A 60,948-nucleotide genomic window follows, 5' to 3' on the forward strand; every position below is an offset into this window, starting at 1 on the left:
GCGTGGAAACTTCAAAAAGTCGTCTCATGATAAAGCCCTGATAGAAACTCGAACCAAGGTGCAGGACATTAAATCCAGAGAAGGCTCAAACTCCTTGAAGACAGAAGACTTAACATCCTTAAGCCAACAGAAAACGGCACTTGGTGTCTGTGGATCGGAAGGGAGTATCCATGGTGGACAAAAGCATAGGATGGACCCACCTGCCTGGGTCTGATAAGAGACCCAAGACTGTCCCGGTTTATCACTAATGATGCTTCCAAGTATCACGTAAAGTGTATTAAAGTTTCTTTATTTTTAGGTTGAGAATCCAATAAATCATTGGGTCGTGAACTTTGAGTAAAGACCAGTTTATTCAACCTAGTTCAGTTTGCGTCCATTTTTTATATCCTACGTTTACCATCAAGCCACTTTCACGAGATGTTGTCTGTGCAGGTAGATGTTCACCTACCTTACTGGGATCACCTCCAAACACAGCAATGTTGCGTTGAACCCACAGCAGCGCCGCCTGCTGGTCCAGAATCCCGTAGTTTCCCGTCGCCGAGGCGCCGACATCTTTACCCGACACCAGGAACCCAAAAGCACCTAAAAACCATTTGACATGAACTTGTGCCACTGACACACACACAGAGACACACATCTGTTACTAGTTAGACTAGTCTGGTCTCACCAAGTCGGTACTCTATGCTCACGACGATGGTGTTGGTGAAGTTGCCGATGAAGCGACCGTCGTACAGAGGTTTGGAGGCGGAGCCGGCGATGAAGTCGCCGCCGTGAATCCACACCATGACCGGTAACGGAGCTTGAAGTGGAGAACTGAGGTTCACTTCCAGAGGCACGAAGATGTTCAGGTACAGACAGTCTTCACTCACCTGTGAGTCAACAAGATACTGAATTACAAAGATTATATTGAGCTGATTCAACTTCCAACATGACAACTGGTGTAGTCTTAGGAAAATGTTCATTTATAAGATGCAGAATATAATAACAAATAACATAATAAAGAACTAAAATGATACTTTACGGATTATCTAAATACTGATTAATAATTAATCACATTTGATTTTGGACTAAATATAATCTGTAAAATCTATAACACATTTAAGCTACATATTAATTGTAAAAAATTAGTTTCTGGGAAAATTGCATTTGATCTTGAACAAAAAGAAACAGTTACAGTTAGTGCTCTGAAGAATAACAAGCTTAATAAAGAAAGAAAAACGAATATCACGTTAAATTAAATTAAAAAAATTATATCAGGACTTATCAAAAACAAATATATATACTGTATATTTATTTTAAATACAGGTAAATATAAAATGGAAGCAGTAACCTTTTTGTAATAGTTTCTAAGTACCCATATATCACAATACTTTATGATAAGTTCACAATATCACTGTTTAAAGTTGATATAATAAGAACAATTTCATTTGTTTTACTTTGAAAACACATGACATTTGAGATACATGTTAATTGTGTGTTTAATCATGCATAAAAAACACCAAAAGTTACGGTATTCTCTAGAGAATGACCTGATTAGTAAATGGAGAACCAACTTTAACTAAAAAGGATCTGAAACCAAAACAAAATAATTTAAATAATTGTTAAAAACAGACGGTAACAGGTGGTATCTTATGAAATGTTTTTTTTTCAAGAAGTTAAACAGTTCTACACTACTAACAAATTAATTAAATGAATAAAGTAGATATCTGGATTAAAAAGAAAAAAACAACATTTTTAGAACCAAATTCTATTTCAAATTTTGCAAAATACATTTGTTTACGCAGAAACATGATTTGTATACAATTTACCAGTTGATGCCATAAAGAATGACCTGATCGATGAAATAAATGAAAAAATAAATAAAAGACTGTCTGTAATAATATGTAAAAAACAGCTGTAATGGTTTCTTAAACACACAATATTTCTCCAGTGCACACACTGTAACTTGTTAAACACTTAAATTGATCAGACCAATACAATCAAGCACAATTGAAACTAAAGCTGGTTAAAGTGATGAACTCATGGTTAACTAAGTTGTCTTACGTTCGTAGGACAGTCTGCAGCGATGGGTCCCCTGCAGGCCTGCATACATGCTGCTCTGGGGTATGTAGCGTCACGAACCCCGGACCACGGACTGGCAGGTCTGGGGGGCTTCCATCGGTATGCCCCGACCGGAGGGTCCGCAAACGGAATCCCATAAAACACGTGCGCCTTCTCCAGAGTGAGCCCCTGTATCTTCCCATCTTTGGTCTGCACCACAGGTCCTCCAGGCTCACGCCGCCTGTCCCCTCTGACCTCTACGAGACCCTGTGCCGGGTTCTTGTCTGGAACACTTTCCAGCACAGAGAAGATTCTTCTCAGAAAGCTGACAGCCTTGATGTCATCAGGGTTCTCCGGCCATGACGCCGAGCTCAGGGTTAAAGCGCACAGAAGTATGAAACAGCAGAAGTTCCTCATAGCGACACGGACTCGGATCAGCTCCAGCGCCGCCGTCTTCAGGTCTGCCCGACCATGTGATTCTCATGCAGCTATTTACAAGTTGAAACAAAAGTGTTTCTGTTTGGCTAATGAAGGACAAACTGTCTCTACTTGACATTTCCTCATGGCGGGGTTTCCTCACTGAACTACTTCCTCAATGTCTCGCTGGTGACTCACAGTGTTGAAGTGAGAGTGACACACAAACCGGATTTTATTGTTGAACAATAACTACCTGACTATAAAAAAAACAAGTACAGTAAACTAAAAAAAGGGATTATTTCCTGTTCACTGCGTTCATTTTATTACAACTCCTCTTTTAAATGTTATATATTGTAATCATCTGAGTGAATGCAGAATAGACCAGAACTTATTTTCAATCTTTAATGTATTTTATTGCTCCGGTAATTCATATATTAGGTCTATTAGGGTTCTCCATCTGTAAATACCTGAGGTCCATGGGCTGAATCTAGCCCACCAGATTTATTGTAGTGGCCTGTGAGAGGGTTAATGTGTAGCCAATGATTACCTTAGTGTATAGTATAGTGTAATATAAAATACATGACCAAAGAAATGATTGTTGTTGAGGGAATTTGAAGGTAGGTGTGTTTGATGAAGAATTAAAGTCACATTACTTTCAAATGTGTCCGACATTGACCATCAAATGGACAGACCTGGACTTCAACAGAGGAGGGTTTGACTGAGTTAAAGCATTTAAAAAATCCAGATTCTACATTCGGTACTAAGGGCTTATCTGTTAACACTGTCGCCCCTCAACCCAGCCCTGGATTATCAGTAGATTAAGATATGCTATAAAACTGCTGACACGTGTGAAGAAGTCTTATGTATTCAAAACATTATTGTCAGCCATCTTTTATCACAGAGGGAGACCAAGAAAAACAGCGTTACATTCAGGAATTAACGTTATAGAATAAAGCTAGTATTCAGGTTTTTTTTAAACCCCAAGAGAGTGACTCGAAACTCTCAAGTGCTACGATGTTCTTATGAAATGTGTTTCCCACGAGTCGCTCTTAGCTCAAGGTCAAGAAAAATGTATATCCTCCACCTTTCCAGATAATAAAACAATGAAGAACAATTTTTTTTTCATGTTTAGGTTTTCCACACACACCTGTATATATAAGTTTATAGTACTATGACTAAACCGATAAACATTAAATAAAATTTGTGAGTCTATTTCATCCATAAAACAAGTTTTTACTCAAAAAGATGCATTCAAGGCTGTAGGATGTTTTAAGAAAATGCGAAAACACAATAACTTAACAGTATTAACCCCAATAAACCAAGTGAAACATATAAAACGTATGTATATATATATATATGTATATATGTATATAATATATTTCGATCAACTACACATTAAACAACACTTAACAGATGTAGTGTTCATTGATAACGGTCATAATGATGTTTATTTACACTGTCCTTCACCCAGACTGACCCGCTCGTTTGGCTGAGGCCAGGCCGGAAAGGTTGGCACCAGAGTTCACCAAACATGCCAAGAGTGAATCTGCTGCCACTTTGAGCTGCGGTTCTCTGCTGGCAAAAGTCTGGCTCTTGTTCTGGTATTTAGAAAATGACTTTGTGTTCATGGTGCTAATGATGGGACTAAGATGTTGTTTTCCAGTATCTTTGCATGTGAAAACCATCCACTTGAAATTGTTTTTCAAAAGTAAACGTGGTAGATCAACTTCTAGGCGGTACAGAACGCAACTGATAACATATTTGTGACTTTATATCCACAGAGACCTGAGAACTAATGCAATCTTTAAAGTTCAAAAGTGCAAAACTGGTCTAACAGCTTCGCCAACATACCTGTTGATCTTTATCGAGCTTATGGTTACGTGTTCATTCCAACTATAAACTGGGTCATCGAGGCGGCCATAAATTCACTTAATTTCTATAGACCGAACGCATTTAATTTTCGAACAACAGAATATGTGGGTGAATACCTCGTAAGGGATGATGCAAAACTTAGAAATATATATATATATATATATATGGCAATTACCCGAAGGCGATCTCCAGAGCGATTAATAAAGTTTATCTATCTACAAATATAAATTACTTACTTACTTACTTACTATCTATAACAAACTACCTGATTCTATTTATTATTTTAATATACTTTATTAAATATCTTCACTGAAAAAGTAAGGTAATATTATTAGTAGTTATTTTTATTAAAATCTATTAAAAAAACAAAAAAAACTTAAATTAAAAAGTAAGAGTTAAGTTTTGAAACAAACTTTAACAAATTTCATTATTTACGAATGACTTGAAAAGTACATAAGTAAGTAAGTAATTAATATTTATTTATATAGCGCTTTTCGAGACCAGGGTCACAAAGCGCTTAAACAATCAAAACAATACTCAAAAAAGTACATACTTTAAAGATCAAGATAATACTGAGAACAACACAGGAGTTCGAGAAATTCAAGGAAAAGCCTGAACAAATAGAAACGTCTTAAGATGTTTCTTAAAGGAGTCAGTAGATCATCAAACACAGAGGGAGAGGAAGATCGTTCCAAAGCTTAGGAGCAACAGCCTGAAAAGATTTATCTCCTCTGGTCCTGAGCCGTGTGCGTGGAACCATAAGTAGATTCTGATCCACAGACCTCAGAGCCCGAGCTGGGGTGTAAGGCTGGATCAGATCAGTGATGTAAGGAGGAGCCTGACAATGAATAGATCTGAAAGTAAGAACCAGAATTTTAAAGTTGATCCTGAAAGAAACTGGAAGCCAGTGAAGGGTTTTAAGGATCGGAGAAATGTGAGTTCTTCTACTAGAGTGGGTCAGAATTCTCGCTGCAGAGTTCTGAATCAACTGCAGACGAGACAGATCCTTCTTGTTAAGACATGAAAACAGACTGTTACAATAGTCCAGACGAGAAGACACAAACGCATGGATTACAAGCTCCAGATCATGTTGTGACAACATTTTCCTAAGTTTAGAGATTTTTCTCAGTTGAAGGAAACAGTTTCTGGTCAGTTTTCTACAGTGTCGAACAAGAGACATGTCTTTATCAAATACAACACCCAGGTTTCTCAGGCTCAGTTTGACAGACTGACCTAAGTCACCCAAATACTGACTCAACCCTGGAATCTTATCATCAGGAGCAATCACCAGTGTTTCAGTTTTGTCCACATTTAGCTGTAAAGTGTTTTCACTCAGCCATTGTTTGATTTCTAGCAAAAAATTGACTAAGCTGTTCAGCCTCTGGGGCTCAGTTGGATCAAAAGAGCAGTAGAGCTGGATGTCATCAGCAAAAATGTGATAAGAAACATCTGGAAATCTCTGAATGATTTTACCGAGGGGAATCAAGTACAGCAAAAACAATAAAGGACCCAGAACAGAACAGTTTTATAGTTTTAACAAGTGTCTTGTCACTGCTGTCAAGTCAAGTGTCTTGATTAAGTTGAATCATTTTCACAATAAAGAACTCATCTATGTCCATACATGCACATGATAACAGACTATTAGCATCACCTTTAATTCAGTGTGCCGGCCGACTTATCCCGGTCACTAGTGCTGAGTCAGCGCGTGGTTAATTCGGCTGCACACACACACACACACACACACACACACACACACACACACACACACACACACACACACACACAGTGAAAAAGCTGCTGGGACGGAGGCGGACGCTCAGAGGCTGGAGTTGTGAAAATGGAGCGATGAGAGTGTTGGACGACGGTCAGAGGAGCCTCAGGAGGGCCGTGAGTGGATTCTTTTGATTTGCTTTTGTCAGTTTCATGTGGTGAGTGTTTCCACTGAAGGAAGAGGACTTTGATGGATAGAAAGAGAGGAAAACAGAAACTGTCAGTTCCTGTTTAACCATCAATCATTTGTCTCAGAAGAGTTTTCACCTCATTTAAGTAAAGAGCGACATCAGGTGGGGATGACATCAACGTGACCTTTCACCCTAATGCTGCGGAGGATTAATTATGGATGTGTTGCTGGTTTCTTCCTCATGTTTACAATCTTTGGTTTCTCTGTGTTTTCCAACAAACATGTGTAATTAAGTGTGTGATCGTCGCATTCCAGCATCACGACTCATTAGCCGTCGCCATGACAGCCATGTGACAACAGTGTCTCTGATGGTGAGGATGTATAGACGGGAGAGAATCATCACGAGAATCACTCAATCAGATTTACAGCTGCGACGTGTGGATCAACATCCTTTAATCTCATGTAGCTATAACAATATTCTTGTATTTACAGCTCAATAGAAGTACTTATACAATCTTAATTACAGTCCTGCATTAGCTGCGATTTTAATATTGCTGTAAATCATAATACCTATAATTATCGTTTCTATTTACCTACAGCAGGGATTACAATTTTTTCTACGTCCCCATGAGCAAAATCAATTGGATTCAACTATTCTATTTCATATACGATGCTTATTTGGGCGTAGAATGGCCGCAAAGTGGCATCAAAGGTTCCGAATGGCGAATTTTGGGGCCAAGTTCCGACCTTGTAGCCTTGGACAACCAAATAACTTGTAACTTTGCACCGGCAAAGTTAAGATGACGATCTGTGACCTCGCGATGTTTGCAGCCTCAGTCTCCCGTTCAGCGACAGAAACGTTCCGAAAATCACAACTGCTTTGCTTCAATAGCCACCTAGGAGGTCACTATTTGAAAACTTTACTTATTATTTTTTTACTATCCGACTTAAATTGTTGTGTACTCCGCCTCACTCTCTCTCCGAGGCATTTTTCTGCACGGCGGACATTGTTTTTATTATAGTAAATATTACGCTCAGGTTAAAAATCTAAACCTTGGCGACAAAATTTAGCGTGTAGATCGTAATTATCAAATATAACATTGCAAAGGAAAATGAATTAAGAAGAAGAAAACTCACTGAGCTGATAGCTTCTGTGAAGGATCTGATGGAACCAACACATCTTTTTTAGCTTTTCTTTCATAATGCCATCACTGTGAGCCGCCATTTTGAATTACGAGATCTGACAGATTTCATACTTCTTTTTATTACTGTGTCCCACACTGTATAAAATACCTTTTTGGCTTGTGCGTTTTTTACCCAGATTAATTGTCCTCTGTTTCACTAGTGGAGTATGAAGCTCTGCAGGTGGCTCCTCCTGCAGGTGTTGCTCAAGTGGTCGTATAATGCTGTCAAAGGTAATGTGATGATAATTGTTGAAACAACTATTAGCATTCTCGTTATTAGCTCTAATTGTTAAATCTTACATGACTTGTTCAAGGTTAATAAAATCTTAGCATTCTCAGTATTAGCTCTTAATGTGAGTTAGTTTTACTTGTTTGGGATTGATACAGATCTTAGCATGACTTGTATAATCAAAACTAAAGCAACATTTTTAATCTCTGAGAGAATATATTTTTGTTTTCTTTTGTAACTCACCGGCTCGTCTTCTTCTCAGCCAGTCTCTGTCTCGGAGGTTCAGACATCTTTGCGACGGTCGCCGAGAACAGTCCGATGGGTCTCGTCGTCGCCAACATCAGCATCGCCGGCGATCCCGCGGCGGCGTCCGTCCGCCTGTGTCTCAACGGGAAAAACGCCGACTGGTTTTTCCTGGAGGACCGAACGGTCCGTCTGAACTCTTCGGACGCGAGAGTCCTTGACAGAGAGGTGAGATGCAACCGTGGTCCTCTTTTTATCCAGACTGAACCAGTGATCCATTGCCAGGTTGTTGGTTCTGTACTGATCGCCGAGCTCACCTGTTACGAGAGCGACATCAGGCAGGTAAGTGTTGATTGAAAGGAAAGACAAGAAGCAGTTGTTGAACTTGTGTCGTGATCAGTGTCAGTATCGGATCCTGGTGGAGATTCTGAACGAAAACGACAACAGGCCGTACTTTCTGATGGAGACAATTCAGCCGTTCACCGTCAGTGAGGTGCGTCTCGGGTTCTTTCATCGCTCAAATGTTCTGGACGTCGATGCTTATGAACTCTGCTGCAGCTGACAGCCGTGGACTCCGTCATCATCAACGTGAAGGCCGTGGACGAGGACGGAGACGTGATCTCCTACGTCATCGATCAATCTTCGGTCAGATGTAGGACGAGACATAATAAGTCGTGATGAGCTTCAGAAGCTTGCAGCCTCTGCTCAATATAATACTGTAGTTTGTTGTGTGTCTAGTCGTCACCAGCGCTCTCCTTCTCCTGCAAATACAACCCTCTAATCCTCCTGTAGAGATGAAAGAACTCAAATAGCTCCAGAAAATTAAAAGGTTCCGACAGTGCAACGGCGGATAGTTTCCAGTGTCCTGACGTCGTCTCTGACCTGCAGCCGGACGCCTCGTTCTTCAGGATCGACATGCCAAACAGTGGTAACGTGGTTCTCGACAAACCTCTGGACTATGAGACCAGAACGACGCTCGAGCTGAACATCTGGGCAGTGGTGGGTGACTCCCAGAAAGGATGCCGGAGAGAGAGAGGCCACATCGCTCACGGGATCGTGTTCCTTCACGCAGGAATCTAACTCCGTGGAGAGGTTCAACAAAACTGCGACGCTGACCATAAACGTCGCCGACGGGGACGATCAGTACCCTCGATTTCTGCCCTGCGAGCCCCTCGCCCCGGGCCTCCCTGTCTGTACAAGCCCCGCTTACTCTGCCAACATTACAGAGTCACAAGAGGTGACATATTGCAAGTGACTGGACGTATTCCAAATCACTCTTGATGAGACCGAAATGTTTTTGTGTTCAGAATACAGTTCTGGAATTCACCCCGGGACCCATCCGAGCTGAGGACGGAGACAGAGGACTGAATACTACCTTGATCTACACTATCCTGTCAGGTGCCTTAACCCTTTACTACCTGTGTTTGTTTAGGTTTTACAACTTGATTAATATTTGGTGTTTTAGACAAATGTGATCAGATTTGTAGTGTCTAACAATATGTCATAAGAAAATACATGTTATCATCTGTGAGCACACAGATAGGGCTGGGTATCAATCAAAAATGTAGGTTCCTGAACGGTACTTTTAATTTTAAAAAATGAATTCCAATTAAAATATAGTTACTTTGCACATTGTTTGCACACTGTTTTTACAGAAAAAATTATTCAAATAAGTCCACACAATAACAAGTTTTGATCATGATTGGATAAATCGTTGAGGAGTTACTGTAAATTTTATTGCTTTGATCTACTGGATGGTTTAAGTATGTAAGTAAGTAAGTAATTTAATAAAATATTTACTTTAAAGGTCAAGATAATACTGAGAACAACACAGGAGTTCCAGAAAATCAAGGAAAAGCCTGAACAAATAAAAACGTCTTAAGATGTTTCTTGAAAGAGTCAGTAGATCATCAAACACAGAGGGTCTGGAAGCGTGTTCAGGAACCATCAGTAGATTCTGATCCACAGACCTCAGAGCCCGAGCTGGGGTGTAAGGCTGGATCAGATCCCTGATGTAAGGAGGAGCCTGACCAGAAAGTAAGAACCAGAATTTTAGAATGGATCCTGAAAGAAACTGGCAGCCAGTGAAGAGTCTTAAAGATCAGAGAAATGTGAGTTCTTCTACTAGAGCGAGTCAGAATTCTCTGCTGCAGAGTTTTTTATCAACTGCAGGAGAGACAGCTCCTGCTTGTTTATACACGAAAATAAACTGTTACAATAGTCCAGACGAGAAGATACAAACGCATGGATTATAAGCTCCAGATCATGTTGTGACATCATTTTCCTAAATTTAGAGATTTTTCTCAGTTAAAGGAAACAGTTTACTTCTCTCTCTTGTGCTCTAGGGTTAGTTGTGTTCATCAGGTCTGTTCTTAGAGTGTGTACCGTCACATTTTAAGGTGTCTAAACATCGTGGTGTGTTGTGGTCGGGCAGGCGATGACAGCGGCAGATTTGTCCTTGATAACCAGAGCGGCGACCTCAGGTTGACTCGAGCCGTCAACGACCAAGGACGGACTTCCAGCTTCCAGCTGACTGTCATGGTACGATCGTTCTCACCACCGGCGTCACTTTCGTCTCACTCCTCTGCTCTCTGTGTCGCAGGCGTCTCAGTTGGACGACTCCCTGAAGTACTGCCTGGCCTCGGTGTCGGTCCGAGTTCTACGAAACAACCGGATCCGACCTTCGTTCAATACCGCGACCTACAAGGGTTTCGTGATCCAGAGCTCTAGTCCGGCCTCCATCGTGTCCACCTTTGGAAACCAGGTTCTTCAGCTGCACGTGACCGACCAGGACTTCTCTGACGTGTGGACATACTTTCTTTCCTGTCATGTGCACACAAGAGTGACCCTCTTGTCTCGTCTCAGGGCGTCAATCCCAACATTCGCTACAGCATTCGTCCGCCGTCCGCTGACGCACTGTTCCACATCACGGAGAGTGGGGTCCTCATCGCGCGAGCTGAGAAGCTCCGAACCTCGAGCAGAAACATCCTACAGGTGAGTTGAGACTGTGCTTCTGCTGATTGTTTGTTATTTAGTTCCAGAACGATAGAATAAGTTGTTAGTTATGACACCAATCATCTCAGTTCCTCTTGAAACTAAGAGTGTTCCTTGTGTTGATAGAAACTTCACAAATAGTAGACGTTTCTAATTGTAGCAAATCCCTTAATGGCAGTAGGTTGGAGACGGCGGTTTCATTTGGTTGCATTCATTTCTGTCAACGATGAAGTACTGAGAGTACATTCTACAAGAGAGAACAGAAAATAGCCTTTTATTTTGTTTTGCAAACACTTTTTTCACAACAATTTACACAGTTGCTTGTATACTGTTTTAACAGTAGGGGGAGCCAGAAACAAACATGTTCAATTATTTTGAGGGGGGCACAGACGAATACAGACAGTTTGAACACAACATAGACAGAAAGAGTGGCAAAGAGAGATACACAAAAACAACCAATGAACAAAATCAATTATATACAGTATAACTATAGGTTGACCTTATTTTGCTAGCAGAGTCAATCTCTAGGTATCTCAAAAAGGTGTAAGCCTTTTAAAAGGATTTAGCCAATACACTTTTATTCTGAAAAAACATGACTTGCCTAAGAGACAGGAAGTTATACTTGTAGCTTTTTTATGGAGGCGATTACTAAACATAGCTAATTAATCTCATTTGTAAGTGTGTTGCGTAGTTTATGTAAAGTGGTACTTTTAATTACTGTCGTCTGTACCGTCATTAAATAATCAGGGCTTTTGGAAGTCACGGCCAGATGGGATCCGTGTGAAGAACGATGATCCGTCATCGTCGTGGAAGCTTCTGTCATCATCATCCGCGGATGGCGAACCTAATTGCATCATAAATCTGCAGGTCGTAGCCAGAGACCAGGAATCCGGAGAAGAGGTTTCCGCATCGGTGGATGTCGAAGTCCTTCAGCAAGGACAAGCAGGTGATGATGTTCGCTCGTCTTCTATGAAGCTGCCGGGATCCCCGACGGACCTCGTCACGGGCCGGACAGAGCGGGTGACGTCAGTGGTCCTGGGCTTTCAGCCAGATGATCACGTGATACAAGCTGGGTTTACGTCACAGTTTAATACACTTTATAAGTGAGAGTCCTGTTAGATTAAAATGATTATATACGTATACGCCATACATTCTAAAAGATAATCAAAATATAAAGTATAAATAACTTGCTTGATCTAAGAGTTTGACACATTCACAATCAACATTCCACTCCAGACTGATTGACACTGGTTCGAGGCAAGCTTGGATCGGAATTAGAGATACGACACCGGTAATTTCAAACATCTGTTTATCCGCAAATCACACCTTAGATCGTAGATCAAAGAACGAAGCAAGACACACCCGGGAAAGGGGGGATAAAAGACGGAAGAGAAGATAACCCCCGCCCGAGAACTGTTGAATGATTAGATTACAAGAAAACAAATTAGGATGTCTCTCTGCGTGTGATCGGGACACAGGGAACTTGAAAGAACTATTTGGCCGGAAAGAGACGACCTCCCGGACGGGAAATTTGCCTTAAATATGGCGATGTTTCTACAGATCGGGACCTTTTCTGCCCGAGGCTATTGATCTGTACAGTTGCCGGGAGAAAGTGCGTCAGATCGACCGTAAATTGAAAGCTTGTATTTTGTTTGATTTGAAGCGCATATAAACGACCCGTTACACACTCAGGATTGTTCATCTTTCTCCACGAAGCGAAGTATAAGACCCGGGACGGAAGTGACGTCATGTTTTAATCGTTTTAGTCATAAAATGATTGGAGTACAATTGAATACGAAAGCCACCAAGTTCATTTTAGGTAGCACATAGCAGCTTGAAATAATAATCAAAATCACGCCGAGAAACCGTAGTAGTGGCACTACAAAATGGTACTGGGGGATGCAACACGTTTCTGATGCCAGGGACTCAACCTCAATGGGTTTCTAGCTAAACTAGCATTCATGTTTCTAGCCTTGATTCTGGACTGGACAGTGATGGCCAATTTTGACTTTCCACTTATTGCCCTACTTCTGAAATGGCAGAAATTCAGCTAAAACTAATGAAGACTTCACAATTAAAACCTTAAAGATAGTACCTCTAATGGACCTTTTAAAAATATATATCCATTTTGTTTGTCTTTTTTGAACCCTTGTGCCAAGACTCAAGGTGACCTAGTGGCCAAAACAAATGTGTTTGAGGTATCCCTTGGTCAACATGGATATCTGTTAAAAAAAAGGTCCAATTAGTGAGACTCGTCATATCCCTTATGTTATCTCAGGGTCAAGATGAGCCCGAGGCCTGAAAACAAATGTATTTGTGGTATCCCTTCTGATGTCTCTGGGTCAAGGTGAACTGAACGACCTCCACAGCTGCATATGTGTTGTTCTAGTCTCATAGTCCAGAGGTTTGTCGAGAAGTCTCAGCTGTCCTTCATCTTGACCCTGAGATAACACAAGGGTTAAGGTTTAATTTGTCAACACTTGCTTTGCTACATGAACCCAAGTCTTGCACAAGGGTTTAGGATTTTAACTACTGACTGTAACACTCTGATGTAGGCTGTCTGGATTTAAAAGATTTGAATCAGGTAGATAGAGTTACAGTGGCCTTCCACGATGACAAAAAAGTACTAAAAATCATTCCGAAAATTGTCAAAACTTAAAGGATCCCAATTCTGCTGTACAATTATTAGATTATAATCTAGATAGTATTATGTTTTAAGTATTTGAGATATGGTTGATCTTAATACACCTATAGGTTGTGTATATGTATATAGGTATATGTTTGGCAGTAGAAGTCCAGATCGATACACTGCCCATGTGAGCAAGATCAGCTTGATTTGTGGATCCAGATGGACGTCTTTTGAGAGTGGGTTCTTCACTGTCTTTTGTGTGTTTGTCGCAGTCCCCGGTGGTGCCTTCATGATGGATTCGTTATTCGTGGATGTCGATGTCAGGCTGGCCGGAAGCATCGCCATCATTATCCTGCTGTTGTGTTTATCTGCGGTTGTGCTGCTGCTCCTGCGAACCACCAGGAGGCGAGAACAGCCCGAAGAACCAGAACCAGAAGAGCCAGAAGGCAGAGGTGTCGTCGCGGTACGACGGAGGAGTTACGGTGGGTCGGAGGTGAACGTGGACCGCTGACTCATGGTTCTCATGTGCAGGTCACAGCCGGTGCCCTCCAGAGAACCTCCTTCAGTGAGATGTCCACACACGAGTACCAGTCCTCGGCCAGTTTTCACGGCCGTCACGGAGTCTACACGAGGAGACAGTCCTACCTCCCAGCTACGTCCACCTCGTTCGTCCTCATGGACTGTGAGGACAACGGCGACTCCACCAGCCTCCCTGGAGACGCTGAGGGAGCAGAGCTTGAAACACAAGGTCGGCAGTTTGACCAACACCGTGGATCCAACGAGGAGGACGACTCGAAACGATGTTGAGGAGAAGGAAAGCGATTGAAAAGGAGTCAAGACTAGGGATTGGATAATTGGGCTCCTGGGCGACATGCGGCCCTTTGACTGTATTAATGTGGCCCCTCATGAGGTCAGAGTGAAGCTCTAGATCAACCAAGGGAACCAAGGTGTCCTCGGGGACCATGAGAGTAGCCTGAGAGCCTTTTTTAATGCATTGTTTTTAACTGAAGCCTCTTATAACGTATGACTTACTATGTAATGAAATTATCGGTAATTATTTCCAGAACAAATAACAAGTCCTTGATGTATTTTATTTAACGTTAATAATGTATTAGAAAGCAACGTTTTCTCCCTTTCAAACAAACTTGTAGTAGACGTTTGGATCACATAGTGCCCTTTGTTATTTGGAATTATCAATATCTTGTTTAAGTGCTTAATTTTAGCTATTCGTTTTTAAACTTGTCCGTCAGATTTAAATGTAAGTGGAAAAATATGTTTTTGAAATAAAGAGTATTTATTTCATACTTAGATGTTCTGTGTATTTTACGATTTATATATTAATTAAACGCAAATCTTATTTAGTAATAGTATTTCTAATCACAGCATTTAATCTTTAATTTAATTTTTTTCCTGAATTTTTAAGAGGTTTACTGTAATATATTTCCATAAGTTTTTTCTTTCAGCCCCTCACTAAAGCGTCACGACATATTGTGAAGACATGTGACTGTTGGTGTCACAATTTATGGAGTATATCTAACAAACACAAAAACAAAAAAACTGATAAATCCGAGATCAACCACAAGAACTTGCCATGTAGCCTCGAGCTAGCTGAGCTGACCTCTAGAAGGTGCATTCAGGGACCATATAATAGTGCGAAATTACAAGGGTCATAAAAAATAACATGAATAAGCAACACATTTATTATTATTATTATTATTAATACTAAACCAACTTCCAATGACTGAAGAAGTTTGTCATCATATAAAAGTTGATTCATTTAAATGATTTGATTTTATTCTGTTTTTATAAAGTCAAGTATTTCTGTTCTAAGCTTGTTCTGAACCGAATATTTACTGTTAAGTTACAAAAACATCCTCCTCTCATCCTTTCTCCCAGGAGTACCATCACAAGTATTTATCAGTGTCATACTTGTGTTACTGCTGCCTTTTGACAATACATTTTGTATTATAAGACTAACAACAAAAGTATTTTCTAGTACACAAAACCCCCTAATTGTGTATCTGTATTTTTTTGTATATTATAATTATGCTTTACGCTGAAAATGTTCCATAATGTTGGTTAATAAATGAGCGTCAAGCAACATTAGTTTATTAGAATAGAAAATAGAAAAGCTTTATTCATCCCCAGAGGGGAAACACACTTATTAAGATTAAGTTCCTCAAATGTAGTCATTTCACTTCCCGTTTGTGTAGATGAGAAACTAGCTCAACACACTTCCTCGCTCACTGACAACAAGTTGTGTGTGTGTGTTTCAAAAGGTTGTGTGTCTGTGGTGACGTGTAGTCTGACACCTTTGGTTCAATTAAAGTTAAATGTTTGTTTACACAAGCGTGTGTTACTCCGGTGATACAGTGTAGCTGCACCGCCCTCTGCTGGTCGCTCTGGAGAATTACCTACAGGTAGCTGTGGCCGCCCCCAAAAGGTGAGACGCATGTTGCCATGGTGACGAGTGGGGAAAAGCGCCGGAAGGTCATTGTGTGTCGTTCAAACTTTTAACGATAAACGTAGAAAAAAAACCCATTTGTTTCATACAAATTTTTTTATTTGACTGTATTTAGTTTAATTATGTCTAGATTTAGTTAGTAACCCGTTAAAACGAAACCTCAAAGTTACCGGAAGAACAGATGAGGAACAAGTTAAGGGTTTGCACTCGTGCGGTGATGTTGCTCTGCCCTAGAAAATAAAAGTGTTAAATAAAATTACGTTTTTAATTTTTTATTTTATTTCAATAGATCTATTTGAAACTGTAAATATATTTTAAAAGCAGTGGAGTATTTAATGAATAACAGCATTGTGATTTATTAGCTGCAATAATAATAATAATAATAATAAACAAAAATAATAATATTAATTTTAACAATAAAGTGTTCCAAAAGCAGCTATAATATCCTCCCTGGGCCTTCACACCCGAGTAGGACATGACTGGGAACCCCTCCTTAAGTGGGCGTGCAGGAGACACCCCAAAAAGATGCCTCAACTGGCTTCACTCTCTGTGCAAAAGCAGTGTTTATCATTCGAGTGTCTCCTGAATAGCTGAGCTCTTCTCCTCTAAGGCGAAGACCAGGCAGGAAAAAAATTAAAGTATGGCTTTTTGACAAAAAAAATTGTAACCACAGGTGAGAATAGAAACATGGATTTACCTGAAAGTCAAGATCTTCCTTCACCACGACACACTCATGACTGAGGTCGCTGCACAGATACACATGTTGAGCTCAAGCTTCACCTTTTTTCCCCTCACTCGTGAGCAAGATTCTCTCCTACAACCTGGAAATAATATTACACCCTTGTACGACGACTAAAGGAGCATGGTCTCAGATTTAGATATGTTGTGTACACAATATATACATCTTTATTGTTTGAGCGGGTTTAAAATCACAAACCCACACCATGTTAGTTAGAAATTAAATTATATGGATCTGTTGTTAAACTTCACTAAACAGTGAGTTCTAAAATCAAGTTAAGAGAAATATATATTTTTAAAATAATATGTTGTGAAGCTAGGAAGATGTGACTCAGAGGTAGAGAATAAATAATGTACAATAAACAATAAACAATAAAGATGGAGTTATCTGTGATGACTGAAATTGTCTAGAATATTTAAAATAATAAAAACAACTAAAACAAACTTCAGAATCTTGTTATCATACAAATACAGTTGCAACAAATTAAATTATTTTGCAACTTTTTCGTGTGAGTAATTTTGTGGACAAACTACTTGATGATTCATAAATTCATTCGAAGGCTCTTATGTTGACATGCGACATCTCTGACAGGAAGTAGCGTCGACGCCAGCTTACCTGGACCGTCCCGATCAACACAGCGAAGTGGATCAACGGGTGGACCCGAACTCAATCTGGACCGGTACCAGGTGAGTTCTCCTTCTCAGTCGTTGACACCGCCTAAGGGTTCTGTCCTCGGTTGGACAACCATGAACGGTGATCGGGTTTGAAAACGAGTGACAGCGTTTATAGACAAACTTCACTCACGGGTTCCCTTTTTGCAGATTTGATATTGACACGAGCGTCTGTCTCTTCATAGTCGTGTGTGGATCGAAAGCTACGTTTCTAACAAACGTGTGTCAAACTTCCTGAAAAAAGTGTTTCAGATTATTTCGAATAATCGAAGTGTGATAGAGAAATAGTTACAAAACTCGCCACATCAACGTAAACACTCGCGTAATGTTGGTCAAAATGGAAAAGTTTTGTAGGTAATATTTAGTAAATAAACAAGTAGGAATTTACTGATAAAAGTTGATTAAAAAGTTGTATTTAATATTAAATAATTAATCTTTTTATTAATTTTTCTTTCCTTGCTTTTTTTGTTTTCTTACAAAGTGAAATTTGTATTTCCTACTTAATTTTATAGTTATATAATAATAATAATAATAACTGCTTTTTAATGGTAAAAATTAGAATCTTCAAGTTCGATTATAATTCAAGAAACATCTTAAGACGTTTTTATTTGTTCAGGCTTTTCCTTGATTTTCTAGAACTCCTGTTGTGTTATCAGTTTTATCTTGATCTTTAAAGTATATACTTTATTGAATATTGTTTTGGTTGTTTAAGTGCTTTGTGACCCTGGTCTGGAAAAGCGCTATACAAATAAAAATCTTACTTACTTACTTCAATGTGGGACTTTCCTCCATGGAGTAATTGTCCATGTTCTTGTTAAAAATGAGTTGTATTTACAATGACATTGAAATATATATATTATGAAATTCTCATTCTTTTAAGAATCCCACACAAGCGTGATCTTATCTTGATTAAAAACCTCAATTATTTTCCCACTTATTCACCTTCTTTCTTGTCTCCGCCCCCTACAGTCTACTCCAGGTCTACTCCAGGTCTCCTCCAGGTCTACTCCAGGTCTCCTCCAGGTCTCCTCCAGGTTTCCTCCAGGTCTACTCCAGGTCTACTCCAGGTCTACTCCAGGTCTACTCCAGTCTCCTCCAGGTCTACTCCGTGTCATGCCCAATGAGTGCGCAGCCGCGGCGCATCCGTCTCAAGCCCTGGCTGCTGGCCCAGGTGAACAGCGGCAGGTACCCCGGCCTGCAATGGCTGTCGCCGGACCACCGTCTCTTTCAGATCCCCTGGAAACATGCCACCCGCCACACGCCCACCTCCGAGGAAGAGAACACCATATTCAAGGTTGGGAAATTTGGCCATTTAAAAAAAATATATATATACCTCTCTCTCGACCCAATTTAATTTCACCGGCGACGTAAAGGAAATGACATCACAGGAAGTTGAAGCTAGCTTTAGCGGGGTTGCTAACGAGTGCAGAGCTTAACTTTAAGAAACATCTTAAGACGTTTTTATTTGTTCAGGCTTTTCCTTTGATTTTCTGGAACTCCTGTTGTGTTATCAGTTTTATCTTGATCTTTAAAGTATATATTTTATTGAGTATTGTTTTGATTGTTTAAGCGCTTTGTGACCCTGGTCTGGAAAAGCGCTATACAAATAAAAATTACTTACTTACTTACTTAAATTGTCTTAAACGGCAAATCATTTGAGTTTATTCTGCAACAAAAACAACAATAATGACAGATAAAGATGATGTCATTCAAACTTCCTAATGGTGTGACAAGGATGTTCAAATACTTTTGTGAAAAACATTTTGTTTAAGAAGTGATTAAAAAAACAACCTAGATTATATTTTAATACATTTTCAGTTGTCGCCTGGAAAAATTAAAAGGATTTGAAAGTGAAAACTTTCTCAACCAGTTTTCACTTTGAGCTTCTTCTTCATTTGGAGGGAAAAGCAGAAAAGAGTCGTATTGTTGATCAAATGAAATGTTTCACTACCGCAGAACTTCCTGTTGGGCTATTCACCCATGATTATGTCACATCCTGTCCGTCCTCCCCGCTTCTGCTTTTACTCGGTTCTAATAAACGTGTTGTCTGGGGGGCCGGGGGGTGATGGTGGGGGGCCGGGGGTTTTGGTGGGTAAGTCTGGGAATGATGTGACGATACCATGTGTCGCTCAGGCCTGGGCCCTGGAGACCGGTAAGTACCAGGAGGGCGTGGACGAGCCCGACCCGGCCAAGTGGAAGGCCAACCTGCGCTGCGCCCTCAACAAGAGCCGGGAGTTCCAGCTCAAGTACGACGGCACCAAGGAGACGCCGCTGCAGCCGTACAAGATCTACGAGGTGTCGGAGCAGCACGCCAGCGCCGGTGAGGGAGACGCCACTTTCTTTTATTTCTTTTTTTTTTTAAACAAACCTGCTGAGGTCGGCGTTTTTTATTTGTGTGTTTTTTGGTTTTCAGATGCGATCGAAGAGGACGAAGACGAGGTGAGACACACACACAGGTGGACCGCAGGGGGGTCGTCACTAACGGGTCGTGATCGGTCCCGTCTCTTAGATGCCGAACCTCATGGACCTGAACATCAGCGATTATGAACGCCGGCGTTACCACGGCAACGGCGGGGACGTCATCAATGGTCTGTTTTTAGTTTTGGTTTGGAGCAAATGTCGTTTATCCGTCACTTATCTTATGTTGAACGCTGACATATTTATGGGTCATCATATCAACACGACCATTAATCCATATTCAACCAACCATCTGATGGGTCGGGTCAGAACCTGGACCTCCTCGGATCATCTGAACCCTTCGTCTCTCCTCAGATCTCAGGATCAACGAGGCCTCCAACTTCGCCTCCTATCCGGTCCACGCGGCAGAAAACCCCTCAAGTTTATCCACCAACGTGACTTTCGGAACCCCCCAAGTCCTCTCGCTTCCCCTCCAGCCCATGACCTCTGACCTCTCCGACACAGATTTCCAGGCTCAGGGGCAGCAAATTCTGGACCAGGAGCGTTTCCTTAATCCAGGTCCACTCCGGGATTTGGACGCTTTGGCCCCTACAGAGGGTCTGATGGAGACCAGTAACATGAGTGGAGTCCAGGACCAGGATGATGGTCAGAACCAGACCTGCAAGTTCGACCTGCTCAGCAGCATTCCACGTGAGTGACCTTAAGCTCCACGGTCCAGAGACACGTCTGGGCTGAATAATGAGGTGGAAACATGTTTTTAACTCCATTAAAAATGATGACAAAACAACAAGTAACTGCCGCGGTGACAGTATTAGTTAAACTAACAATAGCAAGTGTTTTTGTTGTTTATGGAAGTAGATCAGTGTCATCACAATATTCTAGGGTTAAATTTAACATTTCAAATGTTGAAACTCTATTGTTTTTATTTAAATGTTTTTTTTAAAGCATTGATTTCAATTATGTCTTTATTGAAATGTTCAAACATTTTTAATCTATTTAAAAAAAAATGCATGTTCAAAATGAATGAATTTACTGTCTTGAAATGTGTGCTGGTGATAGTGATGTGGAGTCTGAAGGTGAGAAGGCTCGAGGTGGAGGAACATGGAGGCAGATTTTTTATTACACATTTTTATAATTCCAATGATTCAAAATGAAAATTCTTCAAAATTCTTTGCATTTTAAATGTATGGCCTTTTTGAATAATTTAATTGAATACATTATTTATTAATATTAAACAAATTATATATTATTTTTCATATTAAAAGTATTTTTTAAATTGAATAATAAAATAAATAAAAAATGTTTTTTCTTTCTTTTCGAAATGAATTATTATTGTTTACACATTTCTAAATTCGAATTTAGTTATTAAAAAAACAATTTACCTGCAATTCAATATGTCTTAATTCATAATTTCTTTAATAATGTAATAAAATAATTTCTAAGTTGAAATATTTTTTATTGAAAGTGAATTTAAAATCTAATATTTAAAAATTACATTTTAAAATAATTATTATATATATTTTTTAATTTTCATATTCTCAGTTCAATAATTAGAAATACATTTTTCACAATTATTCTTTTTTTTAAATTGAATTAATTAGATATTTTATAAATTTAAAGTTTCAGTTTTCTTTCTTTTTTTTTTTTTAATTCAAATTATTTTTAAAACATGCATGCATACAGTTTGATGTTCTACTTCCAATAATTAAAAAATAATATTTCTTAATTATATATATATATATATATATATATATATATATATATATATATATATATATATATTTTAAACTCTGTAGATTTTAAATCCAATATAAAAATGTTGTTATAAAATTTCCAGTGAACAACACTTGAAATAAACAGCCCAACATTTAAATAAAAAAACAATTCAATATTCTGTTGGTACTGATCTACTGAACTACTTGAACATTAACCATGATGGACATAGAGATTCATAATATGTTCATAATAGCACTTGAACGCACCATTGAGGTGTTCAGAGGGCTTCAAATAAAGAGATTGAAGGATGCCTGTCAAATTTAAGTTCCTCTTGACCAGAGCAAGGCTTGTGCTCAACACCAGACGTGTCTCCTCAGTGACGGACCTGGACCTGAAGATCTTGTACCGCGGCCGCTCCATGGGCTCGCTGACCGTCAGCAACCCTCACGGCTGCCGGCTGTACTACGGTCACCTGGAGCCCACGCCACACCAGGTGGAGCTGTTCGGACCGGTCACCCTCCAGCAGGTCTGCTTCCCCGGCTCGTCCGAGATCCAGAACCAGAAGCAGAGGAACTACACGGAGGCCCTGCTGGACGTGATGGACAGGGGCCTGATCCTGGAGTTCTGGCAGCAGGACATCTACGCCGTCCGCCTGTGTCAGTGCAAGGTGTTCTGGTCGGGGATGGGGATGCCGGAGCAGGGGCCGCCGAACCCGATGGAGCGAGAGAAGAAGATCAAGGTCTTCAGCCTCACCGACTTCCTGCAAGGTGAACGTCGGGAGCTGCTTCAGGACCTTCTGTGAAGCTAACTTCCGGATCCTCTACAGGGCTCATCATGTTCCACAAGGGCGAGGCTCCGAGACCCCCGCCCTTCGAGACCTACTTCTGTTTCGGGGAGGACTGGCCCGACAAGAAGCCCAAAGAGAGGAAACTGATCATCGTCCAGGTCGGTGGCATTAGTCGAGAATCTGCTTTCTGGCTCAGCTCTTTTTTTTCACTTTCACTCATGAAAGAAATCCTCAGAGAGCAGTTATGAGTTCAAGTCCAGGCTGGGAGGTGTGAGAGCAGGACAGAGGGGGGAGAGAAAGACGGGAGTCGGGGGGGAATACCTAAAGAAAAAATGAGAGGGGGGGTGAGCGAGGAAAGAGGAAGCAAGAAGGACAAATGGGGTGAATGATGACGAGAGGGAGGAGTGAAGATAAATTGAGGTGAAAGGTGAAGGAGTGCAAAAGGGGGAGGAAGGTCGAGTTCATCAGAAGTGAAACTGGCCTCCTGTCACTCTTCCTCTTCCTCACTCTTCCTCTTTCCGAAGGTGGTCCCGGTGGTGGCACGGATCCTGACCGAGATGTTCTCCGGCGACCTCAGCTGGTCCAACGACAGCATCCGCCTCCAGATCTCCAACCCCGACGTCAAGGACCAGACGGTGATGCAGTTCAAGGAGATCCAGAGGCTCCTGCAGAGTCAGCACATCCACGGGCCCTGGAACCCCAGCGTCCCCTGAACTCTCCCCTACATAAAAATGAACTCCACACATGTAGACCCTCTCGATTCCCAGCAACAAAAGTGATGCAGACTCTTTTTAAGTCAATTTCAATAAACCGTCTCAGTATTGACCTCCAACTGAACCTTGAAGTTTATTTGAGTTGGATGATCCTGGAGGTGAAGACTTGAAAGAACCATTTGACTCGACATGTGTCAATCCACCTCAAAGCTGCAGGTTTGCGTAAATCTCGCTCTTGCTTGACCAATCGTCTTAGAGAACAGAGTCAAACAGTAGCAGAGAAATATCAATAGAACTTCAGGCTTCATCTGCAGGTTCATCCAGAAATGTGAAGGTTAAAAGGTGGCGTTCAAGCATGTTTATCAGCTGATGCTGAGTCTTGTCAGTTCCTGTCGCCTTAATTGCACTTTAATAGTTTATTTGCTAATGTTTACTGACATAAAACGATTCTTAGAAAATATCAAGTATAATTATAACGTAAATATGAATCAAGTGTGAAGGAAAAAAGGAATTACAAAAACAAAATGCAACTCAATTAAACCCTTGAAAAAGATGGAGTAAAATGACTCGACAGGACAACATAAGGATGAACTGAAATTCAAACGTTGAATAGATTCAACTGTCAAGCATCAGGATATAGATCACGTGAAGCTGAAGTTATTTAGACGTCTTAGAACAAAATGAATATTTACCAAACTCTCTGTAAGATCTTTCATATTCTCGGAGGATCATTATATCTAACTATCTTAATGTTTGTCTCGATCAAACAAATTCCTTTCCTTCCACATGTTTGAGGAGCAACAATTATGAAGAGGGTTTTCAAGGATGAACTTCTTGTAATGGAGGAGAGAGAGAGAGAGAGTGAAGGTCACCACTTTAAGCCAGAATGTTTGGAACACTTCTCAGGATAGAAGAACGAGCCGGGTCGTCCAACAGAGACTCAGACCTGAGCCGCCATCAACGTGCGTGTCCATAAAAAGTTCCAGGAACCCCTGCAGACGGATCCCTAGCCCTGGAGGACAGAAGACATTTTTCCCAGCCTCTGATGGCGAGTAAAGAACAGACTCAGATCCGCGGGTCCAGCTTGTTGTTTGAGTTGTTTAATCGATTACAACAAGGCTACATGATTGATGACGTCATCATGTCCGTCCATCCGACCCCTCCCCCCAGAGTTCTTGTGTTTCACTTTGTGGCAAAACAACTAAAAGTAAACCGATTATTTAAAAAGTCCAAAGGTGATGCCATGTCCTCCAGCGGAGGCTCCGCGGGGAGCCCGTCGGGCCGTCAGCGTCGCAGGACGACTTGAGGCTCCTCGTATGGCACCGACAAAAATCAGCACGACCAAAAATAAATCTTCTCTTAAAAACAGTTGACCAGGCACATCCTCCGAATCACCAACGACTCCGCCCTCCTGGACCCGAACACGCCCGCCCGACACCTGTTGCAGGTGAGGTCGGGGGGGCCGACTCACCACCCCACCCCCCTCCTTTTCTTTTCAGTCGGTCCCGTCAGCCCGTCACAGAGTGTCACATTCAAAGCTCCGCCTCCATATCCACCACGATCCTCAGTACAGTTTCGCCGCTGAATGAAGGTCTGACCTGCAGGAGGTGTGACATCATCAACACTTTTCCCGAGAACCCCGGGGGGGGGAACACGCGGGGGTGGGGGGGCGACCTGACATCTACATAACACGGTGTTCAAGGACAGATTCTGATGTCGAGAATATCTTTCGGGGAACATGGTGTGCGTCGAGTGTGCTTCAGAACCGGTTTGAAGAAGATTGTGTGAAGGAGACTCACCTGGTGTGAATTGTGTGAAGGTCGCAGCTATCGGAACAGTCTGGTGAACTCTCTGATGGCCCAACACACTTGTTTACACTCCTCGGCGCTGCACGACACAAGTTTCCATTAGCCATCGTCAAAAACGTAACAAATGAAACACGACAGTTGCATAAATGATTTCACTCCATATTCATTAAGATTCTTCTTCTAGAAGTAGGTGGATCTTGACCCCACAAAAGGGAGAGGAACATTATCACTTATTTCAGGGGCGTCAAACTCATTCACACAGCAGTCTTAGTCATGGGTCAGAAAACAGAAGTGTATTTTACACAACAGGAAGTGAGGGGTTGATTTTGAGGGCCAATCTCTCTTTTTCAGGAGGATAACTCATTCTTAAAATGCTCAAAAATCAACAGTGTGCCTTATGATGGGGTGCACATTATGGGTTACCAACATTGTATGCATTTTATGTGCTACATGGTGCAAAATAAATCTGTCAAGAAACTACGAAGACACACCATTAGGCCATGGTAGTGCTGTACCACGAAGCGTTGTGGTCATGAGAATTTTGGAGTAATAGTACGAAAGCAGCAGAACAAAGTGCTTACTTGTGAAAACAGACACGTGACTGATAGCCCCCCCTTATGCTCCGAAAGAAGTTGTTTGTTTTCCTTCAATCAAATCCCAGCTTACTAGTATCAACATCCATCTTCATAGGTCACCAACAAGAACATCAACATGTCATTTGACACAATAACCAATTGGATCACCCGGAGAAGGTTGAGTAAAACCAATGTAATATAGATATTTAGCGTGTGCTATTGCAACACCAGTGAAGTGACTCTTGAGGACAGGTTTGCTACAATAAATTTAGAAAGTCATCGACTCATTCCTGAACAAGTCTGGACCTGGGTCACGCTCACGGCGTTCCACCTCCGCAGCGACAGGTCTGAACACATGTCGGAACCGTAGGAAAAGTGTCTGGCGGGTGAAGTCACGGAGCGGCGGCGGGCATGTGTTCGGCTCACCTGGTGACCTGCTTGTGGAAGTCGGTCAGCTGTTTGTGAGTCACCGTCACCGTCCCGCCCGACGTCTCCTTAGGTAATCCCTTCAGCGCGCTCTCTAGCCAGCGGCAGAACGTCTGGGAAAAAGCAGTGACGTTAGCGTTGGAGCGACGGGGCGACACCTGGTGGAGGGGAAGAGGGAGGTGGAACTCACCGGTCGGTCAAAGGACATCATCTCCCAAAGCACCTCGGCCACGTCGGGGAGCGTGTACGGAGGCAGACAGAAGCAGCAGGAGTTCATCAGCTGGGTGATGAGCTGCTGGCCGTGCTGTTCCATGGCCTGACCGATCAGCTGCTTCCTCGCCTCAAAGTTCTCCTCGTGCTGTGGACACAGTTTTAGAAACCGTCAGCACAACACACAGTGAATTCGGAACAATGAGCAGCGCCCCCTGGCTATAAAAGAAAGGCTTAACCAACTAAATATGAGATAAGAGAAGGTTAGCTTATATTGTCAATAAAGTTTGATACTTAGAAAACAAAAACAATTGCTCAACATTGCCTTTTTAAATTGCCATTTTCATTGTAATGTTTATAGTTTCAGTTCATCTAAATCTAGAAAATGTACTTAAAATTTAGAAATATCAGAAGCTCCTTAAAAAGCAAAGTTCATGTACTTATTTAATTTAGAAATACACCCAAGACGGAGCCTTTTGTCTTTTCCTTGTTTCTTGATGGTTTTATTTTATTTTTGCGATGTTGGCCACTGTATGGAACAATATCAGGGCCATCAGAATATTGAACTGTTAAATTTAACAATTCAAATTGTTATTAATGAAACAAGGCTTTTTTTTCCCAAAGATGAATCAATGATTACTAAAGAACTCATCAAAAATCAATTCATATTCTGATAGAACCTTCCAATCATGATTAAGTTTCAGTAACGGCAGCATCTCCGAGGTCTACTTACATCGTTGGCGACGCCGGTGTGGATGAGATCGCGGACGAACTTCATGACGCTGCAGTTGGCGTCCCGGTGGTCCAGGGACGTGGCGGCGATGGCACACTGGATGATGTGAACAATGATGCCGCTGCTGAGTAAAGTGATGGGGCTTCGCTGGACGAACCTGCATGGAGCCAATTCCGTCAGTGGACATTTCAAAATCAAGTCAAGTCTCTCTAGTATCACCTAGTGGCCAGTCTGAAGAGGTCATCCACGGTGTCGGGGTGATTCCTCAGTCCGTTCGGCTGCTCCAGCAGCTGGAAGGTGGGCATGCACAACGCCTGCCAGAGAAGAGACGAGCGTGGTTGGTATCACGTCGATCCTTCATGACGAGTTTGAGTCTCACCTGCAGCATGTCCAGCAACCCTTGTCTGCAGCCCTCCTCCATCCCATACTCATCCACCAGGATGCTGCCCAGGTACAGGAAGCACGAGTGCGGGTAAACTTGATAAACACTCACCATCTGGAAGCAAGAACCAAACGCAAGTGAGATGACGTGAAAGTACAGAAAACAAATTACAGTATAATTTGCCTTGAAAATATTCAAGCGACAAATTTGACTCAAGAAACTAACGAGAGTCCATTTGTTTATTGAGAGGAACTAAAGTTTGCAGGGACTGACCTGAGTGACCAGCGGCTGCAGCAAGGAGGCGGAGCCTTTCCCCACACATCGCACAGCGAACCTGAGACAGCGACAGCAGCGCTCCACGATCCTGTTGTCGGCTTGATGCGTGTCCAACGTCTGCGAGAGCACCGGCCAGATCTACGCGTGCAGGAGGAACGTAACCTGGTTAGACTCAACTGTGTTGATGAAATGCATCTTTCAAACCTTTCAAATAACCTTAATGTGATTAAATCAAAGCAATGCATTTTGGACACAATCAGGTAAATGATTGTTGTTTTTTTAAATGATTTCAAATCAAATCACTTTTTATATTTGATAGTTGTTGTGTAATGCAATTGGTATGCTTCACATGAGTCGGTAATCTGTATTTATTATATTAATGCAAAATACAGAAGTCATTTTAGTGGATGACGCAACTCTGAATATATTCAGTTGAAGGTTTTTTCAATACGTGAAAATCCTTCAAAGTCAAAGTAACGTAAAACACAACACTGAAGTTACACTGACACAAGCAAGAGCTACAAACTATATTTCTAATCTTGTGAACTGCAGCTAAATCAACGCCTGTTTTCTTCATTGATAAAAATAATATAATTTATAAGGAATGTAAAAAACCGTGTATTGAACAATTTGAAATATATTTAGAGCATCTGCTGAATATGAACATGAAGAAATGAATGAATGAAGAAACAAATTGGAGAGTGACTGACCTCCTGGATGACCTTCTGACACGGATGCGTTTGTCCGTTCTCCACAATAGGGTTTGTGTGTCTGAAACAGTGGTTACAATCATTTAATTACCAGCTCAACTCTAGCTCCAGCAGAGCAGTCTCTGGATCTGTTCTCACCTGAAAATGACTGCGAGTCTGTCGAGCCAGATGGTTGGATCTGCTAATTTACCGTTTGTTGATTGTTCTGCTAAAAGCTGTGAAAGCAAAAAAATAAAAAGATTGAGTGGTTTCAGCCAATAACGACTGACTTGAGTGTCAGAGACGGACCTTTTTGAGCGCCAGGACTTGAACCGCACACAAGTCGCTGAGACATTCTGCGATCTTCTCCAGAGGAAGACGACCAAGGACCAGAGCGGTACCTGCAGGTGAAGGTAAACACGGGTCAAGATTCTACTCATGCCAAAAATCACTTCTCCCACACATGGTTACAAACACCTTCAGGACATCAGCTGTAACCAAGCAGAGACAACACAGCACTGATCAAGTCCCAACAGGTGAAGGAACAGTGTGTTGCACTGACTCACACATAGAGCATCTCCCTCTCTGCCTTCTGAAGCATTTCACAATTTTACATTCCTTTTAAGATCTGATTGAGACATTGGCCTTTTGTCAGGGAACTCTTCACATGATTGATATACAAAAGTCTATCATCACATTAATGAAGATGTATAAAGTGATTGTGCTCCCAACTGCCATCTGGATCTAGAAATGCTCTGAAGGATTGGTCACGCAGCTTGACCTTCAACAACTATTCTTATCTTTTATTCTGTGCGTTCTATCCCAGAATTATCCCGTCAAACGCGGTACCGTTTGTTGCGACCGTAACACAGGGAATGTGACTTTACCCTTGAGCAACCCGATGGCTGCTTCTGACGACAGGGCGAAGGAGTCGAGTGCGCGAGCGATGTCCAACAGACCCTGGAAGTGTTGTGCCATGTGATCTCTGCACACCGAGCAGATGTTGTGAATTGCTTTGGCTGCTGCCGACGCCAGCGGTTTCTCCCTCAGACCCTTCATCAGGTAGTTCAGCACCGGATCTGACACCGAAAAAAAACCACAAACGTCAGCATTTGAGGAGACGAGACATTCCGAGCGAAGCCTCCTTACCCAGATATCGGGGGTTCCTGTCCACGACCTCGCTCATCTCTCCCACCAGCTCGATGCTGGTGTAGCGCACGGCTATGTGAACGCTCTCGGGCAACAGAACCACCTGCTGCAGCACCTCGGATAGTGTTGGGTTGTTCTCCCTGATGCACGACAGAAAGAGAACTTTCTTCAATCAACAATGAAACACGTAGAATGAAATGAAACCCTTAGAAATATTTTTTAATTCTACAATGTAAACTAATTAACATTATTTATTTGTTTAAAAATGGTTCAAGTTTCAGTGATATCCTTTTTAAAAATATTGCTAATGTTAAAAACAAAAATACCTTTAATGATCAGAAAAGCATGTTGAATCATTTTATCTTGTTTTTTAAAAGTCAACATTATGTTAAATAAAGCGAGAATTATAACATTCTCCAGTCAGAGCTTCATAGGGTGAGAGGCCACAGACACAGGTCGACAGTCATATAACATCGTTTAACACTCACGGATCGACGCTCTTAGCAATGGCAGCCATGATGAAGAGAACAGCTTCCGTAACCTCCCAGGGAGGGTGTCCCTCTTTTAAGTTTGAATATAACTGTGGAAAAAATAAGATTTGGGTCAAACAAAGTCACCAATATAAGAAAGTCGTTTCTCCAACCGTCCTCACCTGAGTAAAACATTCCATTGAACCAACTAGAAAAATGACGTCTTTCACCAGATCCGACACTCGTATCCTGAACTCGCCAAAGTCGTCTGTGTCTTCTGGAATCCCCTCCTGTGTGACGGACAAACTCTGGTCATTAACAAGTCAACTAGGCCCCGTTTTTAGAGTTGATTATTCATAAGGAAGTCCATCTTTAGATTATGTCTTTGACCAGAGACACTATTGGAAAAATCTTCTGGAAAAAACATTTTTTCAACTTGTAGGGATAAAGATTTTATATTCAAAAATATCAAAAGAGAAATAGAATGTTTTTATCACAACTGTACAACTATATTCAGTATAAGAATAACCTCCCTCCGATATACAGGTCGGAACAGGTAAGATCAAAACTTCCCACAGATTATTAAATGATTAATTTGCTCAGCAAAAATCTTTAATGTGGTACTTTAACCCCAATCTTATCAGCCCATAACACAAACCTGGGTAATGTGCAGAAGAATGGATACCTTTATAATCAAAATAAATGTTGGTTGGTGGCCAGATCATTTTATAACTAATTTTCTGCATGAACAGCAGTTGACAGGCCAAAGATCAACATAGATAACAAATTCTTGTTGTGAGTATTTCTTGGCTCTCAAACTAAAAACCAAAAGTTGAAAAGAGAAAGCACTTTATCTCACATTTACAACATTTGTTCTTTTAAGATTTTTAATCAGGTTTAATTAATATTAAATATAAAAAAAAATGTTGTTATTACAGGACATCACACTTTCTAAACTTGTTTTTGTTTAATAACCTTAGGGCTGAAAAGAATGATACTTATGAAAGTCTGGGGGAAAACAACTCTTCACAGTTAACAGATGTTTTGGAACTAAAACTTACGTGGTCTGGATCCAGCTGACAGTGCCGAGCCAAACAGTGCAGAAGTCTCTGGATGTACGGCCTGAAGATGGAGTGAAGTGCTGCGTCGTTGATCTTATACAGGTGCTCTCCCAGGCGGTACCAGAAGTTAAAGGAAATCTCCACTACCTGAGCACAACAATTGATCGTTTGTTTGTTTTTCAAGTCTGGATTTGATTAATGGAAGACAAAAAAGTAGTGTAAAAGTGAGGTTCACCTCGTACTGCGGGTGACCAGCACAGATCAGTAGCAGCTCCAGTATTCTCAGGTCTCCCATCCCCTGCCCAGGACTCCTGACTGTGGTTTCTAGGAAGGTCTCACAGAGTTCAGTGAAGATTCTGCAGTAGTTCAGTACTCTGTCGAAGAGAAAAAAAACAAAACATTTTTAATGTGAAAAGCATGTCTTTGATTAATCTAAATGACCGGCCTCTTCCTTACTTGTCCAAGTCTTCTCGGGCCACGGCCATGTGATAGGCCGTCTCCAGCGTTAGGACGCCCTGGAAGAGCTGCAGAGCCAAACCCACGTTGTTGTCAACGTTCTCTATGGCGTAGAGGGCGGAGCACACGCAGTCCGACGCCGCCTCGTGAAGGTTGGTGGGGGTTTCATCCTGTTGCTGCGACAGGGAAAGATCTTTTAACACATCACACATCCTGACAAAAAAAATTGGAATGATATTATTGGTCTAGGGTGAGAATTGGAATATTGTTTTAATATGTAGATAAAAGTAAATGGCAGAGTTAAAATATATTTTATAAACCAAGACTGCTGAGGCAACACTGCACCCAGTGTAAGCCAGTTTAAACTTGATAAACATCCAGCACAATATCATATTTAAAAACCTTATTAATGATAAACCAAATAGTTATGTTAGCTGCTTCTGCAAATATGTTTTTAGATGAGATAAGGAACAGAGTTTATGGACGTCAACCATACGAGTTAAACTGGAATTGAGATAATTCCGTGTGCGTCCTTTAATGGAAATACAAATATTGTTCAGCCTGTAACTTGGACTGCTAAAAGATTTTGGCCCCCTGAGTGATCGAGTTTGACACCACTAACGGAAAACTCACCAGAACTTGGAACAGAACCATGAGTAGCTGGTTACTGGCTATGAAATTACTGTCCAGGACTCCCAGGTTAAACCAGCTACTGAGACATCGAAACACCTTTATGAGCATCTTCTCGTCGTTCCCAGTTTTCTCCACACACGTCGTCTGCAGAGAGCAATCACAAAATCATAAATCAAAAGGTCTCATTGGAATTGTGGTAAAGAAGATCATTTTTTCTATTAAATCGAGAAAAATTCTACCAATTTATGAATTCATATTACAACACTCATAATGACACCGTTAATGGCATGAACAACAGTTGACAGACCAAAGATCAACACAGATAACGGTTCCTTTCATTTTCTCTTATGACAATCTTCTTTTGGCATTTGGAAAAAAGATCATATTAAACATGCATCTAAAAATGCTCATCTCAGAGATCTGCAGCAACCACTTTCCCCACTCTGCCCCAAGGTCACCTAACAAAGCTTTTTATTCATGTGTCCTCACACACAAAGTAGCTTCAAAATGATGACGGAGCGTAAAAAAAAAAATCAACAAAAAACCGAACTTAACCAGGAACAACCTTTGTGTTTAAGATTGACTGTAAACAACCGTTTATCTACTCATTTGCATGAATATACGAGCATCTGCAACTGATCGAAACAAAAGAGAGACGTCTGATGAGAATGAAACACACAAATTTCTTTTTAAATCTGACATTCTTTTGCGTTTCATAATATTCTCACTCGTTTACTAGTTATTTTAGACAAAACTACAATGACAATCTACAGACAATTTGTTACAATAAACGTAAAAGCCAATACATCCTATTCAAATAAAAGACATCTTGCAGAAAAAAAAGCAAGTTCTCACCAAAAGTGTGACCACAGTGGTGGAGTAAAAAGCCAGATCCTCAATGATTTCTGTCCTGCGATTGGCGCCAATCCTCAGTGAGCGACTGTGAACCTCCTCTGGTAGTACGGTGAGAATCTCGATAAGAAAAGGCATGGAGCTGATGTCGTTGTTGTACCTGAGGAGAATCAACACACTTTGGTAAAAGACTGAACATCTGGTCTAGAATAAGAAAGGTGCTGCGAAGCAATTCATGCGTCAAACATTTCTTCCCGAGATCAGTTCACAAGTCTTACTTTTCTATGAGTGTATGAACACATCCTTTCCAGGAGGCCATCTGCAGGGCGAGGTCAGCGATTGCTAAAGCCAACTGAGAAAAGTCAAAGATAAATCATCAGTTTGCAGCAGACAAATGCACATCCTTGTTTACGATTGTACAACTGGCTGTTGTGAAAGAAAGTTTCAGCTGCAGACTGTGGTCCTGTTTTGTAACAAGACGTTAAACTACAAGACTTTCTTCACGAGACTAAATACATTGGATGAATTAATTTGCTCACGTTTCCAATAACACAATTAATATGGGATTTTGCAGCAAATCTATGGTAAAATAAATAAAAAACTGATGGACAATGAAAATGTTGATAATGGGAACTGATAATTCAAATGTTGCAAGATACACTTTCAATCCACAAACTATTCAAAGGATTTATCAGTCTGTTGAGGCCTAAGTCAGTCAATACATTTGGATGTTTTTCTGCATGTAGTTTATGCTATTTGATTAAAAAATAGTGAGACCCTTACTTGTGTGACAATTATGGGTGACAAGTCTTTTAAATTCTGGATGTGAGTCAGGAGGGAGTCTCGCAGTGAATTATGGGTGTCGGGCGGGAGTTCGTAAAAAGACGTCTGGATCTTCATCTTCATGGTTTGAGCAGCGAAGTAACACGATTCCACGTCCTGTTTGAGCTGCAGCAGCTGGTCCGAGATCTCCCAGGCGTACATCTGAGGGAGAGTAGAATTAATTTATGCAAACCCCTTTACCTGGTAGGAATTTAACTTTTGTGGAATAAACTGTGACACAATCCACCCGGATCCATGTTAGTGCGTATACAATCCATGTTCTCAATAAAGATTACAGTAGAATTTCTCTTGTAACATTTGATATCCACACAGCCAGGACGATTTATTATTATTTGTACTCAAAATGTTCAAAAAGGCTTCAAAGGACAACTACATTTTTGAGGACAGAAGAAAGAAAAATTCTTTCCAAAGCAGGTATTTCAACTCAAGCTTTGAACCAGGGTATGATTACATCACACCATTTGAATGAGGTGATTACGAACCCCCTCCAACCCCTTTGTTTTTGAAGAAAACACAATAAACCTGCAGTCTAGCAAAGACATATCAGAAGGTGTTTTCACTAAAAGTAAGAAAGTTTTTAACTCAGAATGTTGACTCTAGTTCTTAACTCTCCAGGGTATGCTGATGGTTGTGGTTAAACAAGACCTACAGGTTATTGTTAAGTCCTGGCGATAGCGTTTGTCAACATGGTGTATATCATGATAGACAACATTCTAACCATCAGGTAAATGCAATTTGCATACTTTTTTTTCGTCTTACAAACTAGTTATTCACATTATATCCATTTTAACTCATCGTGTTTGGACATTGTCAGGACTCATTTGAATTTATATCAAACAATGTATGCCATTGTTGTGGGGGAAAAATAAGGTGCAGTTCCGCAATGGTAACTAAAAGTTTCTGGAGCAGCATGTTAGCATGCTAGTTTGCTACAAGAGCAGCATCAGGCCCATTAACTCCCCAAAGACTTTGGAACATAAGCCTAAATAGCGTTAAAAACAGCCGTGCTTCGTGGCTACACGTCCGGGTCACAAGCAGGGCTGTGTCTGGAGACAAACGCGCGACCCGCTGCCGGGCTGCAATGTTTTGATCCATTCATTTCTCCAGCAGTAAGGAGCTGCTTAGCTGTGATGCTAACTTCTGAGACTGCGCACTTGACGCCGTCCTGCATTACCTTTACAAAAATAAACCGGCTCCTCACAAACACCAGCGACACCACCCCGGATCCTGTTTCACACGCCCCGCAATCCGCTCTCTCACGCGGATATCCACGGCCTCTCCCATTTTCTCACCGATCTCTGGAGCTCCCCGAGCCACACCGAAGCCTGCTCCTTCCCAGAGGGGTTCGGGTCGTGGTACAAGGCCTGGACCGCCTGGTAGACTAGAGCCAGGTTCGGCTTGCCGCCCTCCATGGCTGGGCTCAGAATACGCTAGAGGAGAAGGCAAAATTGCAACAAACAGTGCGGCGCTGAAACGATCTAAGCGGTCCAAATGTCGACCGCCATCTCGCACAAGCTTCCCGCGTGCAGCTGCAATAACGGTCCGACAGGAAACACGGAGGGAGACCAGTGAGTTCTGGTGTGTCGCGAAAGTTCCGACTTAAACAAAAAAAAAAAGAACAAATTATTTGAACATATATATATTTCCGGGGGGCTTATTATTATTTTGATAACGTAGCCAAATTGAATTAACATGTTATAATGCGACGCAAAATTGTTTATTACATGTTGGATATGAAACCCTAGTTGACATATTTCTACGAAAATCCCTTATTTAAAAACGGCTATTATACGTTTTTATTTCTCTATGTTTTGACAGCACTGCATAGATTTATTTTTGCTTGCTAATCACATTTGATGTGTTACCATAGTTTGTTTTTTTTAGTTTGCAGTTTACAAATGTGTGTGTAAAATAAAACAATTCACTTTTTGGTACAATTGAAAAATATTTATATTTCATATTTCATATTTTATATTTTATATTCTAATTTTTATATTTTTATATTTTTATATTTTTATATTTTTATATTTTATATTTTATATTTTATATTTTATATTTTATATTTAATTTTTGGGTTGCAATCAAACTTACGGCCCCCAAATGACTGCAGCCAATACTTCTTCTGCATCCAAATGAACATTGAAATCTCGTTACATCCTGGCGATGACTGAGGACGAGAAGATACAGTTGACTCCATAATCTTTTTTAAGATGACGTTTGGACAAATGTTGGTTTCAAAAAAATAAAAAGCAGTTACAACTTTGTGTTCTGTAAATTCTGTGACGTCAGAGGAAAGTAATCAGGCAATCATACAAATATATCGTTGTTCCTGAAGTATTGCAATATATCAAAATACATCGTACCGATGCCCCTGTATTGTGATACGTATAATATCACCAGATTTTTGCCAATACACTATCTAGTTGCGGAAATTTTTGCGGGTGCAACTTTCGCCCTTTTTTCCCACTGGGTGGGATTCTCTTCCTAATATTTGTTATTTCAACATAAATCAACGAGATTAGGATTTCATTGTAGTTAATTAAAAACACCCAATAGTATACATTTTTAATGCCAACTTGTTTCATCGCCCTATTATGGATCCTAAACAACAGGGATTTCAGTCACACACATTTTCAAATAGAATCCCAGAATTATGAGGCTGTCTAAAAAGGGGAAAAAAGTGTCTAGTATTAGTTATGAGAGTAAAGGTGCTCAGTGATCTGTCGGTAACTTGTGATATAGTAACTGTTTCTGTTTGAGGCAGGAGGTACGGTGCTTATTCAGGATTTGTAAAGTAAGTAAAGTAAGTAAAGTAAAGGTTATTTGTAAAGCCTCTTTCTAGACCACGGTCACAAAGTGCTTTAACAATCAAAAACAATACACAGTTAAAATATATACTTTAAAAGATCAAGACACATAGACAAACACAGGAGTCCCAGAAAATCATGGAAAAGCACAAATAAAAACGTCTTAAGATGTTTCTTGAAGGAGTCAGTAGATCATCAAACACACAGAGAGAAGGAAGATCGTTCCAAAGCTTAGGAGCAACAGTCTGGAAGGATTTCTCTCCTCTGGTCCTGAAGCGTGTTCAGGAACCATCAGTAGATTCCCAGGGCGCCCCCTGGATCCTGTGGAGGAAGTGACTGGGAGGAGGATACGGAGCAAGCTGGGCTCCATGAGGAGGAACTTGTCTCACCCTCTCCAGCACACACTGAGGGCATTGAGGAGCTCCATCAGTGATAGGATGCTCCATCCCCGGTGTGTGAGGGAGAGGTACCGCAGGTCCTTCCTCCCTACTGCCATCAGACTCCACAACAAGAACACAGACAGATAATTATCTAACTGCACCTTTCTTGTTATTTTTGTAAATATGATTGTGTATATAATATAGTGCAGATTTATTTTCTATTCTATTTAGATTTTTTCTTTTCTTTTTAATATTTTATTTCTGGGTGTTTTATTTTTTTTCTGGTATATTGCTCTTGCTGTTGTTAAAACGAATTTCCCCTCACGGGACAATAAAGGGATTCTGATTCTGATTCTGATAGATTCTGATCCACAGACCTCAGAGCCCGAGCTGGGGTGTAAGGCTGGATCAGATCACATATGGAAGGTCTGACCAGGAATAGATCTGAAAGTAAGAACCAGAATTTTAAAGTTGATCCTAAAAGAATCTGGCAGCCAGTGAAGAGTTTTAAGGATCGGAGAAATGTGAGTTCTTCTACTAGAGCGGGTCAGAATTCTCACTGCAGAGTTTTGTATCAACTGCAGGCGAGACAGATCCTTCTTTTTTGATAAACTACAAAAGAAACTGATACAATAGTCAAACAAGAAAACACAAACGCATGGATTACAAGCTCCAGATCATGTTACGACAACATTTTCCTTAGTTTAGAGATTTTTGTCAGTTGAAGGAAACAGTTTCTGGTCAGTTTTCTGCAGTGTTGAACTAGAGACATGTCTTTATCAAATACAACACCCAGGCTTCTCTTTGTACCTATAAAAAAACCATGTGTCTCCTTTTGGAAGTTTTTGGGGGCTTTAAGAAAAAGCCACCCAAAAAACAATGGCAACATTCCAACAGGTACTGGAAAAAAAGTTAAAGTGAAAATTGGACATGATATATATGTATATAGATAGATAGATAAAACTCTTTTTTACCAGCTACCATCAGACTCCTGAACAGCTGAGTCATAACCACCGTCTACCTGTAAATAATAACACTACTGTTTCCCTTTCTTATAGTATATACTCTTAGCTGGAGTTGTATCTTGTGCTAACATTCAACATTTAATTACCAAGAGAAGTTGTTGTTGTACACAAAAATAAACTCCTTAAAACCTATGATCATTAACAAAAAAAACAACTTTCCTCTTGAAAGAGTTTCATCACACATCTTAATTACACTGCATTGTGTTACTATAGTACTACACACACAACAATACAATGCCAACAAGGTGAAACATAAAAATAAATAGTCAAGATCAACTTGTCTACATGCATTTAAAACACAACATAATAACATAACATAATAATGTATGGTTAACAAAATCAATAAAGTTGCACATACAAAGAAATGGAAGTGCACCAAACCACAGATGCAGCGTGAGTGACTAGAAAAGAAAGCAGAGGACATACAAGAATATCAAAACCAGATGTCACATGCTTCCACACGTGTATATACCTTTGAAGAGGAGACAACATGAAGAGGCTGCAGTGTCCTGTGTTGGTGATTGTACCTCAAAACTGAGGCCGTATCAAACCCATGCTCATCAGAGGACCAGCCTGGTTATGATACAGCCACAGCTGTCAGGGTCAAGAGAGTGACTCTGAGCAGAAGACAATCAGTGACAGAAGAAGAATCACAGCCTGGTCTCTCTCCAGTCCTCTCTGGTATTGAAGAATGAGCCCACGCAGGCGAACAAGTCGCTTTTTAAAACAGATTTCCCAAAGATTTCCGGCTTTATCCGTACTCAGATTTACCTCTGGTCATTATCGACTCCTTCCAGCTAATCTTATTGTCCGTCTCTTACTTGTGGATTATCAGGATTGACCTTCAGGTAAAGCTAGAGTGTCCGGATAAGATTCGTGTGTCAAGATGAAGTTTGACGTTACTATAATGTAATTTAGAATGATGAATATGCATTGAAAGAAAAACATGAATAAATACATAGACAATTAAGGGAAAACTAATATGTGAATGATGAAGAGTTGTATAATAAATACTGTATATCCAGAACTTCAACTCATTTACTTACAATTATATAAAATGAAACACACTTGAAGGGCAACTAATGTCAAAGTCCTCTTATGTACTCACATGTTTTAAATGAATTCTTTCTCTCCAAGATGCAGTAAGTCCCTCATCATGACCATGTTTTGAAGTTAGTACTTTATAAAGTCTGAAATCCCAGCGAACGAGAGGTTACAAGAGTTCATTATAATGTAATAAGGGCTACACTATAAGTCAATAAGTCAATTTAAACAAATAAAAGTATTTATAAAATGCCTAAATAAAAATGTACATTAGTTTAAAACCGTGTAAGCCCCTTTTTAATTTATTGTATTATTTTATTGTAATTAAACATATCATCATGTATTGATGTGAGCAGTTAGCACAGATACATTATAAAGATAGCTTAAGTAAGGCAATTTAACATGGAGAATATTACATGTTAAAAATAAATTTGAGTAAATGACTATGATATAAATCAGAATATGCATGGATAATATAAACATTTTATAATATACATTCAATGGATGCTAAGATAAAAAAAAGTAATGAATACATAATACAAGTCAAATCCATTATGAGAATGATCATAACTCTCTGAGAAATATAAATAAATATATAAAATATATAAAATCCATAAACAAAAATAAATCATTTTTAACTCTGTAACAACTATTATGGGGATGATCAGTGATATCCTTAAACAATCTATATTATTATACCATCATACATTATACTTTTGCGAAAATTTATATTTTATTCTTCAAAACATTACAATAATAGTTTGTTATTATTCTGAATGATAATTTGGACTAATAAATATTAGAGTGAAAACCTGGATCCCGGTAAATAGAGATATATTTTTTAAAAGTTAAGTATGTAAGATATAACATAGGCAACAATAAGTTTGAAAATATTGAGCTAACACATTACAAAAATATATATATAATATCAAGGTGGTATCACATTGTGTTTAATGACATCTTCATTGTCCTTCCAGATTGAACTTGTGCATTAAAGTGAGCTTCACCTGTCCACAGTCTAACTCGAGAGATCCGACTCGCTATAAGTAGATTATTAGCGCGAATCCGTAAACATCCTCCGAACGTGATAACTGAGAGCTAATCCGTCCATGCGGCTCTTCATAACCCTAATCTCAGATCTTAAGTGCTTCATGAGTGTTTATAAAGGGGCTGAAGTACGGCCGTGTAAACAGTCACCATGGGGGAAACACTGGCATCTATTTGAGAACATATCCACGGTGGACCCCTTCGAGGGGCCCCAGTACCACCTGGCACCCATGTGGGCCTTCCACCTGCAGACGTTATTCATGGGCCTCGTGCTGTTTGTGGGGACACCGTTGAACACGGTTGTGTTGATGGTGACGATCAAGTACAAGAAGCTCCGGGTGCTGCTTAACTACATTCTAGTCAACATCTCTATTGCTGGTTTCATCTTTGTCTTTTTGACCTCCACATGTTTGGTGACTGCCTGGTCTTTGGCTGTGTTGTCCTTCGAGAGATACTTGGTCATTTGTAAACCGTTCGGAACCTTTAAGTTCACCAGTAACCACGCGCTTGCCGCGTCGGCTTCACGTGGTTCATGGCCATAGGGTGCGCCACGCCGCCATTTTGAGGCTGAAGCAGGTGCACTGGAAACTCTGCAACTTTTATTTTTAATTCAACATTTTTAACCTCTATTCCTATTAAATTAACTAAGTTACTGAATTAATTACCACATTATGTGACAGTCAAGCTAAAGGACAACAAAGCGAAACTAGCAATAATTTCACTAACAATAATTAAAAACTGCATTTATACCAGTTTCCCTGTCTGTTGTGTGAAAAGTTAAGCTTAACAACATCAGAAATAAATCATTTGTCTAATATTCTTTCAAAGAAAATAGGTTTTTAACTTATACCAAACATATAATGTAAGTAAGTAAGTAAGTAAGTAAGTCATTTTTATTCATATAGCGCTTTTCCAGACCAGGGTCACAAAGCGAACAATCAAACAATCAATAAAGTATATACTTTAAAGGTCAAGATAAAACTGATAACACAACAGGAGTTCCAGAAAATTAAGGAAAAGCCTGAACAAATAAAAATGTCTTAAGATGTTTCTTGAAGGAGTCAGTAGATCATCAAACACAGAGGGAGAGGAAGATCGTTCCAAAGCTTAGGAGCAACAGTCTGGAAAGATTTCTCTCCTCTGGTCCAGAAGCGTGTTCAGGAACCATCAGTAGATTCTGATCCACAGACCTCAGAGCCCGAGCTGGGGTGTAAGGCTGAATCACTGATGTAAGGAGGAGTCTGACCATGAATAGATCTGAAAGTAAGAACCAGAATTTTAAGGTTGATCCTGAAAGAAACTGGAAGCCTATTTAAAAAAAGAATAAAGCAAATTGGTTAAAAGAAATTAAAAAATATATCGAATTTGTTGTGTGCAAGAGTTCATTAACTGACTCTATGGTGTGATATTCATCGGAATTAGAGCCTGAAACTTAAACCAGACGACATATGTTTCAAACTATGTAAAAAACATCCAAGTTTACTGGCTCCAACAATAGAGAAAGTATTCATTTCAGACGCAGCGTTGATGGTCATGTACCGAAGAGAAACGTGATTCCTGATCAGTGTGATGTTGGCAGGTACGTCCCTGAAGGACTGGGCTGCTCCTGCGGGCCGGACTGATCCAGCCACAGTGAAGAACATCACACCAGCAGCTACGTGTTCTTCCTCTTGACCACCTGCTTCATCATCCCGATCACCATCATCGTCTTCTGCTACTCCAGGTTGCTTGGTGCTCTCAAGGCTGTGAGTTGAACGAAAACTTTGTTACTTGATAAGACTTGTTTAAAGCAGACATGTTAAGTATCTTGCTCCTTTCCAAAAACATATCATGGCTCTAAAGTCTTGTCAAGTGACTAAATAATGACCTTTTAAAACTACCTTTTATACAAAGGTGGGCAATTACATTTCCTAAGGGGCCATATTGTATACAGTGTCTGTTGTTCGGGGGCGTTAAGCAAAAATGTAGGAGTGAAAAAGTATAAAATCAGGTAAAAAAAAAGCAAAATATGCTTAAATTATTGTATTATTAAATAACATTTGTATTTAAAAATCTCATACAAAAGGATTTTTTCCAAAATGTTTTTTTTTAATATATTTTGAGGGCCAATACAGTCATATAATAATGAGTAGCAGAAATGATATTGTTGGTTTTTACATGATCTCATGAGGGCCACATAAATACAATGAAAGGCCCGTATGTGGCCCCTGGACTGATTTAATCTAATTAAATTTTGGTTAAAGTTTCCTGCAACGAAAAAAATAAATAAAATAATACATTTTATTTGTATTGCAATTTACAACCAGTCAACAAATGTAAAAAAGTTACAGTTTCAAAATAGAATAAACACATTAAAAACAAGATAAAACATTACAATATTAAAAGTGAACTATATGCTGTTCTAAAAAAGTTAGGTCTCAAGTCCTTGTATAAACAATTTCAAACAGACTCACCAGGAAATGTTAATTGTGGACCTCAGCATAGTGTGGCCGGGGGCCAAATGCCGTCCTTAAACTATTATACTACTAGTATTTATGTGGCCCTCATGAGTGCAAATTTCATGTAGAAACTAACCAATTTATTGTGTATTTATTTATATTTTTCATTACTAGTCTCTAAATACGAGTATAGGGGTTTTGATTAAAGACTTTTTTTCCTGCGTTTTTGTAATTCATGTGAGTATTTATTGCCCCTTGAATTTTAATTATTTAAATTATTTCCTTGCATTCGTTCTGTCCGTGAAGATTCTCATTCATCCAGGTCATGGTTTATCCAAGTGGTTCGATAGCGAGACAACTGGACTGTGTAGAGTTTCTAGGAAAGACGTTTCACCTCTTGTCCGATAATTTGGAACTGAAGAAGCTTCCCGGGCGAGAGGTGAAACGTCTTCCTAGAACTCTACACAGTCCAGTTGTCTCGCTATTGAACCACTTGGATATCCTTGCATTTTACTGGGTTTTGTTACCTCAACGTCACCTCCACCTGCTGTGTTGAGCTCAATTTGAAATACTGGAATCGTACTATGAAGGTAAAACTCATCGCAAGAAATCGCTGCTTGGTGGTGCGTGCTTCATAATCAGAAACAAACATATTGCAACCGCTAGTTTGTGTTTTTTAAACAGTATTGACACAAGTGCCGATTCAACTTGTTCAGGTCGCGGCGCAGCAAACAGAGTCGACTCAGACACCCAGAAAGCAGAGAAAGAAGTATCCAGGATGATCATCGTCATGGTGGGCTCCTTCATCTCCTGCTACGGACCCTACGCTGTCTACGCCGTCTATCTAGGCTTCTCCTCAACTGAAGGCAAAGATTATCGCCTGGTCACCGTCCCAGTGTTCTTCTCCAAGAGCGCCAATGTCTACAACCCCCTGATCTACGGCTTAATGAACAAACAGGTACGTTGCGTTTTAAATACTTTTTTTTATTCCAACATTAATAACGCGCCAACTTCTGCCCATTGAATGTCATTTGATTTTAACTTCAAACTCATTATAATCCATTACATAAACATTTAATTCTGATTTCTTGCTTTAAATGGAATATATTTTAGTCTCATATTTGGGCTTCACATTAGATTCGTTAAACTGTTATTCAAGAAATGATTATCTCCATGAGTTAAAAGTTATCTTGGTAGTTAGAGCTTTATTTTATATACTTTTTCATTTATATGGTTAATAAAATGCATTATCTACCATTTACTTAAGCTCTGTCAAGGTGACCCGTTGACCTAAAAACAAATGTGTTTGAGGTATCCCTTGTGTTGTTTTTGGGTCAAGTTGAACACAATTGTTTTTCTGGTCTCAGGGTCAAGATGACCCTGAGATAACACAAGGGTTAAAACATGAATCAAATATTAAAATGAAAACATGAAGCAAACTTTGTTTTCTTCTCTCATCATTTCCACGGCTGTATTATGGAGTTTGTTTTTGGAAGGAAGATGGACGACTCTTCGGAGGTTTCTACAAAGACACAGACATCCTTGGTGTCCTCGGTGTCCTCGGTGTCCTCGGTGTCCTCGATGTCCTCGGTGTCCACGTCTTCTTAGTTGCACGGAAGGTTTGGTCAAAGGGACATTTAAGTTACAGATCTGCTTCGGAAAGGTCGTGTTCACGATGTAAATACAAAGTTTCAAGTCTTTTCTTTTGTTTCTTTCGCTGCATAAGTGACAAAGAAAAGAAATCGAATAAAAAAAGATGGCAGATTAATGTGGGGTTCTTTTTTTTTCACCTTTTATTTAAATAAAGTTTTACAATTTACAGTTTGTGATGTTGAAAAATAAAAACCAATGTAAAAAAATACAAATATTGTACAGTTTACAATCCAGAACTCTTCAAAAGGGAAGTGGCATTTGAAAAAAAAAATCTTAACGTAACGTTAATAGAAAAATGACGTTTACTGGCTGTGGTCACGATTGATCGTTGATTTAAAAAATATATATAAATAAATGTATTCAATTAACTCAAACCACATTTTTGTTATTCTTAAAACTCATCGTGCTTCAGTAACGCTTCACCAAAGTTTGTAACTTGACTTCCAACAAACAAGTCGTACTTGTTCAGGATTTCAGACGAGGACAGTTTTCCGTCCTAAAAACAAAAGAGAAGAAGAAAAGGTCATTGATCAACAAGCAGCTTTCAAAAACATCACTAACAAGATAACAGTAAGATTTTGGTGTAATAAATACTGTAAGAATATCTCGATAATAAGAACCTTGTTTTCATCGGCCTCGTTCAACAGATGTTTGGCCTCTGCCTCAGCGTGGTCGTAGTCCTTCGGCAGGATCCAGTCCAAGGTCTCCTCTCTGTCCATCTTCCCGTCTTGATTCTTGTCTCGGAATTCTGCAAACTGTTGTCGCTCCGATGCGACCCACTCCGGCTCTTCCTCCGTGTCCGTCTCAGGCGTGAACATGTCACCTGTGGACGAAGTCATTTGGAAGATTGAGAAAAATAATAGAGCGCAGACGTCCACTAAGTCATTTAATTCCTTTAATCCTAAACCTTACATTATTACCCGTTATTTATTTTATCTATTTCATTTGCTGCTGTATATTATATTTTAATAGCTATTAGCTCAACGAGACAGCAGGGGGCAGTAGCGCTCGGACAACTCGCATATTACACAGTAAGCGAGGAATAGGAGGAGCTCCGTCTTCTTCTTCAGGGTCACTTTTTAAACGGAATTCTAAACGTTATTTGGGTAACAGTCTGACAGATTTGTGTTCGTTGTGTCTTTGATAAAGTCTAAAGCTAAGAGGTGACCAACAGAATTTCTTCAGGAGATTTTGTGAGATGCAGTCAAACCAAAGAAAAAAAGGGATGAGAGATTAAGAAAAGATAAAAGTTTTAAACAAGGCAACAATGTTCATGTGTAATAATATTTGAATTCATGCAAATTATATTTAAATAAATATAATGAAAGTACAACAAAAGCCATTAATTTTTATTTTATTTTATATTTTTGTTCTAGAAGGGAAATATTAAATAGTAACAAAGAATCTGAGGTACTTATAATTAAGCAAATAATAAATAATAAAATAAGTACAAAATAATTGTCAGTTGGTAAGTAAGTCATTTATATTTATAGAGCACTTTTCCAGACCAGGGTCACAAAGCGCTTAAACAATCAAAACAATACCCAATAAAATATAGACTTAAAAGATCAAGTATACTTAAAGGGCAACTAATGTGTTGATTTAAGTGTGTCTTAAATAGATGTTGGACTCTATTGTATCATTGGTGTCTGTTTGTTCAAAACTCTTTTCATTGAAATATTTACATTAGAAAATGATCTTAAGCCCCGCCCACCACTTTGTTTTAATGCATCTTGGAGAGAATGACTTCAACATTTGAAACATGCGATTAAAGCAGGACAGTTGCTTTTACTTTCACCCACCGATGTACTCCTTCAGGTCGATGAAGCCGTCTCCGTCCTTATCAATGTCTTCCAGTGTCTCCTGTGGAGACAACAGAGCTGGATTAAACACCAAACAAAATCAAGTTGGCTCAGAATTGTCGGTCAATAACCACCGACCTGCACTACGATATCTTTCATGTGCTCGTTCTCTTCTGGGTAGAGGAAGGCGGCGAACTCATGTCTGTCCGCCTTCATGTCGCCGTTCTTGTCGGACACCTTGAAGCGCCGCTCATCCCTCGCCATCATGCGGTCGTAGTCGTAGCCGTCGCTCGTCTGCGGGTCCTCTGTGGACGGATAGAAGTCAGTCTCATGATGACGAGCCGGACGAGTTCTGCTGGACTCACCCAGGTAGCTTCCGTAGGTGACGTTCTTGTACTCCTCCCAGCTGATCACGCCGTCCTCGTTCATGTCGAACTCCTTCCATTGACTGTCAACGTTCTCGAAGATGTGCTTGTGCTGAGCCTTCTGGATCCAGGTCTTCATCTCCTCCTCCGACACGAAGCCGTCCGAGTTAGAGTCGATCTTAGTCACGATGATTCTTCAGAGACAAATGCATCCATTTATTCTCTTGACGACCTCAGCGGTAACTCACATCTTCAGCATTCAGCCTTTGGAAATCACAACTCAAAACTCACCCGTTCACACCTGACATAATTTTCTCTACGATTCACCGAAGCTACTTTTGATGTTTTGTGTTCTCATTTTTAATGACGTTTTAATCTAATTGCCTTTTTAAAAGTACGATTTACCTCATCTATTTACCTCTGTATCCGTTTTGAGTTTGGGAGAAAACCAGAGTGAAAAATACATCCTCAACTAGTACGAAGAAGAAAAAAACTTCCATATTGTCTTTTATTTTTCTGTATTTTTTTAATAATGTCAATCAGATGGTGCTGTAAACTTTACCCACTGGCATTACACATAACCACGCCCATTTTTCTGTCAGACCAGAGCGGGAAAATACATCTTTAAAAATGAACCACAATGACAAGATGATACACTATATTTCTATCAAAAACTATATTCCAAGATTTCCGACTAATAAATTATCCTGCAAAAATGGAGGCAAACATTTTTGCTAAATCTGGGAATTCCAACCATTCTTTTTTAAACTCTCGCTCGTGAGGAAAACCCCAGCAACCTCAGATTGTACTGTTTTTTTTGTATATTATTGTGATTTTGCTTCATTTGTATGTTGATGTATTATGTAAACTGTCTGCATCTTTGTTGAGGACTACAGATGTTAACAGATGTACACATTAGCGTTGTGCTAAACCTGGTGCAGCCATCTTTTTAATGTAACTGCACATTGTCCTTTTAAATAAACAAACTAAACTAAACTAACCTCAGGGAAGACATATCAAGGAGAGTTCACCCTCATACTGCAACTCCACAGTCGTTGTGTCAATCAAACATGAACGACCCAAGACACATTTATTACCTAGCTAACGAAACATCAATCAAACTACATAATTAGTCCTTTGAACATTGTTAATTCCCATCATGCCTTGGGGCTCAATCGCCCGCCTCAGTTCAACCGAAGATGAAAAAGACGATTCAACTGTGACGGACGAGCTTTGCTCGTTTAACTGGTTCCAGATAATTGTCCAAAAGATTGAACTTCCTTCTGATCACTTTGCACACATTGATTCCTTCAACATATATGAATTTTCTTCCACTGTTATTTTAATTAAAAGAAGGAAATTTACTTTTTTTTTTTAGTTGATAGGAAATGCAATTCTTTTTTACAATAACACAAATAATATCTGCTTCACTCGAGATCGAAAAGTGGATTTTTAAGAGCGATTTGGATTCTAACATGTACGTCCACTCACCCTAGTCTGCGCCTGCTCTCCTCCGGAGAGAGGTGGTCGAACGCCTTCGCTTCATCTTCCCCCAAGAAGGCCTCGTGGTCAAATTCGTAGTTTTTGGCGTCGTCATGTTCAAGTTTGCTGAGCGGTTCCTCCGGATGGACGCGGACCTTCTTCTCCGCTGGTTTGCTGCTGCCGTAGACGACGCAGAGCACCAGACACATCAACGCCGGTCTCAACATCCTGTCAGGAACACAGAGTATTGGGAGGGTGCCATGGGTCGCACTCATCAGTCAAAGACCATTATGTAACCCCTTTCTTCTAGTAGTTGAATTCCATTTACAGAACATCAATAATAATAATAATAATAAATACCAAAGATGACTATTAATAATAACACAGATTTTTAACACAGTCTTACTAGTGTTGATTCTTCTTCTTTTTTTTTAAAACATACAAGTACATAGTTTATCTTTTAGAATCCTTTTGTTATTTTCTTGTTATTCTTCAGTCAGTGAGATCCAAAACATGAAGTGAAAGTCTCACCTGTCCTCAAATGCGTGTCTCTTCCAGACTTCTTCTCAGATTCTTTTCTCCTCCAGTCCTCCTGTCATCGCTTTATCGCGACTCACTTCCTTCACCTCTCGACCAATGAGCGCTCGCTGGAAACTTTTCTCCGCCTCGCCATTGGTCAGCAGCAGCACGAGCGCCTCTTCGATGGAAGTTTTGCGGGACGCTTATCGTGCTCACCTGTGATTGGACGACGGGGTCCAGGAAACGTCCGTGGAGCCAATCAGAGCGAAGAGAGGAAAAAAAGGATGGAAACGTCTCTCGGTTCTTGCCACGTCCTCACAACATTAGAGGAAAACATCTGATGAAACTTGCCAGCGTTGAAGGAAAACACGTTCCCTGATCACTCCCTTTTTAAAACGTGGATTTAAACTTTAGAGATTTGCTGTTGCCAAAATAAACACTATGACAGAATTAACAACAAGAAAGAAATGATCAAATAACGTTTAAAACATGAATACATCTCAAAGTGTAAAGAAATTAAGAGATCCAAAAATAAAATAAAGAGTAAAATATTAACCTCAAAATGTCTTCCAAATTACAATATTATTTTCGTGAATGGAATATGTTTGTTGAACACATATTTAAATGACAATTCTTTAAAATAATAATCTGGTAATATTGTAAAAACAAATGTATTTGGTCGAATCAGACAACGAAAACGACTTCACATATGACAGCTGCCATCATGAAATACCATAATACATTTTAATATATATACAGAATACAAGTGGTCACAGAAATATTTTTACGTCAATAGCTAATAAGTAGACTTCGGGGTAAAACGGAAAGTCTACAACCTGAAATAAAGGCGATTATTTGATGCCAAAAAACAGGAATCTACACTACAACATATTATCTTTTTTATTGTGATAATTGACTCATAAAAGTCCACTTTTGCTCTGACAAATGTCACATGTGTTGACATTATTATCATATTGGAAGAAAAAGTAAGAAATGACATATTTTGTCATTAATCATGAAGGGAACAAAATAACAAATAAATTATACATAAATATGACAGTTTAAACAATATCAATAATAATTGAAAAAAAAAGCCATTAGTATGCACAAGTGTATACTGTTACTGAAGAGTAGACAGACTTCAAATAGCTGATTTACTCTAAATTAAATGATTGGTGTCTATTTATTTGTTTTTATAAATAAGCTTTGTGATTTGCTCCGAATGAATATAATTAAATGATAATGTTTACAGTTGTAAATGAAAAGGATCGATTTCTTACGAATGAATTGAATAAATATGTGTAAGTCACAGGTATTTAATAATCATTCTAGAGCAATTTTTGTTCTTCTGTAATAAAGTTGAGGCATTCAGCCCTTGTTGCTATTGTTCCAGAAAACAGCATCTGTTTCAATTTAACATCATTCAGCAACTTGCAGCAACCATTCCCCAGCAAACAACATCTATGTACAGACATTTGTTATATATTTGAAAATGTGTTGCATATTATATTAAAAAATCTATTAAAATATTATTACAATGTGGTGCAAAATAAACTCACTGAAGAGCCCGTTGAGGTTGATATCCATGGCTATTTGGGTGCACAGTCCACTAGATGACAGCACAGCTTGTAAAGACATCGCGACTAGATGAGCAAACCATAGAAATATCTAAATTCCAAACATCCACCTCTGGCATTATTAATGGTTTATGCATTAGTATAAATGGCACCAAGTTAGCTTCTGACCTTAAGAGATATTGTAATACAATAGTGTTGTTTCTTTCATTAATATTTTAAACACACAGTTCCATCTTATAAAAGGCTTCAAGCTCATTTTCATTAAGTTCCTAATTGTAGTCCAAAGACATCACTGTAGTAAAAGAATACAATACATCTCAAACATACCGAGTGTGTCTGTTCGGTGATACATCCATTCAGTTTCACTGTATTTAAAGATCAATCAGATTGATCGGGATAACAATTGATCAGAAGATCAGAAGGAAGACCCCAAGGACGCTAGTTTGGAATCCCAGATGTTCACTAAGAAGCGTCCAGAAAAGTTCCCGGTGTCTCTTTATGAACACCCGCAGATCAGTTTCTGGAAGACGTTTCGGAACTCGGCGTTAAACGCGGTGTAGATGATGGGGTTGACAGCGCTGTTGACATAGCCAAGCCACGTTACCACGGAAATCAAGGTTGAGGAGATATCGCAGGTGTTGCATAATACCTTCGTGACATGGACCACGAAGAAAGGAGTCCAACAGACCAGAAAAACACCTGCGGAGGACGAGAAGCAAGTGAACGTGACGGTTCAAACAAGACGGTGAGATGCTCTCGATACTCACCCACGACGATGGGTAGGACCTTCATGGCCTTGCGTTCCCGCCCGCTCACCCTGCTGCTCTTGCTGGTCCTTCTCCGCGTGGTTTTCAATTGTGTCACTCCACTGCTCTCCGACGTCTTCCCCGAATCCATCATACTGTCCAACTGCGTGGCCACTATTTCACTTTCCACAGCCATGTCGGGCGACAACGTGGTCCCACAGGGTGTGATGACGGAAACGGCGGTGGGTGAAGCAGGACTCAACCCTGCGCCGCTCAACACTTGTTCATGACTCTCGCTCCTGCTTTTGCTTCTTTTCTGGCACAGTTTGAAGCTCAACTGCAAAGAGAGCGTTCGCTGTCGTCCGCGCTCCAGCCTGGAGTGGCTCTGGCGCCTCCATCGCTGAAGTCCTCGGAACATCAGGAAGTACAGGAGGAGCATGACGGGACAGGGTACGAAGAAGGAGCAGACCGAGGAGTACACAACGAAGTTGTTGTCCTCGAGTTTGCACACGTTAGGGTCGCGATCTGGGACCTGGTTGAGGCCGAAGATGACTGGACTTGCCACGCCGAGGGACAGGACCCAGGTCGCTGTAATGAGGATGAGCTGGCGGACACTGAATTGGTTTCTGTTGTATTTCAGAGGAAGCACAACTGCAATGTATCTGAGGGACACAAAATACTTCTTTATCCCTTGACTTTGAAAGAGTTCTCTAAAGTTACATCAGACATGGACATGCACGGTACATTGGCACGAACAATGAAGTCATTTATTTTCAAAGCTGATTCTCTTAGTACGGTCACGGCAGGGCTGGATCCCGACTACTTCAGGTGAGAGGCTGGGGACACCTTGAACAGATCCCTAGTCAGTCACAAAGCACACATAGACGCACAACCATTCGTACACACACTCACATCTACGGACAATTAAGATTTTGTGGTCAACTTCTGCATATTTTTGGCCCTGTGGGAGGTAACCGGAGTGCCTGCAGTAAACCCACGCAAACACCGGGAGCACATGGGAGAACAATCAAGCTCTAATATTCGTGCATATAAGAGGATTTTAGTTTTTAACAAGCATTCCCAAAACATTTTCATTGTCTTATTTGCTTCGACCAGAGTTTGATTATTGCTTTGTGTACTTGTGGTTTAGGGTTAGGGCTAGGGTTAGGGTTAGGGTTAGGGTATAGGTTTGGGTTTGGGTTAGGGTTAGGGTTAGGGTTAGGTTAGGGTTAGGGTTAAGGTTAGGGTTAGGGCTAGGGCTAGGGCTAGGGTTTGGGTTTGGGTTTGGGTTAGGGTTAGGGTTAGGGTTAGGGTTAAGTTTAGGGTTAGGGTTAGGGTTAAGTTTAGAGTTAGGGTTAGGGTTAGGGTTAGGGTTAGGGTTAGAGTTAGGGTTAGGGTTAGGGTTAGGGTTAGGGTTAGGGTTAGGGTTAGGTTAGGGTTAGGGTTAGGGTTAGGGTTAAGTTTAGGGTTAGGGTTAAGTTTAGAGTTAGGGTTAGGGTTAGGGTTAGGGTTAGGGTTAGGGTTAGGGTTAGGGTTAGGGTTAGGGTTAGGGTTAGGGTTTCCCACAGCCTTGAGGTTTCTGCCTGATGATGTAATACCTGATAATGGCCACAATGAAAATATGAAAAGATGACTAACCCATCTGAGCTTTGTTGCGTAGCTCTTGTTAGTAACTCAGGTCACATGATCAGTAGCTCATAGGTGAAGAGGAAAAACCTCGGGGTACGTAATGACAAATTGATTGGTCTCGAACTTCATCTCTACTGGATTCAATCCTAGACTGAAAATATTGACGTTTACTCGTATAAAAGACAGATTTTACAAAGCCGCGGTTTCTTAAAGGTTGAGCCGCTGCAGGGGAACATAGAACACAATCAACCCTATCAACCACCCACACGCCGTGTAGGGAGGCGTTGTGAACTCTGGACCTCCGACTGTTTCTCTCTATATTCAGGCTCTATAAGATGCTGAGGAAGCGTTCCCATCAACTCAGCTCTTCTCTGGTGATGAAAGCCATTCCCAGATTGATCGATGAAGGTTTTGTTCGTCAACCAGTGCTGGGGAGTGAGAATCTGCCCTGGTATGTTCATCCAGCCATGAACAGATTCTTTAAAGTATGTCTTCCTGACTTCAGTTCCTATCTGCCGCTCTGTCACACGAGACCGACCCATGGTCATATCCTTTCTCAAACATCTGAGTTGTAGATCATGTAGAGCTCTGAGAAAACATGTGTAATTAAACATTGCATCGACCTTGGGTGTGTCTGTTTGCTCGAGAACCAGTGTGGCAGGAGTAACTGATGACCGTTTTAAACCAATTTTCATTTCTTATAAGTTCTGTCTTTGTGCTGTAACCACTGCTGGCTGAGTCACGTGGTTGCTCGAAATAATGATGAAATCCTTTGCCGAAATTTGAGTTGAAAGAAGTTGAAGGGAGCTATCTATCTGAAATGCTTTTGGGTCATTCTACCAAAACATGATTAAATTTGTATCATTAATAAACATTTTATTGCATCTGATTCTCCACAGAGCATTTAGTTTTACCACCCCATAACGGACACTCCCTTTTATATTTAATTTATTTCAAAACATTTCACGTTTTTACGGTTATGTTTTACTTTTATTGTGTTTTTTAATTTGTTTGGTGACTTCCTCTTTTCTCCTCTCTCCTCTGGGGCTTGATTGACGGCACAAGACTGGAGCTGATCAATCAATCAACTTCACTACTTCTACCATCGGCCTCCAGACCAGTGGGCCGGACCCAAGTTTCCCACGTTGGTAATTTGCTGCAAATTCTCTTGTTTCTTCCCTCGTACTTGGATTTTGGATATTGGACTTCGCATCTTGCCTGAGTTGTTATTGTTTTTGACATCTGTTTTGTTCTCAGAACCCCTTTCCTGGTTTTTCCTTCTTTTTATTCCTTTTATTGGTGGACGATTTGGATTTGGACTTTTTGGTATTTTGGTATTTTAATGTTTTGAGATTTGGACTCTTGTTTGTGTTTGAACTTTGTTATTTCATTGTACTCTTGCTTTACCTGTTTTGCACTTCACTCGAGACTCTCACTCACACTTATTCTGGTTCTGTTATATATAGATCGTGACATTTACTGTCGTGAAAAGGTCTTCCATTTTAAAAACATCAACAATTATACAGTTGGTTTTAATTGTTAGATATCCCTTCAGAATCACAAAGCACTGTTTCTCCACTAGATTAGTTAGCAAGATAACATCAAGAATAAAATATATGTGTTGTGGCGTTGTAAGACTACTGCAATGTATCTGAGGGACACAAAATACTTCTTTATCCCTTGACTTTGAAAGAGTTCTCTAAAGTTACATCAGACATGGACATGCACGGTACATTGGCACGAACAATGAAGTCATTTATTTTCAAAGCTGATTCTCTTAGTACGGTCACGGCAGGGCTGGATCCCGACTACTTCAGGTGAGAGGCTGGGGACACCTTGAACAGATCCCTAGTCAGTCACAAAGCACACATAGACGCACAACCATTCGTACACACACTCACATCTACGGACAATTAAGATTTTGTGGTCAACTTCTGCATATTTTTGGCCCTGTGGGAGGTAACCGGAGTGCCTGCAGTAAACCCACGCAAACACCGGGAGCACATGGGAGAACAATCAAGCTCTAATATTCGTGCATATAAGAGGATTTTAGTTTTTAACAAGCATTCCCAAAACATTTTCATTGTCTTATTTGCTTCGACCAGAGTTTGATTATTGCTTTGTGTACTTGTGGTTTAGGGTTAGGGCTAGGGTTAGGGTTAGGGTTAGGGTATAGGTTTGGGTTTGGGTTAGGGTTAGGGTTAGGGTTAGGTTAGGGTTAGGGTTAAGGTTAGGGTTAGGGCTAGGGCTAGGGCTAGGGTTTGGGTTTGGGTTTGGGTTAGGGTTAGGGTTAGGGTTAGGGTTAAGTTTAGGGTTAGGGTTAGGGTTAAGTTTAGAGTTAGGGTTAGGGTTAGGGTTAGGGTTAGGGTTAGAGTTAGGGTTAGGGTTAGGGTTAGGGTTAGGGTTAGGGTTAGGTTAGGGTTAGGGTTAGGGTTAGGGTTAAGTTTAGGGTTAGGGTTAAGTTTAGAGTTAGGGTTAGGGTTAGGGTTAGGGTTAGGGTTAGGGTTAGGGTTAGGGTTAGGGTTAGGGTTAGGGTTTCCCACAGCCTTGAGGTTTCTGCCTGATGATGTAATACCTGATAATGGCCACAATGAAAATATGAAAAGATGACTAACCCATCTGAGCTTTGTTGCGTAGCTCTTGTTAGTAACTCAGGTCACATGATCAGTAGCTCATAGGTGAAGAGGAAAAACCTCGGGGTACGTAATGACAAATTGATTGGTCTCGAACTTCATCTCTACTGGATTCAATCCTAGACTGAAAATATTGACGTTTACTCGTATAAAAGACAGATTTTACAAAGCCGCGGTTTCTTAAAGGTTGAGCCGCTGCAGGGGAACATAGAACACAATCAACCCTATCAACCACCCACACGCCGTGTAGGGAGGCGTTGTGAACTCTGGACCTCCGACTGTTTCTCTCTATATTCAGGCTCTATAAGATGCTGAGGAAGCGTTCCCATCAACTCAGCTCTTCTCTGGTGATGAAAGCCATTCCCAGATTGATCGATGAAGGTTTTGTTCGTCAACCAGTGCTGGGGAGTGAGAATCTGCCCTGGTATGTTCATCCAGCCATGAACAGATTCTTTAAAGTATGTCTTCCTGACTTCAGTTCCTATCTGCCGCTCTGTCACACGAGACCGACCCATGGTCATATCCTTTCTCAAACATCTGAGTTGTAGATCATGTAGAGCTCTGAGAAAACATGTGTAATTAAACATTGCATCGACCTTGGGTGTGTCTGTTTGCTCGAGAACCAGTGTGGCAGGAGTAACTGATGACCGTTTTAAACCAATTTTCATTTCTTATAAGTTCTGTCTTTGTGCTGTAACCACTGCTGGCTGAGTCACGTGGTTGCTCGAAATAATGATGAAATCCTTTGCCGAAATTTGAGTTGAAAGAAGTTGAAGGGAGCTATCTATCTGAAATGCTTTTGGGTCATTCTACCAAAACATGATTAAATTTGTATCATTAATAAACATTTTATTGCATCTGATTCTCCACAGAGCATTTAGTTTTACCACCCCATAACGGACACTCCCTTTTATATTTAATTTATTTCAAAACATTTCACGTTTTTACGGTTATGTTTTACTTTTATTGTGTTTTTTAATTTGTTTGGTGACTTCCTCTTTTCTCCTCTCTCCTCTGGGGCTTGATTGACGGCACAAGACTGGAGCTGATCAATCAATCAACTTCACTACTTCTACCATCGGCCTCCAGACCAGTGGGCCGGACCCAAGTTTCCCACGTTGGTAATTTGCTGCAAATTCTCTTGTTTCTTCCCTCGTACTTGGATTTTGGATATTGGACTTCGCATCTTGCCTGAGTTGTTATTGTTTTTGACATCTGTTTTGTTCTCAGAACCCCTTTCCTGGTTTTTCCTTCTTTTTATTCCTTTTATTGGTGGACGATTTGGATTTGGACTTTTTGGTATTTTGGTATTTTAATGTTTTGAGATTTGGACTCTTGTTTGTGTTTGAACTTTGTTATTTCATTGTACTCTTGCTTTACCTGTTTTGCACTTCACTCGAGACTCTCACTCACACTTATTCTGGTTCTGTTATATATAGATCGTGACATTTACTGTCGTGAAAAGGTCTTCCATTTTAAAAACATCAACAATTATACAGTTGGTTTTAATTGTTAGATATCCCTTCAGAATCACAAAGCACTGTTTCTCCACTAGATTAGTTAGCAAGATAACATCAAGAATAAAATATATGTGTTGTGGCGTTGTAAGACTAAGACCCCGTTCATACTAGGCCTATCGTAACCGGTTGAAAAGTCTCATAATTAGCGGGGTAAAACCGGCTAAAACCTCTTGCTTTCATACACGCTTTACATATCCAACTATGCTGAAGCCTGTGGCCCTGAATGTGGTATAACTAGAAATTGCTAGACGACGTTCTTGTTCCTATACACTCCCCCCAGTTTTCTCTGCGTCTCCTGAGCCCCAAATAAATATATAAGGAGCCTTGTCTCCGGTCCAGACCAGTTTGTGTGCGTTGCTTCCATCGCGAGGAGAACAGAATCGCCTGACAAATTTGATACAAATCGAAAGTGGAGAGTGTGAGATCAAGATCGAAGTTGGCGGGAATTGCACGTGTGCAGGAGTTTTGCACATGACTTGGGTGCTGACCCGTGACCCTGGAAGTATGACGTCAATCAAAACCTGCTGACTAGTCCTTAGCGTTCACACCAGGAACCCCAGAAAACCCTTACCAAACCTACTCCAGAGGTGTTTTTTTCTCAACTGGTTAAAACCCTTTAAAAAAAGGGTTGATTTGCGTTCATACTAGGCTTATTTCAACCGGTTAAGCACCTCTTGTCTATTCTACCGGTTACAATAAGCTTATTATGAATGGGATCTAAGCTAAACTGCCAAAAAGAAGACGGCGAAAAGTAGCCAGAGAGCAAATTAATTTTGTTTGGGAACTCACCTGCTTAAGACCTTGGCTCCTGCAGGTGTTTTAGTAACGTCATCTATTGGCGTTGATGTTATTTAAATAAACAGTGTCTTTGCAAAAGCCTTTACATGAAAGCACTAGGGGGTGGAATGTACTAATAGATGTGGATGAATCATTTTTATTTAATAAATTAAACCTACATTTCATTTAATATCAACAAAATAACTATATTGTAATACAACTGAGGGTTATAAATGAGGACATGGTGATAATAATTCTATGTTTATGGTATAAATGAGTTTACAATGACATCGAAAACTTGCAATTAACACGTAAAGCTTTAGGTGTTTCCATAGATCACCTTACAAACGATGATTACCCTCGACGTGGCATCAATTTTGCAACCACGCTGCGAGATGCTGCTGATGATCACACGCCCTGCTTTTATCATCAGCTGATAATGATGCAGTTCCACATTTACTGCTAATGACATCATCGAGCACAAGAATGTCTGCTCTTGCTCATTGAAGCGATTGCAACCTTCAGACTTTCCCTTTTTTAAAAAGGGGACACAGAGTACACACAGTAAAAATCCATTTAGTTTGCTGTGATTCATGAAACAGTGGCGGCAGAATGGAGACACGTGTCCTTCGGACTGAAGACAATTATCTTCCCCCGGCTGAAAGTCATGACTCCGTGAAAGGATTTACGCACCCAGACGGCGTCAGAGGTCCGCTCACCTGTCCACGCTGATGGCGCACAGGTTCAAGATGGACGCCGTGCACAGCAGCACATCCATGGTCATCAGGGCGTCGCAGATGAAGGTGCTGAAAGGCCAGATGCCTCCGAGAAACTTGCAGGAGAAAAGGAAAAGGATGGTCTGTAACTTGAATCTAAGCAGAATAAGTGTTCGAGCTTTTTTAAAAAGTAGCTCCACCAGCTGAAATTTATGTTACTTTTGGTAAATATACTTTCCTAATAATGCAAATCTATTTCGATAAAATATATGTAATTATTTTAATCGACAAATCAGTCCCAGAAGCTCTTGTAAATGTATTTGTTGTGTTATATAAGTTTTAAAGTTTTATAAGTTTTTATTTTTAATCCCATTGTTACAGAAATATACCATTTTTTGTTTTTTAATTAAATCGTTACTACACAATTTTATTTCCTTATATTTTTTTTTCTAATTTCTTATATAAAAATCATTATTTATTCACATTGTAACATGCAAATGTTTTTTGTTGTCATAGTGTTTTTACTTGAGGCCATAGGTCATAGAAAACTACCCTTGCTAGCTAGGCTAGGCAAGAACAGTTCCAGCTGAGGTAATATTTACCACCCAGCAATTGTTTTACCTGTATAATAAATCCATATATGTAACTATCGAATTAAGACAATAATGTATAAAATAAAATGGAGGACATTTTGATGACTGACATATATTTGATTCATATTTCAGACTTTTTACTTCAATCAAACACGGGTCGACTTTACAGAATGCGTGTGGAGAATTGAAACTAAGTTATTGATCTAATATTTCATTTATGTTGCTAGAAACTAAGCGCATATAATCATCTTGCAGCCAGATGGATGAGCGAAGTAGAAATATAAGTTAATGAAGATGGCGCCCCCTGTGGGTGAACGGTGTCGTTGACAATAATAATACATTTGTAATCATTATATGGGCTTATAATAATAATTCTCTCAAGGGACTAAGTGAACATAGAGAACTCAATCTATAATGAGTAGAATCTACTGTTTCCTTTAACCAATATTGTTACTTTAAACGTTTGATTTTACACGTATGTTCATAATATTTACTGTAAACATGTGAATAAAACATTATTAGTTTAAAAAAAAAAGTGAGTTGTAAGAAATTGACCAGTTGAGAAGTGTTCGTGTTCCCAATGTTTGATCAACATTCAAATACTTTATGAAAGAAGTGTGAGCCAGAGGCTGAGTCAGAAGTCAATATTGAAGCAACTGAAACAAAGCGAGGGATGAACGTAACCAAGTACGTTGCACTGTGTTTCAATATTGATCAACTTAAAACCACTGGATTCATTCTCAAAATAGGAATTTGCTTTGAACATGAAAGTTTAAAAGAATAATATGAAAAAAGACAAATAAAGACAAAGCTAAATAACAAGAAATAATTAGAACATTTACACGCTTGAAAAATCCACATTGAAATAAAATATGCTATAGCAAAAACGTTTTAGTTTCTAATTATTACAAATTATTTTACGATCCAATCAATTATATCTTTATCCATTTTCCAAGCAGCAAAATAAGAATAATAAAAATTCAATTCCTAATAGGTATTTTGAAAAAATGGTTAAAAATACTTTTAATCAAACAATCAAGCATGTCAAAAAATTGTGTTTTTTCTGAAAAAGCACTTCCAACATTTTTTAACGAATATGTATTAAAAGTTAATGAAACCTAAGTAATAATAAAATAATAAGTAAGTAAGAAACTTAAGGTAAGGTTGTGAGCATGCCAAAGAACAGGAAAGTTAAAAACCTCATGGTCACTTTAAGGTTAAATAATGTGTTGATTTAAGTGTCTCTTACATAGATCTTGGACAAAACTCTCTTTTCATTGAAATATTAACTTTAGAAAATGTGCTTAAGCCCCGCCCACTGAATCTTTTTTTTTTTCTGGAGATGAAATCTTGTTTACCATAACCACGCCCACTCTGCACTGATTTGTCAAGCATCAAGGTTTGTCACCTCATGTCATCAATCTCGGAATTCTCAACCTCCAAGGGACTCGTTGTATAAACAAAGCGGGTATGATTACAGCCGTCTGAAGGAGGAGGGAAGCCTATATTACAACGTAATGGACTCCACTCTCGTAACCTCTCGTTCGCCGAGAGACGGGGGAGAACTTTATAAAGTAATAAGTTCACAACATGGTCATGATGAGGGACAGCATCTTGGAGAGTAAGACTTCAACATTTGAAATATGTGAGTGAGTCAGGAGAGTTGGAGTTTTTACATTAGTTGGCTTTAACCAAACTGAGAAACAGAAAGTTTAATGCAATCTTTTGTTGTTCAAACTAAATATAATAATAATCTCTATTTATATAGCGCCTTTCTAGACCAGGGTCACAAAGCGCTTTGACCGCCATTCACACATACTGATGGGAGTAGGCTGCAACACACGCGCCAAATCTGCCATCAGGTAAAGTGTCTTGCTCAGGGACACAACGACACAAGCTTGTCTGGAGCTGGGATTGAACCTGCAACCTTTTGGACTGCAGGCAACCACTCTACCATCTGAGCCATGACACCTAAAATATAAGCCTGAAGCTTCCCCAGTTCTCAAGTCATCACGTGAGTGCGACTGACCTCCGAGTACACGAAGAGTGGGAGGACCAGGACGGCCAGCAGCAGGTCGGCCACGGACAGGCTGATGATGAAGTAGTTGGTGGCGGTTTTTAGAGAGCGCTCGGTGAGCACGCTCATACACACCAGGATGTTTCCCAGAATGATGACCAGGATCAGCAGGATCCCAAAAACCAGAGCCGAGGTATTATAAGTCTCGACCCGTGTTTCTCTTGGAGGCTGGTCAAGAGAAACATTGTCCATGATGGAACATCTGGAAGACAGCAAGCTCCTGTAAGACAAAAACGAGGGATCCACAGACCACATTGGTCGAGCTTACCTTGTTGTTACCTGCACAAGGTGTCTCACTTTTCTTCCTAGATGTGTCCACTTGTTCTTAGCAACGACATCTATGAGCATTAGAGACACCTTTGAGGTAAAATCGCTACAAAACCATTTCAGGAAAATGAATGAAGAAGATGAGAAGATGGATGCTGGCGAAGGGTCTTTGAAATGGCGAACGTATTGTTGGATGAAGTGTCTCTTATCAGTGTTTTCAGATCACAGACGCTCTTTATAAACAGCGCCACGGCGACCCGATCCAAAGCACA

General features: G+C 40.1%; 7 protein-coding genes across 9 annotated transcripts in view; 3 read left to right on the top strand and 4 right to left on the bottom strand.

Annotated features, from left to right (window-relative positions):
- LOC148083732 (cAMP-regulated D2 protein) overlaps positions 1–2,630 on the bottom strand; it is a 7,881-nt gene extending 5,251 nt beyond the window's left edge. The window contains exons 1-3 of the mRNA XM_087786867.1: positions 2,044–2,630; positions 668–869; positions 449–582 (exon numbers count right to left, since the gene is read on the bottom strand). Of these exons, the coding sequence (XP_087642993.1) occupies positions 449–582; positions 668–869; positions 2,044–2,457 (750 nt within the window). The 5' untranslated portion in view covers positions 2,458–2,630. The remainder of the gene's footprint in view (positions 1–448; positions 583–667; positions 870–2,043) is intronic.
- Positions 2,631–6,143: 3,513 nt separating this feature from the next.
- cdhr5-rs (cadherin-related family member 5, related sequence) lies at positions 6,144–14,744 on the top strand. The gene is made up of 15 exons (XM_087785804.1): positions 6,144–6,216; positions 7,575–7,644; positions 7,905–8,113; positions 8,171–8,227; positions 8,286–8,378; positions 8,444–8,530; positions 8,774–8,884; positions 8,958–9,122; positions 9,193–9,283; positions 10,320–10,426; positions 10,488–10,688; positions 10,751–10,879; positions 11,747–11,825; positions 13,781–13,971; positions 14,040–14,744. The coding sequence occupies exons 1-15, from the start codon at positions 6,175–6,177 to the stop codon at positions 14,313–14,315; spliced, it is 1,908 nt and encodes a 635-aa protein (XP_087641930.1). The 5' UTR covers positions 6,144–6,174; the 3' UTR covers positions 14,316–14,744.
- Positions 14,745–17,334: 2,590 nt separating this feature from the next.
- Positions 17,335–23,135, top strand: irf5 (interferon regulatory factor 5). 2 transcript variants are annotated; one of them, XM_087786868.1, is made up of 9 exons: positions 17,335–17,397; positions 18,352–18,676; positions 19,516–19,702; positions 19,796–19,821; positions 19,892–19,970; positions 20,155–20,490; positions 21,894–22,283; positions 22,343–22,461; positions 22,828–23,135. In XM_087786868.1, the coding sequence occupies exons 2-9, from the start codon at positions 18,503–18,505 to the stop codon at positions 23,014–23,016; spliced, it is 1,500 nt and encodes a 499-aa protein (XP_087642994.1). In that variant the 5' UTR covers positions 17,335–17,397; positions 18,352–18,502; the 3' UTR covers positions 23,017–23,135. The 2 variants fall into 2 exon arrangements, with proteins under 2 accessions (XP_087642994.1, XP_087642995.1); XM_087786869.1 differs by having other exon boundaries at positions 17,341–17,396; positions 18,362–18,676.
- A 965-nt stretch (positions 23,136–24,100) lies between these two features.
- tnpo3 (transportin 3) lies at positions 24,101–35,120 on the bottom strand. Its single transcript, XM_087786870.1, has 23 exons — positions 34,872–35,120; positions 33,520–33,720; positions 33,015–33,088; positions 32,740–32,896; positions 31,885–32,028; positions 31,252–31,427; positions 31,031–31,169; positions 30,796–30,942; positions 29,917–30,024; positions 29,753–29,844; positions 29,265–29,404; positions 29,003–29,194; positions 28,425–28,516; positions 28,275–28,351; positions 28,137–28,197; positions 27,424–27,564; positions 27,148–27,264; positions 26,988–27,082; positions 26,769–26,925; positions 26,016–26,183; positions 25,826–25,938; positions 24,816–24,903; positions 24,101–24,614 (listed from the first exon to the last, which is right to left on the bottom strand). The coding sequence occupies exons 1-22, from the start codon at positions 34,989–34,991 to the stop codon at positions 24,843–24,845; spliced, it is 2,772 nt and encodes a 923-aa protein (XP_087642996.1). The 5' UTR covers positions 34,992–35,120; the 3' UTR covers positions 24,101–24,614; positions 24,816–24,842.
- Positions 35,121–39,986: 4,866 nt separating this feature from the next.
- On the top strand, positions 39,987–44,063 carry opn1sw1 (opsin 1 (cone pigments), short-wave-sensitive 1). The gene is given in 6 exon segments (XM_087786049.1): positions 39,987–40,392; positions 40,395–40,458; positions 41,462–41,627; positions 43,037–43,060; positions 43,063–43,278; positions 43,782–44,063. Coding segments are annotated over 6 exon segments (1,023 nt in total). The 3' UTR covers positions 43,929–44,063.
- Positions 44,064–44,090: 27 nt separating this feature from the next.
- On the bottom strand, positions 44,091–48,243 carry calua (calumenin a). 2 transcript variants are annotated; one of them, XM_087786872.1, is made up of 7 exons: positions 48,154–48,243; positions 47,632–47,850; positions 46,141–46,334; positions 45,914–46,080; positions 45,776–45,836; positions 44,594–44,796; positions 44,091–44,469 (listed from the first exon to the last, which is right to left on the bottom strand). In XM_087786872.1, the coding sequence occupies exons 2-7, from the start codon at positions 47,847–47,849 to the stop codon at positions 44,365–44,367; spliced, it is 948 nt and encodes a 315-aa protein (XP_087642998.1). In that variant the 5' UTR covers position 47,850; positions 48,154–48,243; the 3' UTR covers positions 44,091–44,364. The 2 variants fall into 2 exon arrangements, with proteins under 2 accessions (XP_087642998.1, XP_087642997.1); XM_087786871.1 differs by having other exon boundaries at positions 45,914–46,334.
- A 1,826-nt stretch (positions 48,244–50,069) lies between these two features.
- On the bottom strand, positions 50,070–60,601 carry drd4-rs (dopamine receptor D4 related sequence). The gene is made up of 4 exons (XM_087786873.1): positions 60,362–60,601; positions 57,743–57,855; positions 50,486–51,126; positions 50,070–50,417 (listed from the first exon to the last, which is right to left on the bottom strand). Exons 1-4 carry the CDS (start codon positions 60,599–60,601, stop codon positions 50,215–50,217), a joined length of 1,197 nt encoding a protein of 398 aa, XP_087642999.1. The 3' UTR covers positions 50,070–50,214.
- Between the last annotated feature and the right edge of the window lie 347 nt (positions 60,602–60,948).

Source organism: Callionymus lyra, chromosome 3, assembly GCF_982586985.1.
Source record: "Callionymus lyra chromosome 3, fCalLyr1.hap1.1, whole genome shotgun sequence".
Taxonomy (NCBI): Eukaryota; Metazoa; Chordata; class Actinopteri; order Syngnathiformes; family Callionymidae; genus Callionymus; species Callionymus lyra.

Bases quoted from the DNA above. Each gene is read 5' to 3' on its own strand.
- tnpo3 (XM_087786870.1), bottom strand. From the start codon at position 34,991: ATGGAGGGCGGCAAGCCGAACCTGGCTCTAGTCTACCAGGCGGTCCAG. The intron at 33,721-34,871 runs GTGAGAAAATGG...ACTCTCCCTCAG, and splicing joins TCGGGGAGCTCCAGAGATCG to ATGTACGCCTGGGAGATCTC. The intron at 33,089-33,519 runs GTAAGGGTCTCA...GACTTTTCTCAG, and splicing joins CACCCATAATTGTCACACAA to TTGGCTTTAGCAATCGCTGA.
- irf5 (XM_087786868.1), top strand. From the start codon at position 18,503: ATGAGTGCGCAGCCGCGGCGCATCCGTCTCAAGCCCTGGCTGCTGGCC. The intron at 18,677-19,515 runs GTTGGGAAATTT...TGTGTCGCTCAG, and splicing joins AAGAGAACACCATATTCAAG to GCCTGGGCCCTGGAGACCGG. The intron at 19,822-19,891 runs GTGAGACACACA...CCCGTCTCTTAG, and splicing joins TCGAAGAGGACGAAGACGAG to ATGCCGAACCTCATGGACCT.
- calua (XM_087786871.1), bottom strand. From the start codon at position 47,849: ATGTTGAGACCGGCGTTGATGTGTCTGGTGCTCTGCGTCGTCTACGGC. The intron at 46,335-47,631 runs GTGAGTGGACGT...TTGTCTCTGAAG, and splicing joins GAGAGCAGGCGCAGACTAGG to AATCATCGTGACTAAGATCG. The intron at 44,797-45,775 runs GTGGGTGAAAGT...CTTCGTCCACAG, and splicing joins CGACCTGAAGGAGTACATCG to GTGACATGTTCACGCCTGAG.
- drd4-rs (XM_087786873.1), bottom strand. From the start codon at position 60,601: ATGGACAATGTTTCTCTTGACCAGCCTCCAAGAGAAACACGGGTCGAG. The intron at 57,856-60,361 runs GTCAGTCGCACT...TTCTCCTGCAAG, and splicing joins CACTCTTCGTGTACTCGGAG to TTTCTCGGAGGCATCTGGCC. The intron at 50,418-50,485 runs GTGAGTATCGAG...CGTCCTCCGCAG, and splicing joins GGTCCTACCCATCGTCGTGG to GTGTTTTTCTGGTCTGTTGG.
- cdhr5-rs (XM_087785804.1), top strand. From the start codon at position 6,175: ATGAGAGTGTTGGACGACGGTCAGAGGAGCCTCAGGAGGGCC. The intron at 7,645-7,904 runs GTAATGTGATGA...TCTTCTTCTCAG, and splicing joins GTCGTATAATGCTGTCAAAG to CCAGTCTCTGTCTCGGAGGT. The intron at 8,885-8,957 runs GTGGGTGACTCC...TCCTTCACGCAG, and splicing joins AGCTGAACATCTGGGCAGTG to GAATCTAACTCCGTGGAGAG.